At 35.4% G+C, this 72,089-nt stretch overlaps 1 protein-coding gene across 4 annotated transcripts; it reads right to left on the bottom strand.

Annotated features, from left to right (window-relative positions):
- Positions 1-34,325: 34,325 nt before the first annotated feature.
- On the bottom strand, positions 34,326-61,311 carry LOC131079129 (uncharacterized). 4 transcript variants are annotated; one of them, XM_058017015.2, is made up of 16 exons: positions 60,820-61,311; positions 60,435-60,688; positions 59,820-60,046; positions 59,532-59,583; positions 59,271-59,404; positions 59,125-59,166; positions 58,774-59,011; positions 58,180-58,681; positions 58,019-58,079; positions 57,723-57,797; positions 57,301-57,559; positions 57,095-57,200; positions 56,857-56,971; positions 38,075-38,428; positions 37,672-37,983; positions 34,326-37,535 (listed from the first exon to the last, which is right to left on the bottom strand). In XM_058017015.2, the coding sequence occupies exons 2-16, from the start codon at positions 60,541-60,543 to the stop codon at positions 35,169-35,171; spliced, it is 4,953 nt and encodes a 1,650-aa protein (XP_057872998.2). In that variant the 5' UTR covers positions 60,544-60,688; positions 60,820-61,311; the 3' UTR covers positions 34,326-35,168. The 4 variants fall into 4 exon arrangements, with proteins under 4 accessions (XP_057872998.2, XP_059068071.1, XP_057872999.2 ...); XM_059212088.1 differs by having other exon boundaries at positions 60,435-60,695; positions 60,822-61,311; XM_058017016.2 differs by having other exon boundaries at positions 59,820-60,043; positions 60,435-60,695; positions 60,820-61,310.
- Positions 61,312-72,089: the final 10,778 nt, after the last annotated feature.

The raw sequence follows: 72,089 nt of genomic DNA, 5'->3' as shown, positions 1-72,089 counted from the left end.
AATAAAAATTCTTTGAACATCATGATGAAGCATAAGACAAGCAATTTGTGAATGTAAATGTTTATATCTACCAATAAAATTAGTCACTTTTTTTTTAACTTCTTACTTACAATGAATCAAATAAGTCAAATTAATCTTAGGACCAATGTTATTTTGAAATTTTTGAATGAAAGCATTAGCCAATTTTTGGAAAGAAGTAATAGAATAAGGAGACAAAGAGCAATACCATTGCAAGGATTTATCTCTAAAGATTCGAGTAAATAATTTTTTCACGAGTCTTTGATCATGAGAGAAATCAACACACAAGGTTTGAAAAGTCTTCACATGAGTCAAGGAGTCACCTTTTCCATTATATAACTCTAATTGGGGAATTTTCATATATCCTTATGAGGAACTGCACAAACAATCACATTGGATAGTGGGCTTGCTACATCAAATGTGGGAACATTGAATTTGGATTGACTTAAAGAAGCCAATTGGTGTTGTAAGGATGAAACGGTTTGAGCTAGGTTATTGATAATTGCTTCGATAGATGGATTAGAATTGAACATATTGGATTGTAATGGAGAAGTAATATTGTTGTAAATAAGTGGAGGTTGAGAATAAGGAGCGGTAACATTGTGGTATGTTGGTATGGGAGATGGTTGTGAAACAAATGGAAAACTCATGAGAGGAGGTATGTAAGAATATTGATTAATAGGATTCCCCTCATGACTAACTTGTGTGGGATTAACAATTTGTGTGGAAGTAGTCATGGAAGCTGTATGTTTTCATTGATGTCAAATCTTGTGGTCCAGTTAGGTCCAAATGTGCCATATTGAGCAGCAATGGAAGATTGGTATGTATGTGATATCAATGATCATTTGGTGATTTCTTGGGAGATTTGATTTCCTAGAAGGTGTGTTGTTGATGTTACTTAGTGTTTTTTTAGGTTCGACTTTATCCAGAAATCGAGGTGTTGATCCAAAAGTTGAGGTTGTTGTATAGTGTGTGGATAAAGTTTTGGGTCTGGCATTGGTGATGTATGTAACGTGTTGATATGTTCGATGAAGAGAATTCTAATGTGATATACTTCTCATTCCTTCCCACCATAAAAATGTTTAGTAGTGACCTATTTTAGATCTTTGTCTTCGCTGGCTTGGAAGATTATGTTTTTCTGGAGACAATATATGTATGTGTATGATTTGAATGAGTTAATGTGGCATTTTTGTGAATGGAAAATTGTGCAAAAGATATGCGAGAATGAAAGAATCTTGTTGTTGTGAAGTGTGTTGCAGATAGTTACCGGAAGCAGTTCTAACAGTACAAATTGTATTTAAGTGCTAGATTCTCTTTTCTATCTTTTTTTCTTTGGTAGTGAGCCTTTTTGGGTAGTGATCCCTCTTGCAGTGAGCATTTTGGCAGTGAGCCATCCTTTGTAAAAATCATCTTAACCAATGTTTTCATATTGAGAATTAGAGTTCTTCATGGTTTTCCCCTTCTTGAGTTTTCCACATAAATCCTGGTGTTCATTGTGTCTAATTTATGTGCATGTGTTGTAATGGTTTACTTGATTAATTCTACTAATTATTCTGGATCTATGAATTAAGTTTAAAGAAGATTTTAATTGTGAACTCATTCACACACCCCCCCCCCCCCTCCTCTCAGTTGCCCAAATATTCAACATATATGATTAAAGAGTGCAAATATTAATGTTTAAGTGCATACAAATCAGATTTGTGATGATAAATCAAAAATAAGCATGAAACAAGGCGGGTTCACCAAAATTTATGCTAAGGGAAAATTAGGGTTTCATAAATTAATATAATAAAACCACTAATCTTACCTAGTTAACCATTACATTAAAAGAGGGGATAAATTCAATTGATTTGGCCACAATTCCATTAGGCAAAGGACTAAAACACTTATTAAATTTACCTATTTGTTGTCCCCCCCTTTTCAGTCGAAATTTGATTTGAATTGTAAAGTCTAGGGCAAGGCAATGGATAATTGAAGTAAAACAGCAATAACAAAATTCTATAGATGTCAGATAGAGCCGACCTAAGAAGAAGAATAGGATCATGACCTATTGCTAAAAATTTGGGTTGAATTGTCAAGACTAGGGTGGTAGGTCGCCTTGAACCAATAACTCCTAGATAGGCAATTGGGATTTTTTTCAAATCAAGGAGATGCACTAGATCCACTGTCGAAAGATCAAGCAAAATTCTTGGGACTAGGGTGGTAGGTCACCCTGGTCCTCCACTTTTCACTCCTTTAAAATCTGAACATGTTTGTCGTCATCCAATTTGTCAGAATCTTTGATTGTATCTCTTGAATCAATTTCCTATACACACACACACAAGAGAGAGAGGAGGGGAAGGGGGGGGGGGGGTTGCCTTGGGTTAAATCACAATTTAGGAATTAACCTTGACATTGAAAAGATAATTGTAAAGGAAACATAATTTAATTGTAGCAAGATGTTTTCCTTTTGAGGGAAAGGCTAGATCCAAAATTGAATGCTTGTAATTGAAGTTGATACATTGATGAAGCTTGTTTGAATCTTCATGCAAGGAATTAGGATGTCATGTAGAATGTCTTCATGGAAGTTTGATCATGGATGCCATCTTGAATGCTTAAACTTAACTAAACCTCTCCTTCAATGCTTGATGAGTTCTTGATTGCTTGAATTGAATTTGCTATAGTGTAATTGAGGTCTTGATTGAGGTTCTTATATTTAAAATAAGAGTAGTAGGCCTCCTTTTATACTTAACTATCTAAAATATATTTGAATTTATAGAGAATACCCACACAGGACCTAAATTCCTTCCCACTTGATGTGACTGTTGTAGGGACCAAATTTGGGGCCTGATTGAGAGGACCAGGTCAATTTGGCACCTTGGTCCTAAGCTAGAACCATGGTTCCCTAGCGACCTAGTCCCGAGAATTAGGACTTAGCATTGGACAAGAGACAGAAAGTGAAAATGCAAGTTTCTGAAAGGTGTGAGAAGAATCAAAGCGAACATCAAGCATCAAAAGATAGAATGCCAAGGTGAGGTCTAGGTGAGGACAAAATTGTATGTGGATACAATTTACGAAGGTACAAATATCATTCCACATTGGAAGATCATTTCAAAGCCATAAAAATCTACTTTTATAATAATTCTCTATTTTGGACCAAAACTAGTCCCATGGCCATCCACCATTGATGAACCTTCAAAAACCACAACTTTTCAAAATGCAAAAATAAATAATGAAAAAATACCCTTTTGATACCCATATGCTCAACATCATTAAAACACTCTCAAATTGAAGTTTCGTTCATTCTACACAAAATTGGGCAGCATAACAATTTATAAAACCACGATTTCAAAATTTATTTCAAACAAATTGGGGAATTACTAAAATGGAAAAGTTTCAATTGAGAAAGTGTTTGAAATCAATTATCAAGTCATTTACAACAAGTTTGAAACAACAAAATTGAAGAACAAGAGATAAATCAAATTCATACCTCAAATATTGCTCAAAACTTCAAAATGAAAATGTGTTGCACACACAACGAAAAAGAGTGAATCCTTTGGACAACTAATTGTATTCATAAACACAAATATTTTAATATTCTACCCATAAAATCCCTTCAAGTAAATCTCTCACAATCAACAGTCCAAAATGCAAGAGTAGGATTTTCTAGAGCACCAAAGAGAAAAATAAGTCTAAATGTGAAAATAAGCTTCAATTCAACAATATAAACTCACTTTTTGAAGTGGGAATAAAATAATAATAAATTAAATTGAAATTGAAATCAATAATAAACCCCCAAATAACCCCTAGGATTAAATCATGCAATTCTCCACATTTCAAATACAAATAAGACATGGCATGCATTTAAATATTAAATTAACACAATAATATTAAAATATCATTAATATGCATATCCAAATGACGATGATTTGCAGATGACTAACTATCCACAAATAGTCATTATGGGTCTTTCACAAATCTGCACCAAACATTACCAAAGTGGTAACCAATGTTGTAAACACGTATAATAGGGAAATCTTCCAAATTAGGAATGATGGGTATGGCTAGGTACAATAATGGTTTGTGTGTTATCTCCTATAACCACCATTGAGGAAATGGTCATGTTCAAACCTGTGGAGCTAGGTGGAGTTGATGCTTTATACCTGCATCACTCAATAAAACATGATAAGTACCTATACATGTATAATACAACCAAAGCACATATATAATCATTCCCTGATTCGGGGGCACATAATAACATGGTCAATAACTATTCATCATCATATCATCATCATGAATATAACTAATGCATCATAGTTTAATACATCATCATGTAACATTACTGATAACATCATATATATAATCATCATTAAATCTACACGTATACACCTATCAACATAAACAATGATATCTACATGATCAAAAGAATATAATTTTGTATTAGGATGCAGCACATGGATGCCAATACAAAAGAATGAACATACACACAATCCAAGTGTATCTTATATAGAGTCAAAATCATATCAAAATAATGCAATGGCAAAATGCAAACATGGGAGGGATTACAAAGCCTACGCATAGTAAGTGACATTAGTAATACTCCCTACACATGTGCCAAACCAAATGTTCTATTTTTTAGAGCATGTTCAACCACACCTAAGCACATTCAATTGACTGGGAAAATTTTTAAGGAATTATATTTTTTATTTCCAGAGAATATTTTGAGCATATTTTATTAACATCAGCCATACGTAGGCCCTTCTTTTGGCCTTTTTGACCAATTTTGGTAAATTGGCCATAACTTTACATAGTACATCAAAATTGGGAAAATAAGATATTGTTGGAAGCTCATTTAAAGCCTAATCTAATGGTGCTAGTATTTTTCCAATTTCTAATCTTGGTGTTTTTACAAGCTTTTAAAGTTAGATATATTTGTTTGCACTTTTGAGGACATGTCTTGCTTATCCATACTCCATTTTTTTCAAATGTAGGCATCGGAAATTTGGTTTAGTCCTCTACCCAAATGTACCACTTGATTTTCAAAAATCAAAGTGCTTAGAGAACTCATTTGAAGTCATTTTTACTTTTTTCACTTCTCAATCTTAAAAGTTACAAAAGAGTTTGGTTTTTCTTGTTGTGGGGGATAGAATTTCTCTTTCAAATCCTCATACTACCTTAGCCCATACACATTTCAAAAATACAAAACCAAACCTTCCAACTTACTCAAGAATCATCACCGGAGGTCACAAACTTCGAATAAGGTAGATTACACATCCATAATGCTTCTCCGAGATCTGCAACACAAAACATTCAACCAAAATGAAGTACCAACCAAAACATCGTACACTGTTGGATGTCCTGTTCAAACTCACCAGACTTCACCATAGCTCAATCTGTCTTCCGGGATGAACAAAATAAGAATTGTGAATGGAATATCTGACTCCAGTTGCCATCAATGACAACATCTGATCATATATGCAATATCTCTTGCCAACACAACCAACAGTATTGAGTGCTTGCAACAACTTATTTATATCCCTAAAATATATATATATATATCTTGCAACATGTGGATGATGTCACCATTCACCTATTATTGATCTTGTCTTAGCATGTGAGCCTTTTACTAGTAAAACGCTAGAAATTAGCATATGACAAGAATAGACAATTAAGGTATATTTTTCATGGAAAAATCATTTGTTGCTTATCACTTATTCCTTAAACATAATTGAACTATTGCAACACATTAAGTAAATCTAGTGGCATAGTCATAGCTTTAAGGTATGAAAAGAGGGAAAGAAGATGGAAAGATAAATAAATATGAATTCTTACTACATGATTCATCATTGGGTCTCACATCTTAGCTTTTTGAATCCCAATCTGCATCTAGAATTGACTATAAAAACTATAGCATATGGGATATTGTCCTTCTCCAAGTTGGTTTAGTTAGTTTTTACTTAAAACATGTCGCCAACTCTCCCCTTAAAAGAACGCTTCTCTAATAATGAATTTGTGCCCACATCCTAACAACATATTGAATTATTAGGGGTAATTTTAATATGGTCAAACCATACTTATCAAAGTTTGATTAGTCTATCAAATATTTCTCAATTGAAATGTGATTTTGGGACTTTGGCCAATAACTCATTAGGTGTGTTTGATATTCTTGGGCAAGGTTGACCTCCATAATCCCAACTGTTTATTTAGACCAGCTATAAAGAAGGCTTCTTTAAAAAAATAAACAAATTAGACAAATTTTACATCTCCAATTCATCATGTTCTCCCCTCCTCTTTGAACACCTAGTCCAACTTGACCGCACAACCACTCTTTCAATTATTTTCTCAATATTCACTTCCATCTCTCTCTCCAAAACCATTCCTCTCAATGAGCTTCCCTTTAAATTAAAACTTACTCACCTTTAGAACCTAAACTACATTGATGTTCCCCTTACCACCTAGAATGGTAAATCTAGGCCTGAATAGAATAAGTGGATTTATTTGTGATAGAGGATCATAACCTACTACACCATCTTCCTTTGAAATTATGGTAGGATAGCTACCTTGAGATGAAGGCATAAAAATTTTCCCAAAGGTCAACTCATGCAAACAAGAACTCTCTTGACAAATGATAACCTTAATATTTTCCTTCATGTTGTGACTAACTCAAAACACAATTTAATGTAACTCACCATATACAATGGGGAAAGAGATTGAATGATAGTTTAGTTACAATGGATCAAATATTGCAATAGAGGGTCAAAGTTATTTTTCCACTATCTATGACACACATAAAAAAGAATAGATTTCTCTTATCAAAAATATTGATAGGACTCATTAGACCAATCAATTAGAGAAAATTAAACCTTCTATGATCACTACAACTAGTTTGTTGATGATTCAAAAAATTCTTTTATTATCCTCATTCTTGAAGGCAATATTGGTGGTTGCTTTTCTCATAAAATTGATCAAAAGTACAAAAAACTTCCTTTATCACCTTCATACCATGGAAACACTTGATGAAGTCTTGAATTGCATGGCCACCAAGAACCTAGGAATGGATGGTCTTCCAATTGAATTTTGCAAAGCTTTGTGTCCCCACATCTAGGAAGGCATCTACTATACTTACATTCAAGGAACTAAAATCAATAGTGTAAGGGCCAACATTAACCAATGTGTAATCAAACTTCTTCCAAATGGTAAAAATGAAGAGAATGTTAGTGGTTGGCATTCCATCTCTTTAATCAATACCTTGTACAAGGTCATGGCTAATTCTCTTGGTTGTATACTAAAGCATGCTAGTCAAAAGATTGTGAGACCAAAATAGACAAGGTTCCTCAGTGGAGGATTCATATTGGACTACCTTGTTGTATCCTAGGAGACCAAGAAATGGGTCAAAACCACCCAAGATGCCCATTAAGATATAATTTACCAAATTATAATCACATTAGATGGTCTTCATTCTCAAAATGTTGTGGTGGTTGAGGTTTGGTGATCTCCTTGATCATAAAAGAGTGCTCTTCATGGATGCTAATGCCAAATTAGCTATTAATGGTTTTCTCTCCCTAGTTTTTCTTGCAAATTTCATCTAGCAAGAATGTTCCCTTGCTTCTTTCTCTTTTTCCTTTGTGTTAATGTCCTTGGCTACTTGTTCCAACATGCTCATTCCAACTACTTGATCCATGATATGTATATACCTAACAATGATTTTAGCCAGCTCCCGCTTTGTGGATGATAGTTTGTTGTTCATTAAAAAATAATGTTGAAGAAGCAATTTGACCACTTAAATATCTTGAACCTTTTTTGTGTTGTCGTGGTTTCCCCAACTGGTCATGCATAAGATTAAATTCCTCATGACACAACCTAACCCTCACCCCCTAGATCCCTAGTGAATGGCAAGAAGTGAAACATGATGTCATTACTAGATTTCTTGAAAATCCCCTTACCATTAGAGTTTCTCTCAATGATATGTGCAAGTTTAAAAAACTCAAAGGTAAATTCATGAACTAGAGCACCTAGTTCATGTCTATGGTTGGGAGAATTTATGGAAATAAAATCCTCCTTACCAATTAGGTTTACATTTGTTCATGTTTATTCTCTTCTTCGAGTTTTACAATCAACCAGCACAACTTACTTAAAGCTTATTATAAGGCTAAATTGGGCAACAAGAAGAGTATGCCAGCCACTTCATAATTTTTTACTAGAGGTAAAGTGGGTTTGAAGGGACCTTAAAACCCTTTACAAAATGTTGTCAAACAAGAAAATCACAACAAACCAATAGAAAACCACTCGACTGCAATGAAACAACGGGTATTGAAAGGACCCAAAATCCTATACAATATGTTGTCTAAAAAAAAGCACAACCTACCCACAATTGATCAGTCAACTACAATGAACCAACATCAACAACTTTTGAAGGGACCTTAAAACCCTCTGTTCATTGATACAAAAATCAAAATACAACTAATCAACAAACCAAAGAACAACAAAAACAACAGACAACTAAACATTGCCTAACTTTTTCCTATCAATCCTCACCCCTTAATATTGGGATGGGAGTTAGAAATCGATTTAGGAAGACCTTTCCTCCTTCTTTGGATGATCATCCAATAAAAGTCTTACTCCAATTCAATAGAAAGGGGAGAAGGGACATTGTCCTCCCCCACTATCTCCTCCATAGAAATCACAAGTGGACGAGTATCCAAGAGTAGAAAGCTCCATTAATTGAGAAGCATCACAAGACCTCCCAAAGTACCCTGACAAGGTCACTGGAATAAAAGAAGACCTATAATTGTTTGCATCAACCTAAGGGGAAGACAACAAAGGAGGGGCGGAAAGAGTCTAGTGAGAGGAATCAAAATCCTCAACCACCAATGGTAGAAAAGCAATAGGGATGTCCAAAATTAAATGGTCAACAAGAGCTTTGTGCCACCAAGTAGAAGACTTTGCATTGTTTAAACAAGGAAGAAGCGACTCGGAAGCCAAGTGATCAAGGAAAAGAATTACCTACAACAAAAAGGAAGGTTCTCATAGTCAAGTGGTTGATCTTGACTTCTAACATTAGAACCATCTCTCCATGAAGAGGCTTGGAGGTGTCTAAATTTACTAGAATACGAGCAAATTTTGAGCAACCAATGTTTGATAAGGTAGCATCCACCTTTAAAAAATGCCCAATAGTATTATCAATATCTTCAAATAAAGAATCATCCCAATACTAGAGAGGGGGGTAAGGCATCCTTACCCAAATAGGGGATTCAAAGCATAGGTTGAAAGAGGGAAACCAAGGTTTGAGATCAAGGTGGTATCAATATCATTGATCCTTTCTATCAAGAAGTGTGCTTAATTACTAAATGGCTTGTGTTGGCTCCTTATGGCAACGCCCCTTGGAAGCATATACTATATTAATAATTAAACCAACTACTACAAACAAACATTAGCATTAGGTGAAATGGAAAGGCAAAATCCTCTTAGCCCCTCTTATTTAAAATCTATGGATTTGTATTGTTTAACAACCTATTGAAAGCCTAGTAATTGGTGTCCCAACAATTCACTTGGAATAAACAATATTTAAGGGATGGACTCAACTTCTATACCTATTCAATTTGTTGGAAAATATTAATTCAATTGGATGTAAAAACCTTGAGGTCTCCCTCATAGACTTAAGGGTAACTACCTCTACAGAAAGGGCATTCAATTATTTAGAGATGTGAGATATAACCAACCTTCGATGGAAATTGTGGAATCAACTCAAACATGAATTTTTTCTTAGCTATTCTGACCAACAAATTGTAAAGGAGATCCAAGATCTTGTTCCCCTTTCCCTTACCTTCAATCTCTCTATATTTTGTCATTGTAACTTCCTCAAAGACCGGTACTAGCCTCATGCCCACAATATCCAATTCTTTCTACCTAAAGCCAATTACAACTAGTTGCTCTCTACTCTCCCCATCTCTCCTAGACTTAATGCCAAGTGGAACAAAATCAGCCAGAACCTTTGGCAATCTATAATTCATGCCCAATCCCAATTCATAGGTTGGAAAATCTTCCATGTAAAGCTTCCCATTCACTCACATCTCAATTGCATTCAACCCCTTCCACTTGCCCCTCTATGATAAACTGGAATCTATCAAGCATGCCTTGTGGTTACATCTTCATGCATATAAGATTTATCAAACCCTCATGTCTTCTCTCCCAACCCTCTCCCCTCATAACTGGTGTTTGAAATCTATCATATTAGTGTTGGATATTGTTGCTGCTAGGATATGTTGTTGTCATTGATGTCACCATATTCTTGTGTTTTGGTGTTGCAGAGAATTGTTTTAGTGATCTGGTGATTGCAGTAAGTTGATCCGATTGGTTTATTTGTTTAGGATGTTGAATCAACTAGATATACTTCATTCTTTATTGATTCCATCATGCTATGTGATGATTTGGTCACGTTGTGGATTTTGGTATGGAGACTGGCTTTCAGTTTTAGTGTTGCAGTGTTATGGTGTTTGTATACACATAAAACTGGTTATGAGAAATTAAATAAATATTTTATATTTATTTAATGTTTATTCTTCTATTAAATAGTTAATTTGAAAATATTGATTTATTTAATTCATTTTCGTGTCTTTCTATTAATTAATTTAATTGAAATATTTTATTAATTAATTCATCTATTATATTCCTCTAAATAATTAAATATCTAATATTTAATTATTCTTTTAATCAATTAATTGAATATCTAAATATTTAATTATCTCCTCCAAACAATTAAATATCTAATATTTAATGGTTATTCTCCTATCCTATAGTCTCAAATATTAAATAATTTCTTAAATTATTTAATCCCTCTTTTCCAACTCATTCTTTCATCTCCACTTCATCTTCTCTTTGCCAACTCATCCATCATGTGGCTAAGGAAATTAATATTTCTTAAATATTAATTCATCATTTATCTTCAACCTCCAAACTTAATGAAATATTGTGTACGTACACATATTTCATAACCTCCTTCTATATTATCTCCAACACCCCCTACATCTTAGAAAGGACTTGAGTCCACTTGTCCTATCATGCCTAAATCTTCTCCAACCATCCCTAGATTCCCTCGGTCAGCAACCCAGTCAAGGTGAGATGAGTGACACTTGTCTTCTCCTTCCCCCTTTCTCTTAACCTTCACCTTTGCTCACAATCATCCAAATCTATAGATCTGATATGACCGTTGATCTGAGCCACATCATCTTATCCTCTCATGGTCTATAAAATCAAGAGCTTCAGTTAAGAGAGAGTTAGACTTCAAGTGAATTTGCAAGCCAATCATTTGTAAAACTTATGCATCTGTGAGTTTTAATCTTGAAGCAAATAGCAATTAGTATTTTAGCATAATCATGTAGTATTGCATATCATAGCATTTGTGAACTATCAGTTATCAGTCCATTCTTCATATTCCATCTTGGAAGATATCAATGCTTGTCTGAGAGCACACCATCTGCAACCAAGAACAGTGGAGTTAGGACACAATGAGACATAAACCATGAAGGTAATATTAGTATTTTTATTTCATATGTATTTCATGTAGTTTCATTGGTTGAGTTTGGATTTCCTGTAGCATTTCCATTGGTATTTTGTGAAACTAACTTGTTGTAGGTAGCATTCTGAGGATGAAATTCAAGTCGACACATTTTGGCACCCGTCGTGGGGCTCATGGACCTCACATATACCTTTAAAAATCTCACAAAAAGTAAAATTAATGCATTTGTAATGCAAATTCATGCATGTGTGAATTCTGACAGCACTTTTATTCCATAGGTTAGCGCATTTGCATCTTAGGTTAGCACATTTGCATCTTAGGTTAACACATTTGCATTGTAGGTTAACGCATATGCCATGTAGGTTAGCACTTTTATCTAAAAATCTATGCATTTGTATTACAGGTTAACGCTTTTGTCCTCTAAGTTAGCGCACTTGTTAAACAAATCACGCTTTTGAGTCCACAAAGAAGCGTTTTTGTAGTGCAAGTTAGCGCTTTTGCTCTGTAGATTAGCACTTTTGAGGTGAAAGATAGCGCATGTGTTAGAATAGCACTTTTTTTTGTGACTAACAAAATTTTCTTGCAGGTCTAAATGTCCAAGAACTTAAATTTTTCAAACTACTGACATGCATGTGAAGGATTGTGTTTAAGGAAAATATTATGCATTTTCTCACCTAGTTAATTAAAAGCCTTATTTTGGGAAGTAATATATCATGTCTTGCTCATTTAGTCTAACTAAGGGGATAAATTGACAGCATGCAACTTTCATTTTGAGTAATTTCTCTAAAATAGTTGTACGTAGACTTTTAAAAAGGCTAAAATAAACACCATGCTTGTTGGAGCAACATATCCAAATAGAAGATAGATCACATTGCTATGGAAATTTAAAAAGAACACTTATATTCTGTGTCTCGAAAGTGGTAGGTATATGCTCTCCCCTTAATTGGGTGATCAAAAAGCCAAACCCACTCTTTTATGCTTTCTTTACTTTCAAGCAAATTGAATCCTTTAGAGGGCCTACCTTCCCGAGCTGCCTTGAGGGGGCCAGTGAGAGGGGAACGACCTAAAGTGCAAATGAGTTAATACCAAGTCCTTCCAATCCACTCTAAATAAATTGTGTTTGTGACGAAAGTCCCAAACAACATGTGCTGATAAGTTCATACCGACACTATGTTTCCCCATAAACCCTATGGAGCGTAACCTCTATAGGCTGGGAACCTTTTGTATTTACAAATCTGAAAGTGCCACATGTATGGCCACATGACTGGAAGCCTTTACTAAAAACCACTTGTACTAGTTGCCAAAATCCTTCTAGTTGTTGGCGCAGGAGGTCGGACTTCTGAAGCGGCTCACACACATACGGTTCTTAGTAAAGATATGAAGTTTTCCATGGGGAGTTTTCATGGAAACTGGTGCTTGGCTGCCCTGGAGAAGTGAGTGTCGAGGGTGGAGCCAGTGGGGTCAAGCATTTAAATATCTACTTTAAATAGCGTAGCCTCGGGGGAAACCCCATGTGAGATTCAACAACTATTGTCTCAGCCTTCCATAAGATTTGTACTTGCTTGTGCATTTTTTTTATTTAACATTGTGTCTTCTATGTATGTTACATGTTCCAAATGGTCAAAAATTGAAGAAAATTATCATCTATGCGTGAGCGAAAATCCAACAAATTGCTGAAAAAAATTGATCAAAAGGGTAATCGAGAGGCTTTCTAACATTTGAACACTAGATCAAACTAAAGTGTCAAAACATCAGTATTGAAATACTTATTGAGTAGATTTGTCTCTAAACCATCACCTATTTTCAAACTAGCTCAACAACTGGGTCACGAATCCAACAGGCTATTTCCAAAAGGTTTCTGTAAGCATAAACATTCAACAAGCTATCGATTCAAACATCTTAAGTGCAAAAAAAAAAAAAAATCAACATCATTGTCAAGTCTCTCATCAGGATAATCAAATCCTCTATCACGAAGCTTGATCAATCTATACTATGTTCATAATCTTGGATATAGCTTTCCTATTTTGAACCTATGTTATATCAAAATCAAAATTGCACCAACATTGGAATCAAACAAACTTGTAAACTGTCAAATGCTTATATGACTTTTAAGTATCACCTTAAGAAAAGAAAACCCAGTTATAAAGCTACTCATAAAAGAATAAGATTCTTGTATATCAATTGCAAGATCTTATTAAAACATAGGACATTCCTACACCGTTTTCGTCACTACTTACATGGTTGCAGTACAGAGTTTGACGAAGAAATTTTGCAAGGACGTTCTTTTCAACAAAGAGACGCTTTATCACAATGAACAAACAATAGCAGTAAAATCAACAAAGCATGTCTTCCTAAACCAATAATCACCTATTGACTTTGTTCTTTGGAAATTTCAAAAAAATTAAAATAATCACATGCCAATTTGGACTAGAGCTCAATACAAACAACTGAGAAAACAACAAATGGAGGAAGAAGATAATACTACATTCCAAACTTTTGGGTATACTGTTGTTGATGAAGAAGCGGCCAATAGCACCATTAGAGACCTTGAGCAAGATTTCAAATTTGATAGGCTAATGGAAAAATTGTTGGCAAAGCAAAAAGAGAAATATTCTTTGATGTTGGCAAAATCTAGAGCTAAATTACCACAAGACTTTAACATAGAAAGCTTGAAACAAGATGCGGAGGCAAGTAACACCCAAAACACAAATGATCCAAATAACGAAGACATGAACAAAGAAAGTAATGAAGAAACAAGAAAAGAAAGGGATGACACAAGAAAAGAGCGTAGTGATAAAAGAACTTACGAAGAAACAAGGAGAAACTATATGGATAATCCATTGTTAAACCTTACTCAACAAATGCAAACTCTACAACAACAGATACAAGATATGCAAAATGGAACAAGCTCCAAAAAGTATTCATTGGAAGATATATGGCCATATCCTTTCGATAAAAATTTGAATATGATACCATTTCCGCAAGATTGCGAGATTCCTAAATATGACAAATATGATGGAAAATCCGATCCTTGAGATCACATTAGGGAGTTTTGTACTATGAGAATGGAATTTGCCCACGATAAAACTTACCTTATGTGTCTTTTTCCCAAGAGTTTAAATGGACAACCAATGGAGTGGTTTTCAAGATTACCATCTGGAATCAAATCTTTTGAAGAAATTGTGAATAGATTTATTTCACAATACTCCTACAATATAAGGAATGAGATAACAATGTTGGATCTATGCAATGTTAAACAAAAGAATGGTGAATCTTTTATGATCTTCTTACAATGATGGAAATGCATGTTTAATAGGTATCCCCGAGATGTACCTGATCAAAAAAAAATGGACATATTCATTGATAATCTTATCGGTGAAATGAGTTATCGACTAAGAATGCAATGTCCTCCCTCCTTTGCCAAAATGATCGAAAATGGTCTGAAAATAGAGAATGTGATGGTAAAGAAAGGAGAGCTAAAACTTTACAATAATTCTTACAACAATGACAAACCCAAGCTCTGGTCAAAGAATAGGAATGTCAGCAATGGAATAAATGACGATAATAGTGCCACAAAACAACAGCAACCAATTTTTAATCTATCAAGTCAAATCCCAAGCAATAACAATCCAAAAAACAATAAAACCAAGTCCTTCTCCAATCCTCGAAGGAAATTCACAAACATTGGAGAACCATTGGAATCAGCTCTAAGAACTCTACTTGCCAACAAATTAATTGTTTTACCAAAAGAAAGAATTTATGAACCACCAGTCAAGCCAAATTGGTGGAATGACAATCATTTTTGCAATTACCATCGGAATAAAGGACACCAAACAAATGATTGTCAGATATTGAAACACCTTATCCAAGATCTAATCGATAATAGAAACATCACAGTGGATAGCCACAAGAGAAACGAATCACACATAGCTTTCAAAACTCCACTTCTGAATTATGACAAAGTTGAACCATCCCAATTAAAAGATGACAAAGGAAAAGCCAAAGTGAATTACACTTATGCATATGATGATGTGGTAAATGTTATCATTGTTAAAGATAATCCATCTTCAAAGCCAATCAATGTTATTATGAGAAGCAAGGCAAAGGTTTCCTTTCCAGGTGTAACAAAAGACCCAACATCCACTTCACAACAATACAATTTAGTAGAGCAATTACAAAGAATACCCGCTCAAATATCAATTCTGGAACTTCTCAAGGTTTCACCTATGCATAAGGAAATTTTGGAGAAAGCTTTAGTGGAAACAACAGTTTCAAAATATTTAGATATAGATCAGTTTCAAAACATGGTAGAACACCTTATAACCCCTCATTGCTTATCATTTTCTGAAAAGGATGACGCATCCTTACAACATCCTCACAATGCTCCCTTACATGTTGAAGTCACCAATAATAAAACTTGTGTCAAACGTGTACTCATAGATGGAGGAGTCGGCTTAAACATTTGTGCATTAAGTTTGATAAAAGCTTTGGGATATTCAGAAAATGCAATGGACCCGAAAAACAAAATAACCATCAAGGCTTATGATGAAGCAGAACGTTCTTCTAAAGGAACTATTATGTTACCAATCAAAATAGGACTTGTGGAAAGGAATACATTATGTCAGGTTTTATATTTGAACCTCCCATACAAAATTCTTCTAGGAAGACCATGGATTCACAAGATGCAAGCAGTTCCTTCTACATATCATCAATGTGTAAAATTTCCTCATGAAGGACAAGAGATCACTATAATTGCAGATTCTAGTCAATATTGCAATAATTTGAAGCCAACACAAGATACAAAAGTTCCACATAACAGAGAATCAATATATCCTACCAAAGAAATTCAAGAAAAGTTATGGGAAACCTTTGAGGAAAAGCTCAAATTAAATGATGAAGGAATGGGAAAATATTCTTTACATAATTTTCCACTTTCCCCTAAGTCATATGGAAAGCCTATAGATATTCAATCAAAGAAATGAGAAAGACCAAAACATATGTTTAAAGGAACATTTGTTAGCGCTGGAACTCTTGAAGAAGAAAATGACAAAAAAGACATTCTTGGTTGGTTGTACAAGGATGAAGATAAAACTATAGCAATAGCAGTAGAAGTCAATATTCTCATTTAAAAATATGGCAAAGGTTATGAAATCATGCAAAAAATGGGATAAGGAAAAGGACCAATTGGTAAGAGACATCAAGGTATTTCAGAACCTATTTGTCCACACTCACAATCCAAAGAAGATAAATTCGGGCTTGGATATGTAAAATCCAATCAAAAGCAACATAATCATCAACAACAAAAGTGGAGAAAGAAATCAGTCTCTAAAGAAGAAAATTGGCAAGAAAAGCTACATCAAGCGGCAGAAATAGTAACCAATAAACAAAAGAAGCAAGAAGAACATGAAAAGCAAGATGAAGAGATTACCATCAAGGGTAAAGAATAATCTTGTCAACAAGTTCTGGGAATACAACAAAATCTGAACAAGATATTCTAGAAGCAGCGAAAATAGAGATGGCAAAAATCAGGGAACTTTTTGCACCATGCAACATTCTTGTATAGTATAGTGGAGTAGTTCTAGATCATGATTCGGAGACAGATTCAAATGAGTATGAATGGGGTCCAAATATCTTATCTACTACATCAAGTAAGAAAACAATGAAGACCAAGCAGCTATCGCAAAGGAAGACTTGTCTATTACAAAACAAAAGATGGAGTTAGAAAGAAGGCAAGAAAAACTCAGAATTCAAAGAAAAGAGGCATATGCAAAAAGGAAAGGGAATGACAAAGACAAAGAAGTAATGCCACAATAAGTACAAACAGGGATAGATCAAGCATCTGGAAATATAAGATTTTCATCAAAAGAGGAACAAGATGTATCCAGATGTGGCAGAACCATAGAAGAATTAAGAGATAGTCAAGTTGGATTGACTATTAGTCCAGAAGAAATTGAGTTTGAAAGGAGACAAACTCTAGCAAAAGAATCCTCTTTATCATGTACACAAGTATGTCAACTCCAAAATGCAAATGAGGTCAATCAAGAAGGAATTTGCGGTATTAAAGACGTGTGTGTTGATATAATCCATTCATTTAAGGGACAAAGGTCAGTTGAAGAACCACTTGAGTGTGAAGTACAAAATACTAATACTGATTTTGTTAGAACTAATTGGGAGAGGCTTGGGAAAGACAATTCTCAAAAACATTTAATCTATGACAGTACCTACTCTATGCCAAATTATGATCATTATGTCATGAACTTTGAAGCACCTAATGATGATAGTGATTATGATTTATCCCTTCTTCATCAGGAACTAATTGATTGGGATAGTTTAGAAAACCCTGAACTAAATGTCTTTTCCAACGATCATGACTTAGTCGTGTACCTTAATGTTGTTGAACCCATCACACCTAAGATATCTTCCATTGTAGAATCAAGTAATGTTTCTCGTAGTCAAGAGAACTTTCCAAATGCAAAAGCGAAATAAAACAAGGAAAGAGACCTACTGTTGAAAACCATTTCATGGCAACACTAGATCAATCAAAAGGGAAAATAAAGGACGTATTCGATGGTGAAAACCTCTTTGAGGTGCCATAAGATGGAAAGTTTGACATTCTTCCTGCATATTTTTAGGAGAGATCTGCTATCCTGATAGAACCAATAGAAGCAATAAACATTGGTACATCAAAGGATCCTAAAATACTTCATTATGTTGCCTCATTATGAGAAGAAGAGAGGAAAGAATACATGGAATTCTTTAAGCAAAGACAAATAAATTTTGCTTGGTCTTCTGCAAACATGACAGGACTTAATCTAGATCTTATCATGCATCATCTTAATGTGGATTTAAAAGAAAAACCTATTAAGCAAAAGCTAAGAAAGATGCATCCACACATTGCTCTTCTTGTAAAAATTGAGCTGAAGAAACTATTAGAAGTGGGTTTTATAAGACATGTTGCTTATCCAGAATGGGTTTCAAGTATTGTACCAGTGTCAAAACCAGATAAAAGCATAAGAGTTTGTACAAATTTCAGAGATCTGAATAAAGCATGTCCAAAAGATGATTTCCTGCTACCAAACATTGATATAATTGTGGACTTATCAGCAAGGCATGAGATGTTTTCATTAATGGATGGCTTCTCAAGATATAATCAAATAAGAATCACACATGAAGATCAAGAAAAGACAGCTCTCACCTGTGCATGGGGAACTTATTGTTGGAATGTTATGTCATTTGGGCTTAAGAATACAGGAGCAACTTATCAAAGGGCTATGACAACAATTTTCCATGATATGATGCATACATTTATGGAAGATTATGTCGATGATATACTTGCAAAATCTCATACAAGACAAGAACATTTGAAAATCTTAAGAAAGATTTTTGACAGGTTGGAAAGATATCAATTGAGATTAAATCCAAAGAAATGTGCATTTGGGGTAACCTCTGGAAAACTCCTTGGGTACATTATATCAGCTCGTGGAATTAAAGTAGATCCTGAAAAGGTAAAATCCATCATGGAGATGGAGTCGCCTAGGAACATAAGTCAATTGTGATCTTTATAAGGAAGATTGCAATCAATCAGGAGATTTGCCTCTCAGTTAGCAGATAGATGTCTTCCATTCACCCATCTTCTACATAAAAATATTCCATTCAAATGGGATCTAAAATGTGAAGCATTTTTGCAAATAAAAGAATATCTTATGAGTCCTCCAGTACTGGTATCACCAACCAAAGGGAAACCATTGTTGCTCTATATCTTAACAACAAATGTATCATTAGGAGCTCTCCTAGCTCAACATGATGAAGAAGGAAAAGAAAGAGAAGTGTATTATATCAGTAGAACGCTTGTTGGCTATGAATTAAATTATTCCTCAATAGAAAAGACATGTCTAATAGTTGTATTTGCAACTTAGAAGCTGCAACATTATATGGTGATTCATTCTGGAAAACTAATAGCAAAGATAGATCCCCTCAAATATTTGTTGAGCAAGTCAACCTTGACAAGAAGACTAGCCAAATGGGTTATGATACTGAGTTAATTTGATATAGAGTATGTTGACCGAAAAGCTATCAAGGGACAGGTCATCGCTAATCAAATGGCTGTAAAACCTTTACAAAACGACATGCCTTTGCACATCGAATTTCCTGATGCATATATTTTGACAGTAAGTACAAACTTTTGGGAATTATACTTTGATGGTTCTTATACACAATATGGATCAGGCGCAGGAATCTTTTTCATCACACCTCAAGGACACACAATTCTGAAATCATATAGATTGCGCTTTCCATGTGCCAATAATACTGCAGAATATGAAGCATTGGCTATTGGGCTCAAGATGGTCATTGAATGGAATGTCAAAGAACTACATATCTATGGTGATTCACAACTTATCATCAACCAAATAAATGATGAATATCAAACTTAGGATGATAAGCTCATGCCATACAAACAGTTGGTAGAGGATTTTAAAGAACACTTTAAAGAAATATCATTCATCCAGATTCCAAGAAATGAGAATAAAGCATCAGATGCAATGGCTGCAATAGCATCTCTCTTGGAAAATAAAGAGAAACAACATCGTTATTAATTTCTCGTGGAAGATATCTTAACCCTTACCATTCAATCCGAGCATACCTACCAGATTTACCATATATCAAGAACCAGTCAATCCTTATATGGTCAAACTTATCAATATTTAAAAGAAAATATCCTTCCTCTTGACTTTTCCCGCAATCAGAGAAGGAATTTTATCCGTCAGTCCTCTCGCTATACTATTATTGTCGATATCCTATATAGGCGTGGTCTAGATGGTACTTTGTTAATATGTCTTGAACAAGAAGAATCTGAGAAAGTTCTTAACGAAGTTCATACAGGTATTTATGGCACATAGTCAAGTGGTTTAATAATGTCAGATCCATGGGAATCTCATTCATGCACCAACACAAGAGTTATATCCTATGACAGGATCATGGTCATTTTCTCAATGGGGCCTTGATTTGGTAGGAAAGATAAATCCCTCATCTTCTAATGGACATAAGTTTATTTTGATTTCTACTGAATATTTTACTAAATGGATTGAAGCATTGTCTTTAACAATAGTGACAGGAAACAAATATCATCATTCATTTTGAATTATACAATTTGTCGCTATGGAGTTCCTATGACCATTATCACTGATAATGGAAGACCATTCAAAAATCAAGATGTGAAGGAGCTATGTGAACAATTTCATATCCAACATATATTTTCTACTCCATATTATCCACAGGGAAATGGTCAAGTTGTGGCATCAAACAAAACTATCTTGAAAATTTTAAAGAAAATAGTCAATGAAGCTGGAAAAGATTGGCACGTTCAGCTAAATCCTGCTCTTTGGGCCTACTGAACTAGCATCCGCACTCCAACAGGGGAAACTCCATATTGTTTGGTCTATGGATCAGAAGCCATATTACCTATAGAAGTAGAGATACATTCTCTACGAGTATCCTTGAAAGGTCTCATACCAGAAGAAGAACAATGAGTCTCTTGACTCCAGGAACTTGAACTGATTCAGGAACGTCGACAAAATGCAATAGATCATTTGAAAGTATATCAACAAAGAATGGCAAGTTACAACCACAAGGTCAAACCGCGCATTTTTCAAATTGGAGATATAGTTCTAAGGGAGAATCCAAGAAATCAACAAGACCGAGACAAGAAGGGAAAATTTGAACCAAATTGGCTAGGACCTTTTGTCATAGTAGCAGCATATGGATCAGGAGCATACAAGTTATCTACCCCTGAAGGTGATTGGTTTGATGAACCTATCAATTCTATCCATCTCAAGAAATTCTATGCTTAAGATATAAAGTCCTGAAAAAAAAATCAATAAAAAGCATATAAAGTCCTGAAGAAATCAGTAAATATCAGAAAAGCAGAAAATCAATTAAAAAATCAAAAACAAATCAAAAAATGCAATAAATTTAGATGGTGAAAACCTGGTAAATAGGCGCTATCTAAAAAGTAAGTTCCTTCATCTATGAGATCGCTTTGTGCACCTATTCACTCTATCTTATCGCATCTATCGCTTCCATCTATTTTAGCTTATCCATTCCATCTTTCACATCCATTGCTTTGAACCATTTCGCAAGAAATATGCAGCTTATCAACAATTATCAATCTTTGGCACACTTGTCGTAGTCACTATCTTATATTTTATCAAAATCAATCAATCTGCATTTGTATCCTGCCATGGTTTGGATCTTGATCAATTCATACATCCATAATAATTTTTTGTTTCCACTGGGGGCAAAATCTTGATTCCTTTTGCTAAGGTGATCTTTTGAATCTTTGAAAAACCAAAACATTTGAAAAACTTAGAAAAACCAAAAATACCTAGGGTTTTAAAACAAATAACGAGCAACAAAGCAACAAAAATCAAGGCATTTCATCAACTGAATCATGAAACTCAGAAACTGAAGAATCAATCAGCAAGTAATAAAGGATTATCAAAAATCATTCATCACAATGATTATATCAGTTAATAACCATAAGAACATGTGAATGGCATACAAGATTCAATGTTTATATCTTGATTTTATTGCTAATCATGTACTCTATGCGACTCAAGGATGTCCATGACTAGAGAAGCTATGATGGGGAATGATTATTTTCTTTGGTTGTTGTCTGTGGTTTATCTCTTACTACGGTATGTGCTTGTCTCAGGATATGATCGGCAAAAGATCAAGGAGGATGTTCCAAGTCATGCATGAAAGGAGATAATCATTGTCTGTTCTACAAGCAATACTCAGGTCAACTTGATACATTATATCAAGTTGCTTGTATTAACTTGCTATATCAAAATCCATGTAAGAAATACTCAGGTCATCTTGGATCATTATGTCAAGTTGCTTGTATTTTGTTACAACATTTTAAAGCGCAATGATGAAATCAAGCACTGTTACAAGATAACATATGAAGAATGGCAATATAATTTTTAGTTAGATCATTTTAGATTAGCTCATTATTCATCTGCATTATAAGCATTCATTGTCAATTGCTTTATAAGCATGTCATTTCATTAACAGATCAACGATCATAAATAAAGATTGATAATACTTGGACAAACAAAAACAATTTGCATTTGATCATTATAGGTGCATTCATTTTAGAATCATTTTAATCATCATCCATTTCATTTAGTTGCATTTTAATCATTGCATTAGTTTGCATTAAATTAAGTGCATTTCATTAATCATGTAGTGTATCATCATTATTATTTGCATTATCATTTCCTTTCATTTATTTGCATCTTTGAACTTAGACTCATAATCATATTATGCATAAACCCTAAAACAATCAATCATTTCATTTGCATTTTTCACATCATTTTCAAATTGCATCAAAAATCAAAAACATTTGAATAACATAGTGCATAATCATTCATTTGCATTTTCATATAGATCATTGCATTTTCATCATTTAAGTTAGTAATCATTTTCATTTGCATCCAAGATCATCAAAATCAAAAATCAAAGAAAAAAAAGCATTTATCATTGCATCATGTAGATCATTATCATAAAGCAAGGAAAGACAATCATAATCATATCATCATCCATCTAATCATTGCATCCATATAATCAAGGCATATAGATCATAAAATAGAGTAACATGCATAATAAAGATCATCATCATATAAAGTCCATGTCTGCATATAGATCATCATAAAACAATAAAAGTCCCAAGTATACAATGATATCAGATAAACAATACAAGTGCCTCCAAATCAAGTCAAGGTTGTCCTATACCACTACCACTTGACTTTGTCTGTCTTTGTGGTTGTGGGCGAGAAGATCCTCTAGATGCCTATCTCCCATGATCACCACTCCTTTGAGGAGGTCCCATGACTCCACCACTGCTAGTATCCATCAACATGGTGGTATGATAACTACCTGCTATCTGGCTCTCTGCGACTACCTCCTCATATAGTCGTTGCCAACAGGAAGTCTCCTTCCCAGCCCGAACTAGTTCTCTAATAGTGTCAGCTGAGAGAGTACCCGATCCAACCTATTGAATATGATCAAGAAGGCCTTGAGTATCCTATTGTCTCCTAACAGCTCTATCCCTCTCAGCCATGAAAGTTTGTACCTATTCTCAAAGCTGATCAATATGTGCTCTAAGACTATCAATGGTCTCTTGCTCTGTCATATCATGCTTTGTTGCATCATGCTCTAGCACATCCTGCTGTGGTGCATGAACCCCAATCTCATCCTCACCACCTCCCTATCCACTTGTTGGAATCTCAGTCTGAGTAGCTCTTAGAACCCGTCGTCTAATAAGTGGAACATGATCCTCTGGATCCTCATCCTCTCCACCATGAACTACAATAACCCTATGGTCTAGTTGAATCTGACCAATATCAATTCCTCTCTCACAACCCTCATCCAGTCCATTCATCCTACCTCCTCCTATGAATGGCAACCCTCTCGGTGATCTCATCCCTACCCTGCTAGTATCCCTCCCAATCTAGCCAACATCTCTCCCACCCATAAGATGCGGTCTCTCAATCCTACCCACTGGTCCAAACGGTCCTCCACGGACTCTCAATCGACCTCCTCTCCGTCCAATTCCCCACCCTCATCTCCACCTCCCTCGGCCTCCTAAGCAGCTCTAAGCTCTCGTCTCTATATCCGTCTCCTGACACCTGGATCATCTGAATCGTCATCCTCATCTCCTGAGCTGGGAGGAGGATCTGCTAGATCAGTAATACAAGGACATGGATGTGTTATTATATACTGAGCATACTCTGTAGTAACACCAGGATCAAGAATGTGTAATCTCATATCATAAGCCACTCTCGGTGTAGCAAGAAACTCTGGGCGAGCAATCTCAAATGACAAAGAAGGTCCCCAATCTCGCCTATCTCTGTACCGTCGAGCATATATCGTCACACCAATAGGCATAGGCTGAATGATACCAAATTGTCTAAGAATGTGACTAATCAACTGTCGCTCAATAATGTAAGGAGTCCGACCAATGAGATATCTACTTTGCATAATAAATGGTAATGTTCGTGCATCATCCATCCATGGCTCACAATCAACATATGGTCTCCAAGTGATACTATCCAATGAATCAAGCACCCAACACCAATACTCCATCTTACCCCGCTTATACTGAGTAAGAATACATGCATATAGATACACATATGGCTGCCTCTCTCCACAATCTTTGTGATGGATAGGCCAAGTAATAGCAATGTGCTCCCGATACCAGATCTGCAAAAGTGTGCATCCTGTCGACAAACTAGCACTCTCATCATACACCACCTGATGAAGATCATGATATAAATGTGCCAGCATATAAACACCCCAAGCACATCGAGTCTGATGTTGCATCATACTCTGAAGAATCTCACCCCATCCAACAAAAAAAACTTGCGATTGCCTATCAGGACAAATGAATCCTCTAATCAAACCAGCAAGAATCACAGGGAGAGTCTCGTAATACATAACCATATCCTCCCATCGGATCTCTCCTCAAAAGATGCTTTCATCAACAAAAACAGTTTTGCAAGCCTCTGTCCCAACATGATCCTGAAAATCATACTGTACTAACTCGCCAATTACTGGGATGTGCAGAATCCTATAGACATCCTCGAGCGTCACACTAATCTCACCCGTGGGCAAGTGGAAAGTGTTATGCTCATTGTGCCATCTCTCAGCTAACGTCGTCAACAATCCTTTATTATGCTTAATATCAGGCATATATAACAAATGGCATAAACCGCAGGCATCTATATGTCTCACCTCTGCCTGTGTCAGCTCTAGCACTAAATGATGTATTGCCGAGAATTTCTCCCGACACTGGAGGACATCAAGTTTCTCCTATTTACCAAGAGAATTAGATCAATCATCACTTATCTATCAATCAAATCAAATTGAAGCAACTTACGCTATCAAATCAATCAAATCAAACTAAAGCAACTTAAGCTATCAAATCATTTTAAAACCTATCAATCATGGTTTTCTATCAATCACTAAGTTAAATCAAAACTCTGCTAAGCTCTTACATCAGAAACTAAATCAGTTTCTTAGAGCTAATTTATCAAAACAAATCAAATCGATCTATCAATCAATCAATCAATCAAAACCCTATTCATCATACACGTGCATCAAACATGTTAAATCTAATCAACAAAGTGATTTTTTGGCTTTTGCATCTATCAAAAACATTAATTTAGAGCATATGTGCTATCCTATTGAACATAAGCGCTAAACACAGCATATGCGCTAACTTTTTCAACAAACGCGTTAACCCTAAGCACGTATGCGCGAAACATGCAAACGCGCTACCACACAATGCATATGTGCTAACACACGAAATATAAGCGCTAACCGATGCATATGCACTAACAAAATGAGCATAAGCGCTATCATGAGAAAAAGCATTAAACCTAATTGCATATGCGCGAAATCTAAATGCAAAAGCGCTAACCTAATGCCGAAAATCACAAAAAAAAATTCAAAAAAATTCAAAAATGTGCCTAAAAACATGAAAAGTTGCACGACAAATTGAAAACAAAGCTCGGGATAAGATACATACCGGCAACCCATACTCAAGAGGTCGTTGATATCGTCGAACATGCTCAAATCGATGGTTCTCCACAGGAATCACCATTTCGCCACCTCACCAAGACAATTTTCTTCACAAGCTAACAAGGATAACAATGAGATTAAAATTAACCTTGGTTAATTTTATATTTGCTATTTGAAAGAGTAATTAATGCCATTCAATGGGGCAATTTAATTTCGTTTTTTTTACAAATGAATTTAATTGACGGAACTTATCAATTATCATGAGATCAATCGTTCAAACCAAAGTTTTCAACAATTTCACGATCAATCTCCTGAGGGGGCACACAATCAGGATTTTCAATCTTCGTCAGGTGCACTATCAAGACTTGATTTAATCTTTGAAACAATGTTGTCTTGACATTATTTCAAAGAGGGGCAAAATGTATACACATAAAATTGGCTATGAGCAATTAAATAAATATTTTATATTTATTGAATGTTTATTCTTCTATTAAATAGTTAATTTGAAAAGATTAATTTATTTAATTCATTTTTGTGTCTTTCTATTAATTAATTTAATTGAAATATTTTATTAATTAATTCATCTATTCTATTCCTCTAAATAATTAAATATCTAATATTTAATTATTCTTTTAATCAATTAATTGAATATCTAAATATTTAATTATCTCCTCCAAACAATTAAATATCTAATATTTAATGGTTATTCTCCTATCCTATAGTCTCAATTATTAAATAATTTCTTAAATTATTTAATACCTCTTTTCCAACTCATTCTTCCATCTCCACTTCATATTCTCTTTGCCAACTCATCCATCATGTGACTAAGGAAATTAATATTTCTTAAATATTAATTCATCAATTATCTTCAACCTCCAAACTTAATGAAATATTGTGTACATACACATATTTCATAATCTCCTTCTATATTCTCTCCAACACCCCGCTACATCTTAGAAAGGACTTGAGTCCACTTGTCCTATCATGCCTAAATCTTCTCCAACCATCCCTAGATTCCCTCAGTCAGCAGCCCAGTCAAGGTGAGATGAGTGACACTTGTCTTCTCCTTCCCCCTTTCTCTCAACCTTCACATTTTCTCACAGCCATCCAAATCTATAGATCTGATCATGACCCTTGATCTCAGCCACATCATCTTATCCTCTTAAGGTCTATAAAATCAAGAGCTTCAGTTGAGAGAGAGTTAGACTTCAAGTGAATTTGCAAGTTAATCATTTGTAAAACTTATGCATCCGTGAATTTTAATCTTGAAGCAAATAGCAATTAGCATTTTAGCATAATCATGTAGTATTGCATATCATAGCATTTGTGAACTATCAGTTATCAGTCCATTTTTCATATGCCATCTTGAAAACTATCAGTGCTTGTCTAAGAGCACACCATCTGCAACTAGGAACAGTGGAGTTAGGACACAATGAGACATAAATCATGAAGGTAATAATAGTATTTTTATTTCATATGTATTTCATGTAGTTTCATTGGTTGAGTTTGGATTTCCTATAGCATTTCCATTGGTATTTTGTGAAACTAACTTGTTACAGGTAGCATTCTGAGGATGAAATTCAAGTCGACACAATGTTTGATTTGTTGTGCTTAGGTATGATCATATCTTGCATTGCATATTTGGGAGAGTGTTTGGGATGCTCGTGTGTATCTTTATTTCAAATGGTTCATGTTTTGGTGCTCTGGAAGCTATCTTTCTTATCTGAGTTGTTGTTGTTAAGTGTTCTTGAGTGTTAGCATGTTGATCGATGAAAATTTGGATAAGTGGTGTTGGTGCAGCTACTGCGGATGATTCTAACATGATTTTCGGTGTTTTCTAATCATGTCCTATTTGTTTTGATGGTCTGCATTGATTATTGTGTGAGTTCTTGATGATCTTCTTGGTCCAGTGATATTCTTCGTGTTATGCGGTATTTTGGTAGTGTAACGTGTTGCGGTTGATCTTGACGAGATTTTTGGTGGTGGTGTGTGTTTGAGGAATTGATTTAGGTCCATGTTATGATGTCTATGACATTGTATTGGTTTGGTGGTTGATTTATGTATCATGTGATGTAATTAGGTGTTAAGGGTTTGGCTGACATTGTAGTCAAGGTTGATGATTTGTATAAATCGGTGCAGTATTCATGTAATTTGGTGTTGATGGTTGAGTCTGCATTATTAAAGAGTGGTGTATGTTCAATCAAGTGAATTTATCTTTCGGTGTGGTGTGTTGAGCAAAGATTGGTGTAAGGCAGGCATTTGAGCTTAACTGGAACTATCACCAGGCATTAGCAAATACTATTTTTGCAGTTCATTCTTTCTGAATTGTAGTCTGAATCTTTTTGTAAGGTAGTGAACCTTCCCTAAGGGTTGGAGCCTTCTGGTTCATTGTAATTTGAGCAGTGAGCTCTAGGTATTGTACCTGAGTGCATGTGCATTCCCCATTGTAATATTTACACATGCTACTGTAGAGTATCATCTCATTGTGGGTAGGTTCCCATCGTGGTTTTTCCCTTAACCAGGTTTTACCCTTCAAAAATATTGGTGTTATGTGTGTTGTTGTTATTGCTATTATCTTTCTTTTTGTTGCAGTTGATCAGATATGAGAGTGTGCTTAATTGGTTTAATCCAGTGATAACTGATTAACCCCCTTCCCCCCTTCCTTGTTGTTGCCAACAATTAGATCTATCAACTTCTCTTAGTATGAACTTAGAAACTTGGAGACAAGTGTAATCGATTTTTTTTCAGAAGTTTTTTGTACAACTACTCTCTTAGTATTTTTTCTCTAGAGAGAGAATTCCAAATGATCTACTCTAACCTTTCATGTAGATGTCTGACTTGCCCATAATTATGAAGGAGCAACTAAAAAATCAACAAAGATAATGAAATGTAAGTTAATTTAATGCAATCCCAGCTATAGGTCCTAGAAGATAAATAAGAAGGCATGGCTTCCAATGTTTCTGAAATTGTGAAGGAGTCTAAGGTAAAGAATTAGACATAGCTTCCAACACTATCCACAAATAGGGAAAAATCAACAATGCCAACTATCATTACCTAAGCATTGTTCAAGATATTGTTAATTCTATTGCACCCTCGGCTAAAATGGAAACTTAATGCCATGTGGTTGAAGAGTTCGATCTCTAGTCATTTAGATTTAGCTTTAACCCCAAGACTGATCTTCCTTGGGAAAAATAACCCCAAGTTATTTTGGAAGGAGCTTCAACCAAGGAGGCAAACTAAAAAATAATATTACGGCTCCTCTCAATGGTTTGATTATGCAAGGTAGCTTTATGAGCAAGATTTTCAAGTTGTCCCTCCCTCTTTGGTCAACACTATTACTAAGCTTTTCACAATGCAAAAGATCGAGATAGGTATTAACAAGTTGGGTGTTGGAAAAGCAAAAGACTTAGTTGAACTTCAAGTAGAGTATCTAAAGTCGAGTATGAAAACTCTTGCACCTCACATTATGAAAAATTTCAACAAGGGTTCCCTATAAATTGGACAATTAGCCTTGCAGTACCTCTTTTCAAGAGTGGTGACGTCAATAGTCCCTCCACTTATAGGACAATTATGATAAATCCTTGATTTGCAAAGTTATTTGGTAGTATGATAGAAAATAGAATTAGCAAGCAGGCAGAAAGAAGAAATAAATGTGCTAAAGGGTGAGTTTCAAACCTAAGCATTCCACATTGATCATGGTATAACTTTAAGGCACATCATTGAAAAAGTTTGGGAGAAAAGTGAGGAAGCCTTTTGTTGCTTTGTCAATTGCACAAAAGCTTTTGACATGGTCCCTAGGGATAAGAGTTGGCACATAATGGAGGAGCTTGGGGTTCCTATGCATCTTAGACCAGTTGTTCATAGGTTGTATGAGGAGGTTAAAGTCAAAAACAAAACTTTGGGTGGCATATCTGAAAGTTTTAGGAGTGATATCGAGGTCAAGCAAGGGTACCCAGTGTCCCCTACCCTTTTTGGTTTATATATTGACAAACTTGAAGAATGATTAAACGTGCAAGGGGGTGATGGTGTCCATTTGGGCGAGTTTGTTATAAGGCTTCTTTTGTATACATATGACATTATTTTGATTGCTAAATCTGCTTTGGCTTGCAAGAGCACTTACTTTCCATTAAGCATTTTTATAGAACGGTGGGCATGCAAGTCAATATTAGCAAGACGAAAGTGATGGTTTTCTCTAACAAAAGAAAACATAACCAACATAAATTCTACTTTGAAGGTAGTAGTCTTGAAGAAGTGGTAGATTAAAAATACATCGAAAATGACTTCAACAAAAATCTAAGTTGGGAAGGTTGCAAAAAGAAGAGAACTTTGGGGGGCTGGAAAGCATTTTATGCTTAGAGGGAGAGCTATGGGATTGGAAGAGTACCTAAATTCTTTTTGGGCTTTTAGTGCTCCGGTTGTCCTCTATGGTTGTGAATGGTGGACCAATACTACCTCGAACTTTGGAAGCAAATTGGAAAAGTTCAAAAATACTTGATTACAAACAAGTTTAAAATTAAAAGTTTGGTCCCTTATGATACCATGATAAGTGAAATGGGGGTTGCACCTATTGAAGCAATTGCCATGGTGAGACCCATAAGATATTTAAAAAGAATTGAGCAAATGGAAAAGGGTAGATGGCCTAAGGTTGTCTTCAATGACACATTGTGCAAAAGAAAGAAGACTTGGATGCAACAAAATAGTAAATGGGGTATTTACTTGAACACGTGACCCACGAATAGTAAAGAGATAAAGGCTTTTGTTATGGATAAGTTCCACAAGCGTACTTAGGATAAAGGGCTAGGGAGAAATAAAAAGTATTATATTGAAGAGTTTAATCTCACTTGTAATCATCATCAAAAAGAATACATAGGGGCCAATATCCCTTGGAGAGCCAAAATTCTTATTGCTCAATTAAGATCTAACTCTCATCAACTTCATTGTGAAATCGAGCGTTGGAAAGGACCAAAAAAGGCTTGGGAAGAAAGAGTATTTTTTGTACTTCGAAAAAAGTAGAATCAAAAAAACACTTCATTTTAGAGTGTGATGCCTTCAAGGACAGCAAGGGCAATTATGTAAATACCTTGGCGCCTAGCCCTTGGTATAATTTATTCAACGAGGTGACTATGGAGAAGTTGTAGGTGCTCATCATCACGTTACATGAGAAAAGGGCTGAAATGCAAAAGTCAATTTGTCAGACGGTTTGTCCCATAGCCTTGTGGACTTTAAAATAATAATTTCTTCTTTTTTATGCCAAATGTCTCATGTTTTTTATGATCTTCTGGTCTATTAAAGCATTGCCTACTAGCAGCCCTATTACACCATTGGTTTGCTTATATTTTTGTTACTATGACTGTTGGGTATTGTTAATTTGTTAATATGACTATTAGCTATGGGACTAGAAAACTAAGAAGACTCTTTTTGGCCTTCTTGTGGTTCCAGTGGTTTTATATGGTTGTGAGGTTTGGGTCAGCAACACTTCAGAAAGTAAATGGAGGCAGATAAAGAGATTACAAAAAAATTTAATCACAAATAGCCTCAAGATTAAATCATCTATTCCATACAAAATTGTTCTAGCGAAAGTGGAGACTTTTCCCTATTGAGGCGATGACTATGGATCGGTTACTAATATCTAGGAAGAGTAGAAAACATGGAGATATATCGTTGGCCAAAAAAAGCAATGGAAGAGAAGCTAGAGAGAAGGAAGAATACATTGATGAAGCAGAACATTAAATGGATGACTAAATGGGATATTAGCATAAGAGACTACCCAAATAACAATAAGGAAATAAAAAAGCACGTGCAAGGAAAGTTTAGAGAAAGCATGTGGATACGGCAACTTGGGAGGAAAAAAGAATATTATATCAAACATTTCAATCTCACACATGACCATACACAAAAGAATAACATAAGAATGGACATAAAATGGAAAGCAAAAATGTTAATTGCTTAGTTTAGAACCAGCTCACATCGACTTAGATGTGAAACTGGAAGATGGATGATACCTAAAGAGGAGTGGGCGGATAGAAAATGTAGATATTGCACCCAAGGGGTAGTGGAGACAGAATGGCATTACATCATGGAATGCCCGGCTTACAAGGATATCTGGATCCACTACATTGACATGCTAAATGTAAACACCTTGAGCACTGTTTGAAGAAGAAAAGATAACAAGAGTTGCAGATTTCCTGATCCAAGATGCATAAGGAAAAGGAAAAGGGGGTTTAGCAGACACAGCTCTTTGGTCTTTGCATACTCTTCTTTGCTGGCTACCCGTTGGCCTCGTGGAAGTTATTAAAAGAATGAATTAAAAGCATTCATTCGTTCATTAATTTGTGAACATTAATATGTTATCATTGTAACTCTTATTTTGCTTAATCTAATATAAAAAGTATTTATATACGTGAATAAGACGTCTCTTTGTGTCAATATGCAACATTAACACTTCAATTACTTAGCATCACTTACAAAGTTTTATAGTACACGGTGGCAAAAATAGGGTTGCTAAAGGTTCCGGTCGATAAACAACAAAGTTAACAGAGTTTCAAAAAACGAGTCCCTAAACACTTTTCCTTAGCTGTAGACTGCCCTTTGGAGATGCGCAGAGTTCTAACAGGATGTGCAATGTGCAAAATCATACATTTACAATCGAACCAATCTATGTCTATTAGTGATCATACGCCACATTTGCATATACTAGTTTTTGTATGCATGATATCCTTCCAAGTACAATAAATATATACAAAATTGAATTGAACATAAGAAAAAAACTGCTTAATGAGTTTGATATAAAGAAACAACATAAATACATCAAACAAAAGAGAAATTAAATGATCCATCATCAAGATATGGATAAAAAGAAAAGGATTGCAGACAAGTCTGACTAAATACTTGGTGAGGGCACGGATTAGTTGAAAGTGCACATAAAATTTCTATCCTTCACTCCTAATACTCTCGTTTGCCATGCTCTTTCCAATTCACCTTGTCCTCGCCAAGTATATAGTCAGACCTATCTGCAATCCATTTCATTTTGCCATGCTCTTTCCAATTCACCTTGCCCTCACCAAGTAGATAGTCGTACGTATATGCAATCCATTTCATTTTACCTTTTTATATCTTATGCTCTTTCTACTAATTTGTCAGATGTGTCTGGCAATCCATATCAATTTTTTCCTCATCCTTAATGTTGATGCAAAAAGACTTCAACAGTTAAATCTAAAGCTCTCTAACTCATCTTCATAGACTCTGGAAAAGTCATGTCTACCATAGAAAAGAAACTAAATCGTTTCCTTAAATTTCCCAATGTGTGTAAATCCATGACAAGCAAAGGTGTATTCACTTACCAATCCAAGAACAAGCTTTCTCTTAACATATTGATTTCCTCTCCAACCACCAGTAAAATTGATGAAATCTTTGTTGTGGATATAACTTAATGGATGTGCCGCATTGTTACAATGAGGTTCTGTGTGCATTCATTTTCGCATGATTTTGAACCAGTCCAAAAAGTATACATGAAAAATTGATAAATTTTGATGTAGTCAAAATTGTTTCTATATCCCCCCCCATGTTGCTGAGATTTTTTGTAGCCGTATCAGCAACTGCATAATTATGATGACCATTAATAGTATTTCCTCAATTGGCTCGCCTTTGATGGCTTCATAGAATGGAAGTTCCATCAAGAGATAGCTTCATCAAACCAGTATAGAAAACATAGGAATACAATTTTGCAAACTAACGCAGAAGCAAATATGGATTTGTGTATGCCATGCAATAATTTATATGGTAATACCCATATACCTTCCAAACAAACGCAAAGGACTTCATGACAAATCTCAAACTTCCATTAAACTTGTAGAACTAAATCTCAAGCGGTCTTGGATTTTGCTTCCCACCTTTACGACAAAATCATAATAACTGACAACATACTGTCAGCTTATTTTCCACGTGTATTGGAAAGGCAACAATTTTTCTAAACATTTTGAATATTTTGTTGACTTATAGTCTGAAACCACATAATCCTCAAATCCTCTGTGAAACAGGTAGTTACTGTAACAAATCTCATCCTAAAACATTTTGAATATTTTATTGACTTAAAGTCTGAAACCACATAATCCTCAAATCCTCTGTGAAACAGGTAGTTACTGTAACAAATCTCATCCTAAAATTACAAGGAAATGGCCATATGTCAACTGAACTTCCAGATTACAAGATGCCAAAATAAGTGATCGTCATGCAATTGTTAAATATTCCTTTTTCATTCAAACAAGAAGTAAGTTACAAAAATTATAGTTCAATCATGGTATTTATTGTCTCACTACCCATATTTACTCTTTCAGAAAGACAAACTTTGTCTTGAAGTTTCTAATCCACCGGGAGTCCTGTCCTACCAACTAACCAAAAAATTATATGGTCTCTGTTCCCGTCCAGTTATAACCTCTGTGCTTTTTATGGGAAAAGGACGTGAAAAACGTGTTTCAGAATATGAAATTCTGTTGAATTTACTGAGACAAAGCTTGAGAGAACAAACTTGTCTCGTTTGTAGAGTTCTTAGTGCTCCAGAAGAGAACAAGCTTTGTGAATGCAGAAAGTTTTACTCTAAGCATTCCAACACGAGTGAATCACAAATCAGGTATATGTAAGAATGCAAACACCCCCAGAGGATGATATAGATAAAAACTATGGAACGATAGATATTGTAGTTGTACCACCGTAGCCCCAACCAGTTGGAAAAGCATGTCACCAAGGAATGAAATCAATATAAAAGCAGGATTGAGCATAATTTAAGTTGTCTTGAATTATACTCCAGCGACATTATATTGAATATTTTTTGCTATATCAGCTAGAAGCTAGAAGTCCATTTACAAGTCCAATTTTACAGGTCTGGTTCTCACATTTCCCCTCCATTTTCAGTTGGTTACTATTGAGAGAGAATGAATCGTCGCTTGCAGAACATAAATCACTCAAGCAAGAGCGCCATGTAGAAGCAATACTCCATTTCCTTTCATGGCCACAAATATTTTTAGATGATCATCCCCTCCGGTCAAAACTGGAACATTTGTATTGCCAATGTAAAAATTCAATTACTTGTTGCCGGCATGTCATCCCCAGACTTTTGTGTTGAATCTGCAATTGAAGTGGCCTGAGATAATAGATTTGAATAAGGTGAAGACATTGTATAGTTACTGTTAATCTGCTGCTGAGTTGAAGCCACAGAATTCAATGGACCACAGTGACTTGGTAGAAATGTAGGCCCGGTACCATTGGCCTTCTGAAAACAAGATGATGATTTATTAATATCAGTAGTTAACTTTGCAGGTGTTAATGATCCTGCTGCAGTGCCACGTGGTAGTGCAACTCCATCAGACATTCCTGTTAAAGAAGTATTTCCTGAAGTCCCCATGCATAAAGCAGCAGGCAAATCGGCAGTTGTTGCAATACCAAAAGAAGTTGCAGGAGCTCCCAGCATCTGCTGTTGAGAGAATTGTGGCTTCATTTGCTTTGCCACATGCTGTGTAAGTGTGGTTTGGGGTTGTGATGAAATTTCTAGACGTTGATGAGACTGTGTCTGAAAATATAGTGGATTTTGCTGCATAAAAAGTTGCTGCCGAAGCTGTAGGTTCTGTTTAGATGTCAAAGATTGCTTCTGAAGTTGAACTGCTTGTTGCTGATTAGTGGACAAATGATACTGTTGTGGTACCGTTGATTGCTTCTGCACAGGCTCCATGGATTGAACAGTCTGCTGAAAGAATGGATAGGGAATGTGCTGCTGATGAATATCATATTGATTTTGAACAAGCTGTGACTGTGAAGGTTTTAAAGGCACATTCTGAGCCAAACAGTTGGATCCCAACATTGTCGTCCCATTCATTTGAAATGGCATCGAGGTCTTTTTCCCTGAGCTGCTTCCAGATGAAGACTTTGGTGAGAGGGAATCTTTCATTGAAACAGCACTTTTAGCAGTAACAGCACCACTTGGAACTGGTGAGAGGGGAGATAAGGATGTGACACCAGAAGAAGAGATGGATGAATCTGGAGGTAACCTTGACGAAACTACATTCGTTGCAGATTGATGATTCCTTGGCGTTTTCCCTGGAGCTCTTTCCATGGAGGAAATTGTGGTTGGAACTGTACAGCCAGAAGTAGCAGGTCCCGGTGATCCAGCTGCCGATCGTTGAGAAATTTTTTCATGCTCCTGAGGAGTACCTCCCCGCCTTACCCCCTGATTGGGAGTGCTCACAGCATGCCCTAGAAATGATGATGCTTGTTGAGGCATTTTACTAAATGTAGGTGGGTAAGAATGCGTCTTTTCTGAAAATGTAACCATAGTAGAATCTAGTGTGGCTGGTGCTGTCAGTATACTAGAGCTTGAAGCAGGCTTGTAATGAACTATCTTTTGCTTGGAGCCTTGATAAAATTGTTGGCTAGGAGCACAGACATTATAATAGCTAGAAGCTGCACCTTGAAAACTTGGTGCCACCATATTCATATGTGAACCAGCAGTGCTTGGTGCACCAGAAGCATTTTTTGTTAGAGATTCCTCCAAGTCAACTCTTGGAATATTTGTTTGGTTTGGCTGGAGTTTGCAAGATGATTTTCTGTCTTCTTTACAACCGCTGTTGCTAAAACTGCATTCTTCAATGTTTGCCTTGTCATCTTCAATGCCAACAGAAGCTAGCCTTTGTTTTTGTGTGCGATGTTGCTGTTGTTGTTTTTGACCTTCAGATATAGAGAAGTTGTATGATTGGCCAGAAACAAGCAATTTATCAGTAGCAGTTTGGTAGTGAACAAGACCTGTCATGCTATCACCTGCAGTCTGAAGAACGGAGTGGCCTTGTGAAGCCATAACCAATGTAACAGCTGGGAGTGAATCAGATCCTTTATTTTTGACAATACTAATTGGAGACACTGCTTCTGATGCATACGGATTGGGACTTTTCAAATTCATTGCAGGTGAAGTTACACAATTAACTGTGTCAATATCCTGTTGTGGCTGCCATTTTAGTGTTGCGTGGTACTGGGATTGCAATTGTGTTTGCGACTGTTGCATTTTGCTTTCCTGCTTTCCAACAAAGGTTTTACTTATATCTTGAGATTCAGCTGGAAATGTGCCCATACCTGCGGCAAGTACAGGAGGAAAATTCACACTGGAAGAATTCTGACCATAAACACTTCTTGATGCTATTGCTTTGACTTCAGCAGAAGGAATACCACTGACTGTTACACACTCCTTTTTACTGATCTGATCTACAGATGAAGCTTCAGCATTATGAATTGCCTGCTGAAGAGGCCCGGAGGCAGCAAAATTGCATCCCTGGGAATATTGCTGCTTCTGAGTGACAGTCGTTTCTGACATCAAATTAGAAAGACTTTGCGATTGTTGTGCAGGAGTTAGAGGTTGCAATAAGTGAGAACCAAAGTAAGGGTTACTGTAATATTGAGCAACCTGCAAGAAACATTCCCAAAGAATTAGCTACTCTCCTAAAATTAGTTACTAGAGATTGGTTTCGGTTTTTAGATTTTTACAACAGTGCCATTGTCCAAGAAAAGTTGTGCAAAAATAAAAATTTGAGACCACCAACCTGTTGTGGAGATGGATGTCCACTAAAAAGTGGTCCAAATTGCTGATGCGAGAATGAATATGGAAATACGTTGCGCTGGATTACAGAATGCAGGAGTTGTGCCTGTACAGCAGCAGCGCTAGCAACACCCTTGTTTGAAGTACCATTTTCAGTGTCAACTGGAGCAACCTGAACTGATGAACTGCTAAACGTTGCAGAGTTGCCATTGCTTAACATGACTTCACCTAACCCAACATTTACTCTTCCAGCATCACTTCCAGCTGTGGAAGTGGAGGCTGACTGGGTAACAGGAAACAGATAAGGTGGTCCTGTCTGGATAAAGCAATGCACAGCAAAGTTTAAAATTCTTGCAATTGATATAGAAACATTGTATACAAACCATAGAGTCAATCTTAGATTCTACCTGTGAAAATAAAGAGAGTTGCTGCTGTGCTGTTTGGGTTTGTTGTTGTGAAAGAGACTTTCGTCCAACCACATCTACATAGGGTTCAGATGACTTATCCTTTGCAACTGCTGACATTGCATATCCTCTTCCATTAACGGTACCTGCACCTAACCCAGAACCTCTAACTTCATGACCAAGAGCATTACCCAGTAAACCTCCCGGTGCCATTGGGATGCTTAAATTATAAGTATTTGCAGCAAAAGCTGCAGCCCACAAAGGGTTCTTTCTTAACTGTTGCTGAGATTCAATGAAATGAGTTATATATACGTGTGTGGCAGAGCGCTTCAATGGTTGTCGTGTTTGGAGAAAAAGCTGCACCAAAATAGTGATTGTTGTGTAAGAAAACGTATCTCTCCTAACGGAACACAATTTGTTAAATTAAACAAAGCACACAAACAGAATGAGAAGCTACTCTGCAGCCAAGAAAAAATAATATATCTGAAATCCTGAATAGAAAAATCTTAGTGATGAGATTAAGTTTGAATTATAATAAGTCAAGAGAAGTACCTAAATTTTGGGGACAGTAAAAATATTGCAAATCTTCAAATAATCTGGAAATAGTTTGGATAACAGAAAAAACATTGCAAAGAGTTCACAACCTTTTAGATGACTTAACTTTTAACATGGATTGGGTCAAACTACAGGGTTGGCCTATCAAAGGGAGAACATTCAAAAAGAAATAATATAAGTTACAACTAAAGATAGGGAATGGTATGGAAGGTACCACTAAAGAGATATTAACCACAAAAGATATAAAAATTTCTATAATTGATTGATCGGGCCACTCTAAAAAGTTAGGTAATGGCATTTGGACCAGCAATTTAATTTGCAAAAAGCATAATACTTTTGTGAAGCAAACTACTTTTGTAGTTTTATTGTTCACAATATTACATTCTCACCATATGCATTTGATTGATTCCTAATTCCACTATTATCCGTAACATGTAAGATATTTGAGTACATTAATTGACAAGTCCCAAGGAATTCTCCTGACAGAGGAATAAACAAGTCAATCCAGCTATTGAGATTACCAAGTATTCAACATTGGCTAGCGATCTCTTGATAACTTTTGCTCTCCTGATGCTGCAAGCCAAATAGTGCGTCTCTTTACAGGACATATTCTAATATCAAGAATTTTGTTATAAAAATAAGAAATATGAATCTCTAATTTGGTGACAAATGCTCCTTGTAAGGGACGAAATGATCTACTTTTTACCTTTTTTCATCAATGCCATTTTATTATTTATGAGAAGATTAGTGTCTTTAAACAACTACCATTTTCCATATCAACATTTCCAAGAAACTGCATTGCATTGAGATTTATGCTTCCATTTATGCAAAATCATCCTTGTTATACAGACTCCGCTCTAATTCATGGTTCTTCTCACTTAGTTCACTATCATCCTCAGTCTCTTTTCATATATATTAAAATCTTTGTCAAATTACCTGGAAAAACTATTGTAAACATTGAAATTTGGCACGTAGTCACTTACTCAAAAATGCATATCAAAGACAAATTCAATCAAGTATGAAATAAGCAGAACTGCAAAAATGAGAAGCAAACAAAGAGATTGCCACAATTGTACAAATTGTGAACTCATTTGTAATTTTGTATTATGAGTAAATAGAGTACAATTGATGCTCAAGGAAGCTTCTAGGACGAGAGAAATCTATAAGGAAGCTTCTAGAAGACTTCAATAGAGATGTATTTAGTACACAAGAAAATACAGAAATACTACAATACTTCATGTCCCTGCCTCATCATTTAATAAAATGCAGTATCCCAAGAAACAGTGTCTTATCATTTCCTCCCAGCTTAGAGGAATTTGTTCCTCATTCTGCTGTAAATATGAAAAGCATTTTGAATGCTGATTGAACATCCACATAGCCTGAGTTGGCAATAACCCTTTACGAAAAAATAAGCTCTAGTGGAGTTGTACCTAGTAGTGCATGTATAAACATCAAGAAGAGCATCTCTATCCAGAAGAGGATAAAATTATGTGATGGCTTCCATAAGATGAGAGATGATCTCTTGCTCCAAGATGGTTCATAAAGCTTAAGTTGAATCACATTCACATCATGTATAACAAGCTGAGAAGGAAGGCCCAACCTAAAAGCATTGTCTCCAAGCCTGCTGCATAATAATATCAGAACAATACATAATACATTATATCTTAACATTTGTTTCAATACTTGTTTCGCCGAACCAAGCCAAACTTGCCAATCTGAAAATGTGGAGAGACTTGACACTTTTTAAAGAGTTCCTTGTATTCGGCTGGAGTCTTCAGCAATGTAACATGAACCTGTTCGTGGATTTTAGCCAAATGTTGGACAAACGAATCATACTCCTTTGTTAGGTGAAATGAGGAAATTGTGGGAAGAGCTCCCAAAAACTCATAAGAAAAAAGGGATCAGCACCCATACCAAATCTCAAATTCGAGTGAGCTGCAGAAACATGGGCAGCTCAATTGGGACTAAACATGACGATTGGTACTGCTTACTTTCATTGTCATAAATGTGGACAGGCTAAACCAAAGGAGCAGCTAATAACCATCAATTTTGTGAGTGAGAAAATGAAGCGAAGCTCAACTGACAGCCTAAAAGCTTCCACAAGGTTTTCCAAAAGACATTAAGAAATATTAAGTCATGATTGAAAATAAATTATAATAGTAACTGCTACACCAAAGTGATAACATACATGCTGGAGAACAATCCAGCGATTTAAAAAGCAATTATAGTTTTGCTGCACAAAATGAATATAGCCATTTAGAAATCTTCACACATAACAAAAGATAAAATCTTGTTTCCTAAGAGTAGTTGGCAATATTCTAACAAACTCCATTGGTATAGATTTTCAAGCCCTTGAGGGAACTAAAATTGACTGGTACAAACCAAATTTCCTATCAGAAGGTTTGATCGATTGTATAATGAACATCTTATAGAATCTTCCACATACTTGCTCATAAAAGGCCAACATAAAAATATATGTAAAGGCTGCAAAATCTTCATGTGCCAAACTGACCGCCATATGATGCACATTTTGAATGAATATCAAGCAAGCTAAACCAACGGGAACACAAAGCTGAATCAATTTCTACCAAACCATCTCTTGTATAATTAAAAAAAGATGTTCTATTTGATTCTAAAATTTGTTGTAAAGAGGTGAATGGGTTCAAAATGTGAATTTCAACAATGATGTTAGTTACTTCCAATATTCATAATGCAACAAATCTGGTATAGAGCACCTTGGAAGGGTATCTACTCAACGTATCAACAAGTATTCTTGATAATGAGATGAAATTGTTGAATGCAAGAGGCCCATTTAAGATGCCTTTGCTCTTAAATCTACAATTGTGATTTAAAAAACATGATGGATTGATGATCAGTTTGAAAGATTATGCCCTTATCAAGGATATAGTTTCTCCATTCCCTGTGTTCTTAAACCAATGTATTGAATTACTATCATAAGTCACGTAGATTTATTTTTCTGTAGAAAGTGTCTTTGACATCAATTGCATTTTTCTCTATCTTGAAGGGCTAATGCAATTCAAGAAGAGAAAGCACTGGAGATAAGAAAAGGGTATCCTTAAGCTCAATTCTTTAGTTGCTGTATTTTATGCTAAGAGTTTTTGACTAAATAGTTGACAAAGTGGCCAGACCATATGTGATGTCAAATAATTTTTTGTAGAATATATGCAATAAAGGAAACTTTTCCATCCTATGAAAATGTCTGCATGTACACCATATTGGTCAAGTACAAAGCCAGATACTGAATGGAGATTAGCCCAAAGAATGGCTGCTTCATTTTGACCTGTAATTTTTCCTGCCACAGAATATCAAAATCAATCTGAATATGTTGGGCATGAATAAGACCAAAAGGCTTGACAAGCCATTCATTTAGAACAGTATATTATAGGGCACTTTACAAACATTGAAAATTTCCACATGTACCTAATGGTAACCAATTGTTAAATCACTTTTGCTAAACTAATTTCCAATTTTAACTGATCTATGGGACTACCGATCTTGCATGGTGAGTATCAAACCGTTAGGGTTATCTTGTTCAATGGTCTATATTCTACAAGTTAGGAAAAAATGTATAAGACTCATAAAATCTTCTAGGTATCTTCTAGGTATACTAGGAAGCTAAGTCACAAGATATGGCGATTTTCATGGATGAGGTTCGAATTTAATCGAATTTCAAACTTCTATTAAAAAAAATCGAATTTAACCGAATTTCCTCTATAAAGCACTGCTATCCGCCTCTAAACTCAACTCAGCTGGTCGTGGGTATCCTTTGTATATGCTTTGTATCTATTGGGTCATGGGTGTCTGCAACTGCTGGGTCACCCTCGGATTTTCTCCAACAAGGGTCGCTATTCTGATAATTTATTAGAAGTATACATATATTTAAAAATAAACAAAATTATAGAAGGCGAATTTTATCCGAATTTTTTTTCAAATTTTTCCCTTGTCGAATTTCATCCGAATTTCATGGCTGTCGAATTCGAATTCGAATTCGAATTCGAACCTTGTGACTTAGCTAGGAAGAACACCCATGAATTAACTCCAAACAATCAAGTAAAAGATAGAAGCCCTTGAAGTGACAAAATTTAGAGGCTATGGTCACTAGGTTATGATACAAGGTGATATTTGCACAATTGCCACGATGAAAAACATATGGTTTGCTGCAATCACATGTGTCATACTTTAGAGTACAAAGGATGTGCAGGGAAGATTCTACAGGAAGTATATAGAGCTATGTGCAATACATATGAATGTTTAATGAAATAGAAGCAGCCCATGTGAATATGTCTCACACTTAATAAAATACAATTGCCTGCCTACACGTATCACCAGCCTATTTATTCTATAAAGGACTTTATATGCTTTGGTTCAAATTAACTAGTAAAAAGATCTCAAATACATCTATCTGAAATACACTAAAAGATATCTTATTTTATTTTACTTTAGAACTATTTAAAAATTATTTTATTTTATTTACATTGTTTATTTTGACTTCATTGAAGAATTGTTTTTATTTACTTAAGAATTATTTTATTTTACTTTAGAACTGTTTAAGAATTTATTTTATTTATTTGCATTGTTTACTCTGTTTTTATTTGAAAAGCAATTTTTTTCACTAAGAGTTATTTCATTTTACTTGAGAACTATTAAAGAACTATTTTATTTTTAATATACTGAAGAGCTATTTTATTTTAATTTAAATTATTATAAAGTTATTAAACTTCTCTCACAATATATTTTATTTTTTTTGTCTTTTCATTATTTTTATATGCCGGCTCTTTAATTGTTTTTGGTCACACACTCACGCCATTACACTACACCACCTGCTGCCACTATAGTCACTGCTTGGTGTAATTATCTAAATTTACATGCCATATTTTTGGTTTCACTTCTCTGTTCATTCGAAGATCTCAAAAATGTTAATTGTGCACACCTCTTTTTTAAAAATATCTGGCATGCAATTATGTACAAATTAATCAATGTTCCTACTTAATTAAACTCCACATGAGAATGAGTTAAATGTAGTTTGTGCAAGATTTAGTATGAATACTTGCTAGAAAAAGGAAAAAAAACATATTTCATATGCAAAACACAAACACGAGAATTTTCACCGAAAAACATCTACATGGGGAAACCAATTTAGAAGTGTCAATCTATCAATTTCCCTTCTTCCTTCATCTTGGACAGTTACAAAAGAGTACAAAATGGAGTATTCTTATAGCAATCAACTAACTCCCCTTCCTCAGCATACAAACAACTGAATTCACTGCTTCTACTATTCTTATTCTTAGAAGGGGCTATGTCTTCTTCTCGTACCAAATGTTGGAGGTATCCTTTCATGCACTAAAGGACTCCCAATGGTCAGGAATTAGAAAAGGCAGTTTCATAGCCATTACTAGACTTATTGCAAGATTCCAACTACACAATCACTTTGTAGGACATAGCCTCCACTATCACAAATGCAACTGACCATGTCGCAAACTGGGTTGTTGGTGACACAAATGCAGCTGCAGCTTTGCAAAACCACCACTGTCACTAGGAAACTGCCACTTAAACAGATGGAACCACTGGATTACAAGGACAGAACTACCAAGGTAGTTTTGTATTATACAAACAAAACCGTGCTTTTTTAAAGAACATTGTCAAATTATTGCTTGTTAAGAGGTGATGTTTTCCTGATACTTATGCATCAAAAATATCTATCTTGGTCCCACAAATGCTCTATAGTACAAGAGATATAGAAAGAGTTCTCCCATTCTCTCCTTATAGTACAACTTTGCTAGTCTTGATTTCTTGCCTTCGACCCCAACTATGAAGACACTAATAGCATGCTGCATGTTTCTCTTACTTTCTTATGAAACATCATATCCTCCTCCAAAAATGCTTGTGCATCCAACATGAATCCTTTAATGAAGGTAGTAATTGTTCATCTTCATCATCATCTAGCATGGAAGGTTCGCAAAGTAACAATTCTCACAATCAACTACTGAATACATTCTCATATAAAAAAGCGAATCAAACTTGAAAGCAATCTCTCCATCCTGCACAAAGATTATAAATGGCCCATATCTTACAGATTTAAAGTTTTTTCCTTGAAGCCTCTCTTTGCTCAAGTAAAGCCATATCTTAACCCTTGCCTTGAAAGTGTACTTTAGACAATATAGTTCATGCCTTGCTTTGTACTTAGCTTGAGATCTCTCTGGCTGTTCTGGAACCTTGAAATAGATACGTTGATCCACTTATTGAACTTGGCTACCCTCATCATCTTTGAAACTATTTTATCTTCTTGGTGTTCACATGCAACATCAAGTGGATTAGTAGGAAAATAATCCAAACATGATTCAAAGGTAATCCAAACATGATTCAAAGGTGACTTCCTCGCAGATTCATGAATTGTCCTATTCTAGGAGTGCAAAATAAATGTCAAAGATTTATGACATGTTCTTGGATACTTGATGGTGTACCCTCTTACAAGTCGTAATAAGGTTCTATTAGCTACTGTTGTTTACCCATCAGTTTAATTTGGAAGAATTTGTTTATTTGCAGATTGGCATCCATCTTAACTCCATACGGTGGTCTAAACCTTCCCCAAAAATCTAGAATCCCTATCTGAAACAACAGACTTAAGCAAACCATTATGCAAGCAAGCATTATTAGTTAAGAATAACTTTACTGTCTCGTTGCCCTTGATTGTCAAAACAGGATTACCATATGCATTTTTCTGAATCTATCCACACCCACTCAAGTATAATCATGTCCATGTTTTGAAATTGGTAAACCCCCTAGAAAATGCATAGAAATTATTTCCTGTGAGTAGGAAAAGGTAAGCACATATGTAATATTTCTATCCTACTTTTGACATAAAATACGCTCTGATGAATTTAGAAGCTTCCTCTTGTATTGAAGAGAAATACCCGTACCTTTTTTAATTTTCTACTATTTTCCAACACCAAAATAGCATAAAACGTTTTGTATATATGTGCTCCTCTCTTACAAGTTGAAGAGTTTCCTCTGTTTGTGCAGATATTTTTTCAAAATAACCAATGATTGAGGTAGAAATCAGCCTTGTCTTCATCATCCAATCTTCTTGTCTTCGACTACTTGGAAATCTCTCTCCAAATTCCTACAACTTGTGTGTATGCTTCCTCATAAGCCTCGTGTGAAATGCTAAATTTGTGAAATTACAATAGAAGCTTAAACTTGATTTGTAAATGGTGACCTGAATTGCATATCCATCACTACTTTTGCTCTCCCTATCTTGTATCTGGCCACCAGATCAAATGTTGAAGAAATCTCATAAGTTGTAGTGTTTTTCTTATTGCAACTTATTTTATCCTTGCAAAATGTTTAAGAAGTCTGTCGGCAGTATGAATAATTTTTTCCTTGCCCAACAAATAATGCTTCCATTTCTTAATTGCTTGAACAAGCAAGTACATTTTCTTATCATGAACTAAGTAATCTCTTAAAGCTTTAGAAAATGCTCCAAAATAATAAGAAATTGGCTAACCTCATCCATTTAACTCCCAATGGTTGTTGCAAGTTAGGTAGAACAAAAGTTGGTGAGTGGCTGATATTTTATTCCAAACTATCAAAAGCACTTGTATGTTTCTAACCCCAATAGAAACTCTTACTATTTGTTGCAATCACTTGCAAAGGTGTTGCAATTAGAGCAAAAAAGGAAGAAATTTCCTAATATACTGCATTGCTCCACCAAAGCTATGTGTTTGGTGTAGGCCACTTTGTGATAGCCTCAAAATTTGCTGGATCCACTCTCAATTATACTCCTTCAACCACATGTCCAAACTAAACTAGTGATTGCTATGTAAATTCATATTTATTCATTTTAGATCCAACTCAACATGTTGAAAATGTTCCAACAAGTCATCTATCCTAGGGAGTGGAAACCTAAACCTCGATTGTAATTTTATTCAATTGTCATTTCCCCGTCAATAAGGGAAATCACAGCTATATAAATAGGGTGGCAGCCATAAACTTACAAGAGCAGGACCGACCTAGAAAGAAGATAATAAAATAAAAAGATAAAATAATCAATTAAGGAACGCTGACAAATGAAAGATAAATATAATTAATAAATTTAATACTATTAACCTATTTAGGGCCCACCCACAACTATAACTAAATGGCAGCAGTTAGTTTCTTTGGGCTAACCGAGGACCTGAAGCAATGAAAAATTAAGATCAAACGTTTAATAAGGCCAACCTCAATTAAAAGAATCAAATAATGTATTTAATAGGCTGACAGGGCTGGTTAAAAGGTATGGTTGGCAATAAATAAATACAGAGATTAGGGCAGCGACTGCAGAAGACTAAGTCCCGCAATGTCATTCTTTAATAGGCAGCAATCAATATTTAAGAAGCACCGATTAATTAGCAGTGATAATTTTTTACAAGGCAGCGGTGCATTAACAAAGCAGAGGTTATAAAGGCAGTGATAGAGGCTGATAAGGCAGCGATAGTCAAGCATAGAAAACAGCATTCACAAAGGACAACAATAAGTTGTTAAGAGTGGTTAACAAAGAGACATCACCTTTGGTGAGAAGTACTCCCTCCCCTGAATCAACACCTCCCTTCTATGCAATTGTCTCCCTTCACATAGGGATATGAGGATATAAAATGGAGGGAATGGAATTCAATAGGCATTGAAGAAGTGGAAATCAGCAATCAATCAAACAAGAGTTTGCAGACTCGGAAATAATATATCAAACAGGAGTCTATATACTTGTCAAATACTGTGATATGAAGTATAATGCATTGCAATATGATTTGGCTGATCGGTTATTTCAATTTGTCTTCCATTTGATAGGAAGTAGGAATGTATGAAGATAATCTATTGCTTCTAATATACATATATGTATAATTAAAGATGATGAAGATCCTTTTAAAGCTTCAGCCAATCTGCCATCCCATTATGGAGGGGTGAATGTGCATATAAGGAATGCAAGTAGCATAAGAGTCCATTCGAGTTGAGTAACCCCCAGTGGGGCTGGGAGGCCGAATGATGGGTGTCATTCCATGCTCCTGGGCTTGATGGAATGGCTTGAGGTGCCTTGCATGATCTCCCGGTGCTTCATAATGTGGATGGGTTGTTGGGAAAAGCCTTAAGGGAATCCCACATGCACATTATGTAATCTACAATGATGATTAAGATAATGTCCCTAACCCTAGGAGGAAAGATCAATTTTATATCTAACATGATTGAAGGGTCTCAATTAGGATCTAAATGGTAGATGATATCTCTTTTCATTTATTATTTTAATTGGGATTAAGATCTAGGGCAAAAACTAGGGCATTTACAAAAGGGGACATTACATCAATGCATTGTATTCTGTCTACATCCTCCAAGAGCCATCCTTCTATATTGTGAGTATGGGTCCCATATGGTTTAATACTTGGGCAAATTAACCCCTTACTTGAAAAGCCACTAAAGTTGTCTCTTTGCCTTATTACACTCCAAAATTGAATTCCCAAACAAGCTTGTATTTTGTAGAGGAAAAGTGAACAGAAAATGAATATCATGTTGTACTTCACTTTTAGTGGCTAGCTTTAGGGAGCTTGGAACACTTTCCGAATCTTTCAAGCCCCTATTGTCTATTAGCATAATCACTTGTAGAATTTTATACCTCATTATCTCGCTTATCCTCCAAAAGAAGTAAACAAAATCACTAACTTGCTTAAAAAATCTTTTTGGCTTGGTTGGCAATTACCATCACAAGATTGGACTTGTTTTGGTGTACTTTGATGATATAGTGAACCCTATCCTTTGTTGTTTGTAACTAGGGCTATGTATGGGTTCGGATTGCCTTAAGGCAACATCCGAACCCCTTTAGGTTTGGGCCCTATCCTAGGGTAACGTGACCCCTAATCTATGCCCAGCCCAATCTCCACGCTATCCTAAATACACACGCAGCATAATAAATATATTGGCGCCAAAATCTAAAGGAGGCCGACTTGCAATTAAGAGTTAAAGGTGCGTATAAATAAGAGACATTTTGCAAGTCAAACTCACTCATTCATTCTGCAAGAAAGGTGAAACAGCTCTGCTTAATAAGGTGCGAATTCACAAGGAAGAAAGCGAAATTATCCAGACTTGTGCGAAATTGTCCAAGAGGACGTAGGCTGTTTTGTACAGACTTGGAGAACCTAGAAGTGCAGATCTGCTATGCAAAAAGATCAGATCTGACAGAGAAGCTAAGTATTGTACTTGTGATTTAAGAGGAAAATATATAATCTGACCTGTGGGTCTTTAATGCTGGGTTTTTCCTCCTTGGAGGTTTTCCCAGGGTATGTGTGTTTGTCTACTGGTTACTTACTTTATTTCTGATTTTACTGAATGTTAACTTATTTTGCCACAAATCTGATTACAATCTAGGGCATAATCAAAGGATATAAATCTGATTAACAAACCTAGGGTATAAAATTACATCCTTGACATATTTGTAGTTGCTTTCCAAGCTCATGAAGAGAGTATCCCATACATACAAGGACCCCTAAACACATTATCAAATGCATTGAGTGGAATCACAACACTTTTCCTCTGATTAACATAATCTAAATTAAAGTCAAAAATTGATTTTGTTTCTTTTGATTACTAGCAGAGTTCCCAAACTCGCCGCGAGTTAGGCGAGTTCGCCGAGTTGGCGAGTCGAGCCAAGCTCGGCAAGTTTTATTGACTCGGGACTCTGACTCGGCGAGTTATGGCAAAACTCGCCGAGTCCAAGCTCCAAGCCTCGGCCACGACAGGTCAATGTTTTGACTTGTTTGACAAGTTAGTCTCTCCGTCAGGATTCATATATCGAATATAACATTTAAGTATAAGTGACATTTCCTTATGTCTTTTCTCTTTCTTATACTTTAAGTTATATTCCATATATATTGTCAAGATGTTTGAGAGTGGTTTCGGACCTCCATGAGTTATAATGCAAAATCTAGTTTTTGGAGGATCCTTCAAATTTCTAGACTTAGTCAAATTTCAGGCCATTTCAGGATCAAGATGACATTCCAGACTTTTAAGGCGAGTTCACTCTGAGCTTGATGTAAGGAACGGGACCTAGGAGGACACTATGCATTCTGATTCAACCAAGGTTTGATTTAGCAACTTGAAGCATGACCAGATAGTACACAAAAACCCTAGGAATGATCTAAATAACCCCTAATCGCTCAACTGACCTAACCTCCTTCACTCCACCTTGAGGAGATCCACCTGATTTGATGACCTTTAAGAAACTCAATCCCTTCAATGCAAAGGCTAAGACACTAAAACGACCAACAACAAAACTAAAAGAGCTAACCCTAGAAAGCAAAAAGTGGGGGTCTTCATTTCCAACAGGGCGATGTGTGAGTACCTCACAACAGGGATGTTTCTTAAAATTTTGAAAAAAGGGGGTGAGTTGGGGACATTTCCTACCTGTCCCCACATCCCAAAAATTCCCCTCATGGGGCACAAGGTTATTTTTGGCAAGGGAAATGTCTCTGAGGAGCATATTTTCAAACCCTTCTAGCCTCACAATTCCCCCTTCCATCCAACATATATATAGCCTAAAAACTAAGAGGTACAAGAAAGACCAAGGTCAACTATAGTCCCAAGGTAAAACCTAAGTTCAACAAGCACACTATTTAATGCTACCATACACAAGCACTCCTTACAGTTTCCAAGTGAAGATGTTCATGATGTCTCATGTTGGTGCTCCCAAAATTTCAATTTGGCCAAAGAAAATACTAAACAGAAGCCCCAAACAAGTAGATACTCTACCAGCGTGCATTTCATGGCATAACAAGTTAGCACACATTATAATTGGGCTTTATTCAATAATGGGTGCATGAAACAAGTTTTAAATTGTTAAAAATCTCTTAATTTCAAGGATTTTTTTATTTTGCCGAGTCATAGCCGAGTCACGAGTTGAGTTGGCCTTGGCGAGTCATAGCCGAGTCACTAGTATATTCATACCCTTTTTCACCCAACCCAACAAGTATGGATGTGGACAATCATATGTTTTGATATCAAACCTCATAAAAATTTCATCTGAAATCAAATTAGACTAAGTCCCAATAAGTCCATTTACCTTTGTCTTCTTGATTCAGATTTTGATTTGGAAAAGTTTGACCATTTCTTCTCTTTCCTGCTTTGAGTCAACCACATTGATAGCAATGCAACCAATTTCTCATCTATATGCAAACTACCCTCTATCTCCACCTCTTTTCCCTCCTTCAAGAATGTCATCGACTTCTTGCAGTCCTCTTTGGTCTAGTTCTTAGGATGCAAGAACAGATGCAACTTCAAAGACATTGCATGAACATATCTAAACACGATAAAGTAAACAATTCTTTGGATATTTAACAATATGTAAAGAGATGCTGATGGCATTTTTCTTACATTTTGCATTGGATTTGAAAGGCACATTTTGCTCTTTCTATAGCTCATTTTATGACTGATTTTGCTTAGAGGATTCTCCCTCACGTTGCTTATTTTCTTCCTCAATGTAGCATGCCTCCATAAATTTCATCAATGCTTTTGGCTTGCTACAGATAACTTTTCTCCTTATGTGTGAATGGAGATCACCCATGTATATGGAAAAATTGACTTCATCTTCCATGTCCAAGTCCATCAAAATAGCTTACCTATGGTTGCTGTATGATCTTGCATGCTTTGATCATGCCCCTCTAAATTAACTTATTCGTCACTTTTGTGCCCAGGTGGATTAAAAACAAAGAAAAAAATCTCTTTGAATTAATTCCAACAAATTACAATTATATTTCTTACTTTTTGAAGAAACTAAAATGCTCTCACCAAATTATAGCATGAACCTCCATTTTATGACATACAAAAGGTATCCTTTAGGCCTCCATAACTTTATGCACACTAAAACTGACTATTTGTCTACTGATTCAGGATCCATTTTATAAAATGAACTATGGAAAGAAGCTAGTGGAGTTTTTTACTTTAGTCTATACCTCTTCCCCAATAAAAAAAATTTCTTCATCTTCTTCTTGGGGCTTCTTTTCTTCCACTCCCAAGTTTCTTGGCAAGAACACAAGCCACCATGCTTATGGACGCTCAATACTTTGCTATGAGCTCTTGTTGCCTGTTAAGCCATCTTGCGAATTCATCAAATAGTCTAGGCTTGATTACAATGTTTTAACTCTTCTTCAGAGATGCTCTTCACCTTCTCTAGCCATCTTCCTCACATCTTGATGCTGCTTTATTGTAGAAAGCCTTGCTTTCTTCTTTCTTGGACATTTTACTGCCATCCAAATCAACATAACCACTTCCACAATACCTGATGATCAAACAACTATAATACCAGTATGGTTTGTAATTTCTCTAGTTACTAAATTAAATGTTGTTTCCACTTCAATTAAACTCCAATTTGACAGCAACTACAATGTAACTTGTGCAAGATCCTGTGTGAATTGTGGTTGGAAAAAAACATGAGAAACAATATTAAATTTCAATTGCAAAACAACAACAGACACAAAGCAATTTTATCCTGGAAACTCTTTTGTGACAAAAACCAACTTGAAAATGTCGACCAACATCCCTCCTCCTTTCAACATGTAACCACAAAGTGCATTGTGCAGAGCATAGTTGGAAAATTCAAGCTTAACAACCCAAAATTTTAACTCAGATATGTGACTCGGCAAAAAATGAAAACTGAAATCGGGCATGTGAGTTTTATTTTTTGGCCACAGTCGTGTCCAACACAGAAACTTGGGAAGACTTGGCTGATTTTGTGCAAAACATGGACAGGACTCAACAAGAACTCAGACTGGACTCAGCATATGAGGCTTATGCATTTTCAAAATGGACTTGCATGTTGTGGCAATCCACACAAGCCTTCAAACTATGGTATAGAGTGCACTTATAGCAATCAACTACTGCTCTCAGGTCTCTACCACCTTACTTTCATAAACATACAAACAACTGAATTCAACACTCACTCATACACCTTTATGCTTACAATGGGATGTGTCCCCTTCTTTTAACAAGTGCTATAGGTTCTTTTGTGCACAAAATGAGCCCCAGCCATTAGGTATTGGAAGACACATGATTTCCTAGCCATCACTAAATTACTAAACTTCATGTCAAATCTAGGCAAAACCTTTGATGTCATAAATGCAACTGCCTCCCTCACAATCAGAAACGCTCGCAACACATAAAGGAACCACCAATTTGCAAAAAGAGAAAACCACAAGGGTGATCTTGCCACTTACAAACAGAAGTTTGCCCTTTCGTTTAACTCGGTAAATTCTTTGTTTTCAAGATGATTCTAGATCAATATTTGCAAATTGTTGAAAAGGAGCACTAACTTCCATATAGATGTATTTGGGAACCATGTGATCTTCCACAATATAGATACAGATGTAGATTTACCAAATTGCAAAAGCAATTGGACCTTCCCCGCAAAATTATTATTGTATTTTTGTGATAATTTGTAATGTCCCCTTTTGTAAATGCCCTAGTTTTTGCTCTAAATTCATGAATTCCTTTCAAATAAGAGATGTAAGATGGTTAGAAGTATAACTTTACCAATTAGATCCTGATTGAGACCCCTCAATCATGTTCAATACTCAATCGTGTTCAATACAAGATCAATCTTTCCTACTACGGTTAGGAACATTATCTTAATTATAACTGTAGTTTACATAATGTGCATGTGGTTTCCTTTAGGCTTAACCCAATGAACCCATCCACACTATGAAGTCTATAGGAGATCAAAAAAGGTGCCTTGAGCCTATCCATCAAGTTCAAGGGCACAGAATTACATCCATCATTTGGCCTTCCAACTTAACTCGAATGGACCACCAGGCTACTTGCTTTCCTTATATGCCCACATCTCCCCTCCATAGTGGAACAGCAGATTGGATGAAAGCTTGTAAAGGAACCTTAATATTGTTAATAATAGTAGAAATAATAACATTATGAGGGACACAGCATAATAAAGATTATATATGCATCATGCCCAGCTCTTTGTGGAAAGACTGCTGACTATTTTAATATCGCTCCGATCAGATCTGTCTTTTATATCTGATTGTCTTTTTTTATTCTCTGCTGTTCGATTCATGATCCTTGATGCCAACTAGGATCTGCCTTATATACCCTTCTATCCAATGAGGAGTCATGCATTTGTCCTATGTACACACCCTCCTCCAAGGCTGCATCTCTTCACAACTATCCTGCGCCTCTTACTAATGAACTGCAGTTGTTAACTATCAAGTCACTATCTTAATCACAATAGAGATCAGGACTTCTTTAAAGTGAAATCATGGTATTCTATTAATTAATAACAAGATCGCTATCTTACTGGATATAAAGATCACTGCCTTAACAATATTTATATATGCTTTGTAAAGTGACTGCTGTGTATATATCAGCCCAGGAAAATTGCTTTGTTCACTGATTTATTGAGACTCAAAGTTTGTCGATCAAGGGGAAAGAATATTAAGAATGCTTAAGTCCTTAACTGACAACCTACAACCTTAGAAGAAAATCGTGAACTCTAATCAAGAGGACAATTTTCTGAATATCTACATCTAAACTCATCCTAAGGGCGGTGTGGAAACTGTTATTAAGGTGAGGACATGACATAATTGGTTGTATTAATTATAGGGAGATTCTGAATCGATAATTAAGTTACTATTAGTACTAAATTTCAACTCCTATGTTCATTATTTCCAATAAATCTTCTAGATGGATTAAGAAAACAAACACATATCAAGCAATATTTTTATGGATTTTAATCTATCAACATTACAAACAATGTCAAGCATTTCTTTTGTGAGAGATGCAAAAATGCCAGAAATCAAAAACAAATCTTAAACTTTGTGATAGATATTCTTTTATCAAAGATAAAAGATTTCCACAATCCATAGTAAATATAGATAGCTGTTTCTGGAAATTGTGTGCAAGATTTTTGTATCAATGTTTCAGATCACACTCCATGATCCATCATCAGGGATTCAGGATAATGAGAGCCAAACGATCAATAGGTGTGAAGTTGCAGACCCAAAGTATAAAAAGAAGAGTGGGAGAGAAAGGATGCACACAGATCAAGGGAGCAAGAAGGCCAATAGTAAACAAGAACAAAATAAAGAGAAAAAATGGAAAGGAAAACCAACGAAAAAAAGAAAAAGAAAGAAAAATACAAGAAAAAAGAAAATGAAAAAATCAAATCAAAAGAACAAACATTAAAAAGAGATAAAATAAATAAAAAAGGGCAAACAATTAAAATAAAGAAAGAAATTGAAAAAAATGAAAAAACTATGACTTTGCTTAGAAATAAAATAACCGATTATTTTATGAACATCTTGATTGAAAATGCTTTTCTGCCATTCAGACAAGATAGTACTATCTTTAGCATCTAGAAACATCACATAGCAACTTCTTGAATATATTACTTTGCATATGGCAGATGTTTTCTACATTTTATGTATAATAGAATTTATTATATAGATCATCAAAAGAATTGATCTTTTCCACTTGGCTCTCCACCATCATCCTTAATATCTTATATGCTCTTATTCTTAACCAGCATTTAGTTTTCTCATAAAATGAAAATCCCATCACAAAGATACCAATTTGGTAATCATTCAAAGGTACCTTTATCCATGTATATAAAGGCAAATTTTGTACCATAATGCATGATTTTAAATATTGGTTAAGGTTATTTTCTATATTTCCAGGCCAAACCTATGGTCTACTTTCTCCATTTCTGCATAGACGTCAAACTTGTCTCTCTTTCAAAGTATTTGCAAATGTCTGAACAGAATAAAATTATATACAATATATTGCGTCAATGCTCTACTTATTGTGAGTACAACTCTCCCTTTGATATATTTCTATTAATACACACCTTAAAAGGTAGATGTTTATCTCTTGGGTATATCTAAGGATGTTTCTAAAGGGGCCATTAAACTCAATTCAGATGATTTAAAATTCTTTGACAGCTGAAAGCCCAAAAGGTGAATGCAACAAACTGCTACAGTCATGAGCAATGGGATGACAGTCAGTAGACATGCACTTTTTTAAGTTTTTGCTCGTTGACAATATGTCATCTATGCACAAATGAGATGACAATAAAACCCTAAATCTTATTGGGGATTATAAATTTATATCCATCAAAGCTTGCATCCTACCCTTGAACTGCCTCATTTAGAAATACATCATTAATACCAAAATGACCATTGTCTACTCCATAAAAATAACCAGTACCTTGGCCACAAATTAAACGTACTCTTATAATTATAATTTATTTGGTCTAGTGTCTTGAACAAATGAGACAACCTAACTAGAACTAGAAAAGGTTTGAGATAAGATGGATTGATGAAAGTACACAAATTATAGGTGGATATGAGGAGGATGGAGAAGAAACAAACAAAATAGAAATATAATCACACTTGCACGATGTAGTTAAAGCACAAGATTGCAGCCTGGACATATTTCCTGGAAACAAGCTATTGCATATCCAAGATTATTATAATACCACAGCATGTGACATTATGTCCTCATTGGGCAAATAGGATATATTATATGATGTATAACACAATGAATGAAGGTATACTTGGGGTGATGCGCGTATGTATCTTCTTGTGAACCACTACTCTTTAAATATGGGAATGCAAATTGACTTGAAATTACACAGCTGAATCCAAAATAGCCATGTTGCATAATGGTACCCTACAGAAACGCCAATTGTATAACAATGAATGAGCTAGTGATCTCCACAATAACGGTTGGTAAGGAATAATACTTGCTATACTTTTTTGCAGATAGGATGGCAAGGTAAGCGGGATTGATTGTGGGAAAAGTTCCATAGTTAAGCACTCTTGAACTGGAGTAGTACTAGAATGGGCGACTTCCAGAGAAGACCCAGTACTTCCCTAGTGACAATCACTTGAATGCAATGAGTTCCAAGTGGACCATTCGTGCAATTAGAGATTGTATAGTGAAGCATTACTCATGAAATATGTGTCAATGTAGATTGACAGGAAACTATTCAGTTGAATCCTGAATGATGATCTTGCATAATGTATAATAATACCATCTATGAGAAGGATCCATTTAACTTCATACTCCATTCAATTGTCACATTCATTAGTTTCTACTTAACAGAAGTGGTTCTATAAAATGTTACTTGAAAACTAACTGCATGCAACATTTGTTCAAAAAAGAGATAAATTAAAAGATTTTGTTATTACAGGCAATGGTAGTTTGATGTTCTCGTCAACTGGGGAAGTTCCTGCCAAAGGTAGAGATGACGGCCAAGCAGCAGCTGCAGCTGCAGCGGCAGCGGCGGCTACTGGAGAGTAATATCTGTCACACAATAAGAATTATAAATGATTTATCCCAAGATCTAATTTAATTAAAGTGCCACAACTTGCTGCGGTGTCAAAATCCAAACTGAAAATGAATGAACAAAAAAATAAATATTCATACCCTAATGCAGGAAGTCCTGCTGACCAACCAGAAAGTCCCATAGATAAGGGTAATGTTGGGCCTGTTACACCAGTTACTGCAATTGGCATTGATGTTGTTGCTGAAGCTGGTAATTCAAATAATAGTTAAAATCATTGAACCCAAAGTAAAGACCTCCTAAAAAAAATTCCATTATTTGCATGGTCAGCTATGCAAATCAATTATACCAGATCTATCTCCTCTCTGCACCCTCGAGTCTGCCTTAACATTTTTCCCACTTCCTCTTGGCGATTCTTTACCAACATCATGTTTTGATCTGTCCAGACAATTGCTTTGATCAGATGTATCTTTTGTTTGTTCATTAGCTTTCCCAGATTCCTGATATTTGCACACATCTTGCTCTATCTTCACAGTCATTTGGTTTTCCTGTTCAGAAGTTTGATAATTAATTGTCTTGTCTTTTTGTTCATATCCTTCAATATCAACCTGCAAGAGAACATTCATTAAAGTTAGAAGAATCAATATAAAACAAATGCATACCTTTAACCAGTCTGAGAATTTGTAGTACAATTTTTCAACCAGATGAAATTTGGCATTTTTTCCGTTTTTAAATCAATTTACTACATAGAATAAATTCCAGAAGAAAAACCTCTTGTTTCTCCTTGATATCTAGCTTCTTCATATTCATAATGTCATTGATCTCATCACCAGGTTTAGGAGGAGCCTGCAAACGTATAATTCAAAAAGATTGATCTCTTATCAGTGCATTAATCGGAGTTTACACAAAAAAACATTAAATCAGAAATTACCAAAACAAATGTAAATGCCCCAAATATTAACAGCTCTTATAGGATTTAAGCATTATATGGACTAATCAGCTTTGCCGGAAAGAGGGCAAACATAGTGACCATGAGCATAAGTTTTAAAAGAGAATTTGTGTCTCACCATCAGATCAATTTCTGATTTGCCAGGGCAGTTACTTTTGGCAAGAGGCAACTGCAGTAGCCTGTGATCAGTGCAGATCAAACAGTTAAAGTAGAACAAAATTCAATATTTAATCAAAGATGAAAAATATCCATTATGAGAAAGATGGGATTAAGACTTGCCCATTCTCAGCTTCTATTTTTGTTGGATTCTCTTTTTCAACTGAGTTTCCAACAGCTTTGATATCCTTTTCAGCGTCACTTTTCACGTCATTAAAGTTGGTAACAGAACTCTTGTTCTCTAAAACATTATAGGTGCTTGGGACCTTCTGTATGAATGTGTGATTATCAGATTCTTCTCGCTGAAAAGTTTTCTCTTCGATCTTGGAGCAATCAGCAGTTTGCAACATCTGTGTGGGTGTGAGGGAAGCATTAGCACTTGTGCTGGGGGAAATTGCTACTGAGGCTACCATAGAGAAAGCTAAGGGCTCTGCTAGAGGACCAGCGCACGCCTCTGTCTGCAACGGTCTTGTGTCAGTCAATTGCTCAGCATCCACAGATTCAGCAGCTGTTCCCAATGAACTTGCAGACAAGCATCGTTTAGCAGTTAATGTGAACTGAGCATCACCCACAGCCTCTCCAGCATCTTTTGACTTATAGACATCAGGGTGCTTTCTTTTTGAAGCTGCAAACCCAAAAGCATCATCCCTTAGTTTTCTGATAAAATTTGGAACAAATACACTAGAAATTAAACTTCATACTAAGTGAAATTCATACCTCCTAATGCACTAAAGTTATGGCTTGAAGATGGAGAACCTGCCCTGGTAGTAACAGGTGATGAACAGTGCTGTAGAGATGATAGAGGTGACATTGTATGATTTGGCCCCATCTTCATCTCTGAATTGGATTGCGATTTTGTTTCAGAATTTGTTGCTTGACTTGAGAACATTCTTGCCAGATCAAACAAAGTTTCTGCAACTTCAGCTTCTTGTTCTGATATTGTCGATGAAGATACCTGCAGGAATCAGTCCAAATTTAAGCAACGCACACCCAAAGCACCAACTAAATCCAGCATTATCTAAGTACTCTATTTGATCTTATTGCCAGTAGTCAAACTGAAATGCAGACCTTTGGATGTTTGTCAGAATGGATTTTGTGATTGTTAAGCTTCTGCATGACAAATTTACAGAAAAATTAGAATCAAAAAGTGTGTAATTAAAAGCTAAGAGAGAACCCACTTCAAAAATGGTTTAAGCGCTCTTCTCTATACTAACCATATCTTGGGCAGCTTCAGGGGCTGCGCCAGAACAAGAAGTAGTTGCCTTTGCAACAGCAAATTCTATGTTCAATTTCCTCCTAGTCTCATTATGAGACTTAGGAGCTGACTCATTGTAACGTTTCAGCATTGCTGATCACACAGATTGCTTAGGATTAAAATTCATTCCATATGAACCTAGACAAATAATATAAGGAAATTAAAATAGCAAGTGACAAAATTTTTAATTTACATAAATGAGGTTGAAAAATTATCAAACCTGTACGCAGCTTACGGGGAACTACAATGGGCTTGACCTCCTCATGAGTATTCTGCAAAAGTTACAAAACAGGCACATACAATTTTATGATTCCAAAATTTAAATCGAGCAATAAAGATAGCCCTCAACATAATCTAGTACATTTAATAAGAAACCAAAACATTCAAACATAACTTAGGTAGAGTGTTTTTAGAACTAGGCACCCATAACAATACAACCTGATAGACCCTGCAAACCAATTTGACCTAAAGGATACTAAAAGCAATCTCATCTCATGAAAATCCACACCTTCAAGTGAATCTTCAATTTGCCTGCCTGTCGCCCAACTGTAGGCGGTGGAAGATCGTCATCCTCTTCAGAAGCAGCCATTACAGTAGAGTCTTCATAGTTCTCATCCCTCTCCTCACTTTGGCCAAGATGGTATTCCCCATTGGAACTTCGACAATTTTTCCGTTTCCTTGAACCATGGCTTTCTTTCTTGGAATGAAATCTAGAATTTTGACTCTCATCTTCTGCTAAGGGAAAAGTGCGCTCAATTCAGCAGAACCCAAAAAATCATTTGGCCTGACTAAACCCAGCCACTCAGATGCACACAATTTACAAAGAAAAAACTTACCCAACCTTGAATTCCGTTAAAAACAAAAAGGTAGTTAAAATGTTCCAAATGACCAAAAACAACATTGCATTTGGCCAGAAATACAGCAAAGTTTCACCGAAAGTGCAGTTAAAATGCTCGAATTAACAAAAATAGGACCAAAAATATTGCATTTGGCCAAAATACGGCAAAGTCTCGAAAAAGTGCATAAACCGCAAAACTAATCTAATAATCTAAATAACACTACGTTAGTCACAACTAATCTTTTAATCTGAGCTTTTTCCTTCAATAGATAAATAAAGCCATACCAGAAGCATCCCTGAACCCGAACGTTCTAGGTCGGCGGCTGGAAGAAACATTTCCACTGCCATTACCTCCACGTCTTCCTTCACGATTCCTTTCCATCAAATCTATCATGCAATGAAACCGTTTTACGCAAATACCGCCAAATTTAACAGCAATTTATCCATTTCTAAATCGGCCTCTAAATTTCCCCGTCCGCATGCCGGTTCAAGTATTTTCCAATTCCACCAGAAAAAAGTATCTTCAGACTTTTTGTTCTCTGCAATCTGAAATCAGGCCTCAAATTATTATCACATGAAAATATCTTTACAAAAACAAAACAAAAAAAAATCTTCTTGCGTAATATTGATTAAAGCTGTCCAAAAAATAAATAAAATGATGGGATCTCACACTGAAGCCTTTAAGCCTTCCGTTTACTACTCTTCTAATTAATGCTGCGCGCATTCATAAAAAATGATTTTTTCTCCAAGCATTCAAATAACACTTTTCCGAGATTTTCTTCCAAAGATCCAAAATATCTTTCTTTATTACTATCTAAATCTCTGTTCGGAGGCCTTCTTTCTCTTCTCTGCAGCTCCTTATGCATTCTTGGCTCCAAGAAAATCTCCCGACGCATGAAATCTTCAGTTTTGTTTTGCAGAAAACGTTAAAAGAAGCAAAATAAGCGCAGTAAATTCTCAGCGAAACACAAGTCCTTCAAATCTTGACCACAGAGCTCGAAAAACCCATCAAAATGCAGCATTTTCACAGATTGCGAGCTCACATTTGAGCAAATTTAAGCATTTCTCAATCATTTTCAAAGCTTTCTTACGCCTCAATTTCGGCACACACACACACCCCAGACCTATAACAAAGAATATTACCAAAACCAAAAAAAACAGACATAAATCAGAAAAGTGATATTAATTACTTATTAAAATAATAACCATAATAATTACAAGAACAGAAATAGCTATCCCTTGCCCTACGTCAGCGTTAACAACCGACGGTTACGATCGTCTCTCCCGCCCGAACTGCCTTCCCTCCCGTCCGATCAGCCCACATCTGAGAAGCCCACGTGGTGTCCACGCGTCCCACTCTCATTTCTCAAAAGTTAAAAATGTCATTTTCATACTTCCTCCGCAAGTTATGACACGTCAGCACTGAAGACCTCGTAACCGTCGATCGCAAGAAACGGACGGCTACGATGTGACATCGCTCAAATGCCCGAAAAGACTGCCGAGAAAACCAGCTCTTTGATTACTACCTTCGGATGAATCGACGGCTTAGATTCCGTACCCACAATCGCACGGCTGCGATGACTTCTGACTAGCGGTGGATATAGAAACACACGATGGACCGTCCGTTTTGCCACGCAAGCAAAATCTGGGCCGTCGGGTGGGACCCACAGTAAGACATGAGAATATAAAAGAAAACGCTGTGTATTATCGCATTCGGACACGCATGCGTGTGGATAGGGGACACCAATTTTATTTTATTTTAAATCCAAATAAATATCTAACTTGCATTTAAATATGCGGGATATTTTTTTCAACATGCAACCAAATATTTCAGTTATACGAGTCAAACGCAACTTTTTCTTGTTCCATCATCATTATTATGAAGTTTAAGTTTATTTTTTTCATCATTGTTTTTTTTTAGGTTTCTATGGTTGGGTTTTAAGTTGCTTGTTTTTCTGTCCGCCGGCCCTTACCTTGGAAAGAGAGACCTACTAAAGTTTTTATTTACAAATTTAAATATTGCTTTAAGAAAGATATATTTTTTTGGTGCAAGTACTTGAAATTTTGTTTAGGGTATAATCTTGTGTCTTTTTTATAAAGGTGAAGAGTATAACTACAAGGGGAGGGGTATGATTGTTTAGGGTATAATCTAGTGGCTTATTTTTATAGAGGAGAAGGATACAACTACATATTTTTATATTGGGAGAGGTACAATCATTTGTCTTATTTATTTGGAGGGTTAAGTTTTTATATTAAGTTGGGTATAATCTGATGACTTTTTTTAGAGGATAAATATATAAAAAATCCAGGAGGGATAATCTTGTGCTTCGTTTTTTAATAAGAAGAAAGGGGTAGAATCACACATCTTATTTATCTGGATAAAGGGTTGAGCATTTGCATTCGATAAGATAATTTTGTGTTATTATGTCTTATCTTTTTATAGAGACAAATATTTGTATATAATTGGACATAGCCTTGTGTCATGTGTCCCACCTCTCTAGAGGATCAAGTATTTTTGTTCGCCTAGGCATAGTCTAAAGGGTTTAATATTTGCATTCAACTAGGGGCAATCTTGTGCCTCATTTCTTTAGAAAGTAGGGAAATCATATGCCTCGTCCTTTTTAAAAGGCATAGCTTTACATTTAATAAAACCTAAATCTCTAATATTTTTTATATATTGTTCAAATTTATCAATAAACCAAAGAATACATAATTGCATTTATAATTTAAATTGGTCATGACTAAACTAATAATTAAATTTAACAAAGAATAATGAGCCTCACTCATAAGCAAATAATATTATTGTTGGCTCATATGTGGTCCCAAAGTAGACACTTCAAGTCATACATATTGATAGTATAGCCTTACTCCTTTTATTTACTTATGTTTAACGATACAGAGATCCTATAGCTTAAGCATTTAATTCTTAGCTAGTTATAGTAATTTCATATTAACTCATGAAGCGAGCAATCTTAATAATAAAAGTAGTGCACAAGAATTTAATATCTTATATCACTAGAAAATAAAATAATTTATTATTTAAAAAATATGGTAGATGTCATGGTAAAACTTGCATAACAAACTCTTTTTCCTTTACATATCATGTCGATTTTGATAAGGTTGTCATAAATGTAATAATTAGTTTATAAATGGCATAAATGTATGTAATGGCATTCCATATTTCAATCCTTTCCAATCATTTGTCCTTAGAAATTGCCATTCTTGATCCTCAGACCTATTGTTCGTCACCCTCATTCAAGTATGTGAGCATGAGCCAAGTGGCATGCTTGATCCTTGACCTTCGATAACTCTTGGCATGTGTTAGGAAGCACCTTTGATCCTTGATATCTGACAATTTTTCAACATCTACCAAGCAGCAACTACAATCCCTGAACTCTAACAACTCTCTTGCATGATTCAAGCAGCAACCCCAATCCTCGAACTCTAACATCACCTTAGGCGAGCAGTATTTTATTTGGTTTTGAAAAAAGGGACATAACAAGTTCTCCCTCTCCAAGATTGCTTGTCCTCAATCAATCCAAATTAGGATGCTAGATAATCTCAAGCCCTTCCCATGTGGCATCTTCAACTAGTAGGTTTTTCCACTCAACTAGATAGTTTTTGATGCTCTTGTTCCCCAAGTGTTGTATGTAGATGTTTGTCATTTCTTTTGGTATTAAAATCAAATTTCCTTCACTGTCTAAGGGTGGTGACTCCTTTGAGGTGTGATTTTCTAACCAAGGACTTTCTTCAAATAAGACACATTAAAGAGATTGTGAATTGTAATGTTCTATGGAAGCTCCAACTCATAAGCCGCTTCTTTGATCTACTTTATGATTTTGTATGACCCATAGTATTGGGGTTTGAGCTTTTCAACTCCCCTCTTCTTAATAGAAGTTTGTTTATATGATTGCAATGTCAAGAAAACCAAGTCTCTCATTACAAAAGACCCCTTTGTTTTTTTTCAATTTGCAAAAACTTCTTTGATTGGTTTTGTACTTGATATAAATTATTCTTTAGTTCCCTCAATATCTCTTGATTGTGATCCATCAAGTCACTCTCTATCAATACTCTACTATCTAAAAGCAATAGATCAATGAAAGATGGAGTATCATAGCCATATATATCCATATAGGGTGTCATCCCAATAGAAATATGGTGTGAGGTATTATAACAATATTCACCCAAGTGCAACAACTTGGCACATGTGGTCTAATGGTTTGAAACATTTTTTTCTTAAGTACACCTCAGTCCACTTATTCACTAGTTCTATCTTACCATTAGTTTGGGGATGATATTTGGTATTAGGTGTTAGTTATGTTCCTATCAAGTGAAATAATTTATGTCAAAAATAATTGAGAAATATATTGTCCCTATCACTGACAATATTCTTCAAAAAGTTATATAATCTAAATATTTCCTTGAAGAATATGTATTCTACTTAACGTACCTTAAAATTTGAAGCAGTAGATAAAATGTGCATACTTAGTCAATCTATTGACGACAACATAAATATAGTCTCTACCCTATACGTTGGGTTAGCTTGTGATGAAGTCCATGGATAAGCTCTCCCATTTTTACTCAAGAATTGATAATGGTTGAAGTAGGCCAATTGGAAATATTCATTCTCCCTTATTCTATTTGTAGGTCATACAATCTCTAGTATTCTTATGGAAATGCTCCTTCAAACCCTTCCATGAAAACCTCTCATGGATCTACTTGTGTGTCTTATAATACCCTCAATGTCTTGTTGTTGGAGCTTCATGAAATGCTTTTAAAATCTTCTCCTCCATCTTAGATTTAAGCATTAAAAGATTCTATTTTTGTAGAGGATTATCCCCTCCCTCACAACATGCATGTCATCTTTAAAAACCACATCAATGATGTTAATAATAATTTTATTTATACCATACTCGATAATAATGGAAACCTTCCAATCAGTAGAAAGAGTAGATAACGACCATAGATTATACCTCCTAGAAATTTCATCAACTACCACACTCTTCTCTTGGGATTCACCTGTACTCTATTTGAAAATCATAAGCTTACAACTTTATTACCCATTTTTTTGGTGATCATTCATTTTTTTTATCTGAGAAGAACTTCAAATTATTATGATCAATCTTCACAACAAATTTTTCACAAACCTAATGCTATCTAAACTTCTCCAAAGCATGCATGGTGATAAACATATCATTATCTTAAATGGAATATCTTTTCTCTAAATTTCTCATTTTTTATCTCAAAATGTATTGGATTCCCTCTTTAATTGAGGACAACCCCAATATCTTCTCTATAAGCATCACATTAAACAACGAAGAATAATGAAAAATCAAGAATGGCAAATATGGGTCAAAAGATCATTACCTTCTTCTAATTGTCAAAAGTTTTTTTAGCATCTTCAAACCATAAAATTCTCCCTTATTTATTAGAGCAGTCAAGGGTGTAGCCAATTGAGAGAAATCCTTCACAAATCTCCTTTAATAACAACATAATCCAAGAAACCCTTTTAGCTAAGTTAGGGATCACTTGAATCTTTTGTGTATCTACCTAAATAGCCTTGGAATCTATGAAATGACCCAGGTACAAAATCTCAAATAATCTAAACTCACATTTTGACAACTTAGCACGTAAGAATTGTTCCTCCAAAATTCCTAAAACTATGCCTAGATGTTTCATATGTTTCTTCTAAGTCTTTTTGTAGATAAATATGTCATCAAAGAAAATAGTAAAAATTTCTAAGATTCTTACTAAATAAATGGTCCATGCATGATTAAAATGTAGTTGGGGTTGTAGCGTCGTAAATTGTCATAAGGCCAATTTACACCTCATGTTTTTGCCCCTACGTTAGCATGTTCTATCCTTGTCACCTATCTAAGATTGTTTTGTGTTTATTCTCCAATTTTGATATCATGAGCACCCATTGGTGGGTCTCATGGTGAGGTACTCTCCCCCCCCGAGCCTGATCTTGGTCCCTTTTGTAGAAGGACTGTGGCGCCAAGCACCGTGGTCTTGGACCATGGCACCCACCACCATGGTCCCTCTCAATGGGGCCCAAATTTGAATTGGGGTGGGAACCATATCTCCCCCACGGGAATTTGTCTTCGTGGCTTCGCAGGACAGTTAGAGGTCAGCCTAATTGGTAATTTACCTAGAAACCCCTATATAAAGACATTTGATCAACCTAATTTCATCTATCAATTCTAATACTTCAAGTAATAAATTCCTAACACTCTTGCATAAATGAAGCATTCATCATCATGCATTTCCAGAGATCTTCAAGGCTACATATTCATCATTCAACCATTATGGAGCAAAATTACATCATTCTTATGAAAGCATGTGTGTGTGATTAGGGTTTTCTCATGTCCATGTCATTTCATACAACAAATGTGATTACATTCAAAGAACAAAGCATCATCATCAATAATTAAAGATCTGAGGTATATCTTTCTATTATTTTATTATTTGCATTTATTCATTCGAGGTTAATTCCTAAACCAAGGTTTGACTTAGGAAAGACTTAGGCAAATCCCTATTCCCAACAATTTTCCCTTTTTTCACTATGTGCAGGAACGTGTGCAAAGTTGTGTTATGGATGAATGATAGAATTCATAGAGACGAATAGGTTCCCCTTTTTACGATGAAAAATTAGGAGGACCAGGGCAACCACCACCACGGTCCTGACAATTCAAGTCGAATTTCGGGGAGCAGATCTGAATCTTCATATTTTGTCCAAATATTTGTTGGTGTCTCCATATGATGACTATAGCTCACTATTCCTACCCGATTTCTTCAATATTCACTCATTTACCCTAATTTCAGCATTTTCACAATTCAACTTAGAAAGAGGGAATCAAAACCCCAACAGAGGTGGAACCTGATCAGTATTTGAGAGCTTTTTTTCTTAGAGGGATGAAGCCTAGATCTATTAGGTTCATCCCTCTTTCAATGTAATGGTTAATAAAGCAATATTAGTGGTTTTATTACATTTTTATGGTGAAACCCTAATTTTCACCATTACAGGGGCATTTGTAAGTCCAAAATACATGAGCAAAAACTCAAATTATCCATAATAACATTGAAAGGTTGTCTTCTCAACATCTTTACTCGTGCATATTTGATGGTATCCTGAACTTAGATCAATCTTAGAGGAGTACACAATCCATGCAATTCATTTATGAGCTTATCTATCCTTGGAATTGGATATGTATTCTTGATACTCTTCTTGTTCAAGGCCTTATAGTCAATCTGCATCCTCATAATACCATCCTTCTTCTTCACAAGAACCATTGAAGATGCAAATTGACTAGAGCAAGGTCTTATTAATCCATGTCAATAATTTCTTTGATAACCTTCTCTATCTCCTCTTTGAATCTTCTTACATGATGATATGGTATTATTATTATAATTTTAGCCCATTCTTCTAATTATAAAACATGTTGAAACCCTTTATTCAACAATAGTCTCGGAAGCAAATCACTAGAAACTACATAGTGCATATCCTTATTTTTCTATATATCAACATGATGAGTGCCTTTCATGCTTGTGGAGACTTTGAGGGAAGAATCGAACAATTTTCTAAGCATGCCATTTGGCCTCTACATAAGATTATCTCTATCCTCTTTGTTGTCACAACTTGTGGAGGTCCATTTGAGATCCCTCTAAGGACAACCTTCTTTCCATCTATTCTGAACTTAAGCTCCATATCCTAGTATTTATATGAATACTCTCCTAAAGTGTGCAACCTTTATACTCCCCAAACCATATCAGTATCTCCCAATCCAATTACATAAAATTCATCACATACCTTATGGTCTTCTAGAGTGATATTGAGTTTCTTGATTACGCAGTTGCACAAAATGGTGGATCCATCAAATACTTCAATATTGTTCAAATTTTAAAATAGTGTGCCTTCAATCTTATCTTCATCACCAAACCTTTGTTGATAAAGTTGTGGGTTCCTCCTATCACAGTGCAAACCTTGAAGGGAAGATATTTTGGGGCTTTGGAAAGAGAAACAAGTGTACTCTCCCTCTTGCATGTGTATTCTTCAACAATATGATTAAAAAATTCTTCAAATACCTCTAGTTCATCTTTTAAATTTGAATCTTTATCTAACACTGTGTCTATGTAGTATATTTGCCTTTTACCCAAACATCTATATCTAGTAGTCCATTACTCTCTACAAAAGAAATATAACTTCTTCCTCCTAAGTTCATTCTCCATCTCATTCATATTGCTTGGTTTTCGGGGTAATTCCTTTGTTTGATGGATTCTCCTATAAGGAGGCTTCTATTGTATCATCAATGGTGAACTCTTGGGGTAGGTTTTTCTTTTGGTCACTGAGTCCTCTACACTCAAAACTCTTTTAATGGCCTCTTGCAAAGAGTTGGATCAAAGACTCTTACCAAACCCTCAACTAGGATTAAAAGAGGCTTTCTACAAAAATAACTACGTGTCTCATTTCTATCACATTTGGAACCATCATTGATAGCCTTTGAAATTCTAATTAAAATGCTCAATTGTACCCTCTTTTCTTAATTGTACTAGCACCCTAAAGTAGATCTTTTGATCCTTCTTGTCCAACCTCAATCATTTTTTTATTGAATTCTTCTATAGTAGTAGTTGACTTGGGTTTTCATGTTATGGTATCACCATTAATGGGCCATGCCCTCAATGTGTAAAGTGGAAAACTTAATGGCTTCTTCTTCAACCATGGATTCCAAGGAGAGATAGGTATCCAACTTTTATAACTATGCCTTGGATAAACAACTCCTTTATCCATCATATATGGGTACATTGATCTTTTCCCAAGTGATGTTGAATGTCCTTATGAGGTTTCTCCTTACTCTACCTCTATGCTTGTTGTTTTTCATCATCTCATAATACTCCAGAAAATACACATCTTGATGGATGACAAAATCTAGGGTATTATATTTATCATTGCTCTTCACCACTTACTCATGTGGGATATATGTTATTCTCCATGTAGGGGTTATCTCTCATTTATTTCTATAAATTTGGCTCTAAATATCTTTGAGCTAGGTTAATTGAATTCACTGAATTACTTTCTTCTACCATATTTGGAGTATATTTCCCATTAACCAATTATTGATTTTAACTCTTTCAAATTCCTCACCATCTCTTTCATAGACTCTCTTATGGTATATTGATATTTTCCAAGTGATGTTGAATGTCCATACATGGTTTCTCCTTATACATTCTCTCTCTGTGCCCATTCTTTTTTACCATCTCATAATACTCCAAAAAATGCATGTCTTGATAGATGTCAAGATCTAGGGAATTGTATTTAGCATGACACTTCACCAATTCCTCGTGTGGGCATATATGTTGTTCTCCTTCTATGATTTATGTCTCATTTCTTTCTTGAAATTTGGTTATGAATATCTTCGAGGTTGGGTTAATTAAATTCATTGAATTAATTTCTTCTTCCCTATTTGGAGTAGATTTCTCAATAACCCATTGTTGGTCCATCTTTTCTAAAGTCATCACCATCTCTTCCATAGACTCCCTTAGAGTAAATTGAATTTTAGTCCTAAAGACCTCCCTAAAGTGGGCTTACTAATTTCTATCACCCATAGCTACCATTTTTCTCCTTTCCCTTTGCAAGTACTAGGTTTCCCTATCACTTGTTTGCATGAACCTGCATCACCATGTACTCATAGCCCAGTAAGAAAGGTGATTTAGTACCACTATAATGTCCCTTCCCAATTTTCCACGTTTTAAAATTATAGATTTGTAATATAAACAACAATGTTCATGTAATAACACGAACACAATTTGTATACACATAAAATTGGCTACGAGCAATTAAATAAATATTTTATATCTATTTAATAATTATTCTTCTATTAAATAGTTAAGTTGAAAAGATCAATTTATTTAACTCATTTTCATGTCTTTCTATTAATTAATATTTTATTAATTAATTCATTTATCTTATTCCTCTAATTAATTAAATATCTAATGTTTAATTATTCTTCTAACCTAATTAAATATCTGATATTTAATTATCTTCTCCAAACAATTAAATATCTAATATTTAATAGTTATTCTCATATCCTATAGTCTCAAACACTAAATAATTTCTTAAATTATTTAATCTTTCTTATCCAACTCACCCTTCATCTCCACTTCATCTTCCCTTTGCTAACTCATCCATCATGTAGCTAAGGAAATTAATATTTCTTAAATATTAATTCATCATTTATCTCCAACTTCCAAAATTCAATGAATATTGTGTATGTACACATATTTCATAACCTTTTCCTATATTCTCTCCAACATCCCTACATCTTAGGAAGGACTTGAGTCCACTTGTCCTCCCATGCCTAAATCTTCTCCAACCATCCCGAGATTCCCTCAGTCAGCAACCCAGTCAAGGTGAGATGAGTGACACTTGCCTTCTCCTTCCCCCTTTCTCTCAACCTTCACCTTTGCTCACAGCCATCCAAATCTGCAAATCTGATCATGACCGTTGATCTGAGCCACTTCATCTAATCCTCTCAAAGTCTATAAAATCAAGAGCTTCAGTTGAGAGAGAGTTAGTCTTCAACTTAATCATATGCATCTGTGAATTTTTGAAGCAAATAGCAATAGCAATTATCATATAACATTTTAGCATAATCATTTTAGCATAATCATGTAGCATTTGCATATCATAACATCAGTTAACTGCAAGTTATCAGTCTATTCTTCATATGCCATCTTGGAAGCCATCAGTGCATTGTCTGAGAGCACACCATCTACAACCAGGAACAGTGGAGTTAGGACATAAAGAGACATAAATCGTGAAGGTAAAATAATGTTTTATTTTAATATGTATTTCATGTAGTTTCATTGGTTGAATTTGGATTTCCAGTATGCATTTCCATTTTTATTTTGTGAAACTAATTTATTACAGGTAACATTTTGAGGATGAAATTCAAGCTCACACATTTTGGCGCCCACCATGGGGCTCATAAACCTCGCATATACTTTTAAAAATCTTGCAAATAGTTATATTAACGCATTTGTAATGCAGATTCACGCATGTGTGAATTTTGACAGCGCTTTTGTTCTGCAGGTTAGCGCATTTACAACATAGGTTAGCGCATGAGCATTCTGGGTTAGCGCTTTTGTCCTAAAATCTGCGCATTTGCATTATAGGTTCGCGCATTTATGCCCTAAGTTAGCGCATATGTCAAAGAAATTATGTTTTTGTATCCACAGAGCAGTGCTTTTGTAGTCTAAGTTAACGCTTTTGATCTGCAGGTTAGCACTTTTGAGCAAAAAGATAGCGCATATGTTAGATTAACGCTTCTGTTTATAAAACTGACAAAATTTTCTTGCATGTCTGAATGTCCAAGAAATCAGATTTTTCAGATTACTAACATGCATGTGCAGATTAGCATTTAAGGCAAATTCTATGCATTTCATCATCTAGTTAATTAAAAGTCTTCATTTGGGAAGTAATATATCATATCTTGTTCATCTAGTTTAACTAAGAGGATGAATTGACAGCATGCAACTTGCATTTTAGTATTTTCTCCAAAATAGTTGCACATAGGCTTTTAAAAAGGGCTAAAATGAACACCATGCTTGTTGGAGCAACATCTCCAAATAGGACTTAGCCAACAATTGCTTTGAAAAGGTTAAAAAGAACACTTGTATTCTATGTCTCGAAAGTGGTAGGTATATGCTCTCCCCTTAATTGGGTGACCAAAAAGCCAAACCCACTCTTTTACGCTTTCTTTACTTTCAAACAATTAAATCCTTTAGAGGGTTTGCCTTCCCGAGTTGCCTTGAGGGGGCTAGTGAGAGGGGAACGACCTAAAGTGGAAATAGGCTAATACCGAGTCCTTCCAATCCACTATAAATAAATCATGTTTGTGACGAAAGTCCCAAACAACATGTGCTGATAAGTTCATACTGACA

Source organism: Cryptomeria japonica, chromosome 10 (genome assembly GCF_030272615.1).
Source record: "Cryptomeria japonica chromosome 10, Sugi_1.0, whole genome shotgun sequence".
NCBI classification, from domain to species: domain Eukaryota; kingdom Viridiplantae; phylum Streptophyta; class Pinopsida; order Cupressales; family Cupressaceae; genus Cryptomeria; species Cryptomeria japonica.
This window is presented reverse-complemented; position numbering and strand designations above follow the sequence as displayed.

Bases quoted from the DNA above. Each gene is read 5' to 3' on its own strand.
- LOC131079129 (XM_058017015.2), bottom strand. From the start codon at position 60,543: ATGATAGATTTGATGGAAAGGAATCGTGAAGGAAGACGTGGAGGTAAT. The intron at 60,047-60,434 runs GTATGGCTTTAT...CTTTTCCCTTAG, and splicing joins CGGGTTCAGGGATGCTTCTG to CAGAAGATGAGAGTCAAAAT. The intron at 57,201-57,300 runs GTATAATTGATT...TTGAATTACCAG, and splicing joins GCAGAGAGGAGATAGATCTG to CTTCAGCAACAACATCAATG.